Source organism: Sprattus sprattus (assembly GCF_963457725.1).
Source record: "Sprattus sprattus genome assembly, chromosome: 2".
Lineage (NCBI taxonomy): Eukaryota > Metazoa > Chordata > Actinopteri > Clupeiformes > Clupeidae > Sprattus > Sprattus sprattus.
In genome coordinates, this window is record NC_137921.1 from 51,955,652 (window position 1) to 52,020,703 (window position 65,052).

At 41.9% G+C, this 65,052-nt stretch overlaps 2 protein-coding genes across 2 annotated transcripts; both read right to left on the reverse strand.

Moving 5' to 3' along the window:
* Positions 1–36,181: 36,181 nt before the first annotated feature.
* Positions 36,182–50,223, reverse strand: LOC308360169 (GTP-binding protein REM 2-like; the record flags this gene model as incomplete). Its single annotated transcript, XM_080831955.1, has 4 exons — positions 36,182–36,480; positions 46,537–46,714; positions 49,367–49,440; positions 49,926–50,223. 4 exons carry the CDS (start codon positions 50,221–50,223, stop codon positions 36,182–36,184), a joined length of 849 nt encoding a protein of 282 aa, XP_080688081.1.
* Positions 50,224–55,313: 5,090 nt separating this feature from the next.
* On the reverse strand, positions 55,314–60,323 carry nrl (neural retina leucine zipper; the record flags this gene model as incomplete). Its single annotated transcript, XM_080833746.1, has 4 exons — positions 55,314–55,460; positions 57,673–57,894; positions 59,263–59,550; positions 59,712–60,323. The coding sequence occupies 4 exons, from the start codon at positions 60,321–60,323 to the stop codon at positions 55,314–55,316; spliced, it is 1,269 nt and encodes a 422-aa protein (XP_080689872.1).
* Between the last annotated feature and the right edge of the window lie 4,729 nt (positions 60,324–65,052).

A 65,052-nucleotide genomic window follows, 5' to 3' on the forward strand; every position in this document is an offset into this window, starting at 1 on the left:
ACTGGATAGCCAGAGCTAGCATAACTGCCATTGAAATCCAATGGTAATGCTACCTAGCTAGGTATGCTAATTGTCGGTATCCATCGTTAACTCGCTAATCGTTAACCATCATGTCACTGGCTTTAATTTAAGAATGGCATGTTAGTAGTACATTTAATATCAGTACACTTGATTCATTACTGCTGATGTGTTACTTATATATGTTACTTATTAGCAGCTAGCTACCTAGCTAGCCACTGTGTTCCGATGTGTTTTCAGTTAGCGTTAGCGGCAAGCTAGCTGCTGTAAAAGTTGAGTTGAGCTTCAGTTAAGACGCTGCGTACCGTACTTCATCATCACATTCGATTATTTATTACAAACAAATTCGAATTCAGCTGTAGGCATGAGACCTGTATCTTGGAGACTAATTGCATCCACAATGTAAGTACTGCAAGCTAGACTACTATGCAGTTGACACAACACAGGAGGTCCCTGGGCCTGAGAAGGGAAGGGAATGAGTTTAATGTGGCTATAATATGGAATTTTAAATGTGCCTAAAACTAGACTAAATTGTAATGAGTTTTCGAAAACTAGACTGAAACTAAGAAGGATAACTATGACTAAATGTGACTAAAACTAATATGCATTTTTGTCTTAAGACTGAATCTAAAAATAGCTGCCAAAATGAACACTGAGATAGGGGACCCCTTAATCTGCAATTCATGGTTGCTAGCTCTAATCAGATGTACTACCTAGGCTTATAAGAGAAGACTAACTTTGTATGGCAACGAACACCAATAACTAGAACTAATTTGACAGACTATAAACCAATGTGATACACGTGCTCTCTATCTATACAGTAAAAGTGTTGCTTACGTTTGATACTACACCTACAGACTAACTCTAACTGCATTAAGTCTAACATATAGGCCTATCTTACAATAAACTTTAAGTAAAGCTGGCTATGTAACCGCATTCATTCTAATATTGTTGCAGAGATGTTTCCTTTTACCAAGATAGCAATTTCAACAATTCACTTAGCTCAGTAAGTCAGTATAACGAAACTCTGAGATACCCTCATATGTCTAAACGTCAGTGGAGCCAAAATATAATGGTTGAGCTTGGTTGCTTGCTAAAATATATTGGAAGAAGGCCCCACTACACTGATTGAGTAGATGTAAATACATGTTAATTCATAGGCACTTGTTCTCTCTGTCACAGAGCAAGCACACTCTCGCAGTTCGTTCACGAAACGCATTCTAGTTTATTAGTGTGCTTGCCCGAAGGGAAGCACAGTATTGTTATCGTCAAGTTTTCTTTATTTATTTATTTATTTATTCCGTACGTTTTTCTTGCAGCTAACTACTCCTCGCCCGATTGAGCTAGAGACGCCATTCAAACACCAAAACGTCCGGCCCGATCCGGTGCAAGCTGCTATGACTTTTCGTGGCGGTACCCCTTGCCACTCCTTTTTTATCCCTCTTTTTCATCCCCTTTTTCTCTCATTGACTAACATGGTGGAAGGTTGAGCCATTGTGACGTCACACGCTCTAGCCAACTGAAATTAGATCAGTTGAGATAGAAGAAGGCGAAGCTCTCTTAAATGCCATAAGTGGTTAGATAGAGTGCAAAATATTAAAACGAATGTAGTGGCAAGTGGCAACAGTTTCAGGTACAGTTTATACACCCGCTCTAACAGTGTTAACCAGTATATGAGTAACGTGGGTTTTATTAAGGCATAGCGTGTGTAATGTGTAGCTATTTCATTCCGTTTGTTAACCTTTCCGGCTGTCTGTATACCAGCAGCAGAGCGGAGTATTTTACTCCCATGCCATCTCGGAATGAAATAGCTACACAATACACACGCTATGCTTTAATAAAACTCACCTTTTACGAGACACCAACAGAGGCACAACCGGCAAGTCTTACCATTGACGTTCGTTCTGAAACTACAGCCATCCAGGTTAATCCAAGTTGTTGTGGAGAACGACAGTTGCATCAATCATATTTCATTAAAACTTCACACTTCTTACATTGGACATATCCACCAGCCTAATTAGAATCTGCATTGTCTACTGAGCAGAAATATCTCCATACAGTAGATTTCCCTTCGTTTAGTATCATTTTAAACTTTCCAGATGACTGTATTGTCCCCGCTCGTCAAGTGATACGTGTCCAGAAACAAGGCTCCTTTGACTGGATAGCCAGAGCTAGCATAACTGCCATTGAAATCCAATGGTAATGCTACCTAGCTAGGTATGCTAATTGTCGGCATCCATCGTTAACTCGTTAATCGTTAACCATCATGTCACTGGCTTTAATTTAAGAATGGCATGTTAGTAGTACATTTAATATCAGTACACTTGATTCATTACTTCTGATGTGTTACTTATATATGTTACTTATCAGCAGCTAGCTACCTAGCTAGCCACTATGTGTTCCGATGTGTTTTCAGTTAGCGTTAGCGTTAGCGGCAAGCTAGCTGCTGGAATAGTTGAGTTGAGCTTCAGTTAAGACGCTGCGTACCGTACTTCATCATCACATTCGATTATTTATTACAAACAAATTCGAATTCAGCTGTAGGCATGAGATCTGTATCTTGGAGACTAATTGCATCCACAATTTAAGTACTGCAAGCTAGACTACTATGCAGTTGACACAACACAGGAGGTCCCTGGGCCTGAGAAGGGAAGGGAAGGAGTTTAATGTAGCTATAATATGGAATTTTAAATGTGCCTAAAACTAGACTAAATTGTAATGAGTTTTCGAAAACTAGACTGAAACTAAGAAGGATAACTATGACTAAATGTGACTAAAACTGTTGTAATGTTTAAGATAGTAGTTCTCTGTTGTACCACCAGGCGGGTAAAGTGACACTGGCATTATGCATGTAGCTGCCAAATGTGAGGACCTGCCTGATGTGAGGCCGCATGCGCAAACTTTGCGACACTATTGTAGTACAACGAGCCAGGTAATGCTGGTGGTGTAGGCTACAGCATGAAGTGGAATGACAAGCGCATTTGTTTACGTTTGAAATCCACCAAGGTTTATGATGTTAAGCTTCATGTTTATTGAATTATTAGTTAAGCAGTGCATTCATTAGCCTACTAGTAACAGTAATACAACATAGCCCCATATGTTGACACTGAGCCTTATGCTGTAAACCGTTGACAAAATTATAAAACACTACGTTAAATAAACCTACATTATGCGTTAAGAGAAGCCAGATACGTTGATATTAAACCATGTATGAGAATGCACGTCTTGGATAGTTTGCTCCTGAGCCTTCTGCCGTAAACCGTTTGTGTTTGCGCATGCGGACTCACATCAGGCAGCGGCGGACTCTAGACATCCTATTGGCGGACTCACATCAGGCAGGGTCCTCACATTTGGCAGCTACAATGCATTTCCTTTGTTCTGTGAATGCACGAGTAAAAAGACCTGTGGCTACTCTGTATGGCGACACTTCTAAGATTCTACATAAAGCTACATGTTGATACATCGTTCTCCGTTGTCCGTGTCTTTGGTCAGGTTACTACATAATATGGAATTTTAAATGTGCCTAAAACTAGACTAAATTGTAATGAGTTTTCGAAAACTAGACTGAAACTAAGAAGGATAACTATGACTAAATGTGACTAAAACTAATATGCATTTTTGTCTTAAGACTGAATCTAAAAATAGCTGCCAAAATGAACACTGAGATAGGGGACCCCTTAATCTGCAATTCATGGTTGCTAGCTCTAATCAGATGTACTACCTAGGCTTATAAGAGAAGACTAACTTTTTATGCCAACGAACACCAATAACTAGAACTAATTTGACAGACTATAAACCAATGTGATACACGTGCTCTCTATCTATACAGTAAAAGTGTTGCTTACGTTTGATACTAGACCTACAGTCTAACTCTAACTGCATTAAGTCTAACATAAAGGCCTATCTTACAATAAACTTTAAGTAAAGCTGGCTATGTAACCGCATTCTTTCCAATATTGTTGCAGAGATGTTTCCTTTTACCAAGATAGCAATTTCAACAATTAACTTAACTCAGTAAGTCAGTATAACGAAACTCTGAGATGCCCTCATATGTCTAAACGTCAGTGGAGCCAAAAAATAATGGTTGAGCTTGGTTTCTTTCTAAAATATATTGGAAGAAGGCCCCAATACACTGATTGAGTAGATGTAAATACATGTTAATTCATAGGCACTTGTTCTCTCTGTCACAGAGCAAGCACACTCTCGCAGTTCGTTCACGAAACGCATTCTAGTTAGTGTGCTTGCCCGAAGGGAAGCACAGTATTGTTATCGTCAAGTTTTCTTTATTAGTGTGCTTGCCCGAAGGGAAGCACAGTATTGTTATCGTCAAGTTTTCTTTATTAGTGTGCTTGCCCGAAGGGAAGCACACTATTGTTCTTCGTTTTTTACTATTTTTTTTATTCTAGTAGTTTTTCTTGCAGCTAACTACTCCTCGCCCGATTGAGATAGAGACGCCGTTCAAACACCAAAACGTCCGGCCCGATCCGGTGCAAGCTGCTATGACTTTTCGTGGCGGTACTCCTTGCCACTCCTTTTTTATTCCTCTTTTTCCATCACCTTTTTTCTCCATAGACTTGCATGGCAGAACTTTGAGGCATTATGACATCATAATAGGCTCATTAAACTGGCTTGCTCCTGTGATTCACTGACAACTCTCACTGACACCTGCGCACGGTTCCTCTTCTCTCTCTGTCCCTCTCCATTCAACTGTATAACTAGGAATATTAAGAGACACCTTCCATACCAGGACTCTACTCACTCATGCATACTCACTCATGTTTACTCACTCGTGCATACTCACTCATGCATACTCACTCGTGCATACTCACTCATGCATACTTACTCATGCATACTCACTCATGTTTACTCACTCATGTTTACTCACTCATGCGTACTCACTCATGCATACTCACTCATGTTTACTCACTCATGCATACTCACTCATGCATACTCACTCATGTTTACTCACTCGTGCATACTCACTCATGTTTACTCACTCATGCATACTCACTCATGCATACTCACTCATGCATACTCACTCGTGCATACTCACTCATGCATACTCACTCATGCATACTCACTCATGCATACTCATTTGTGCATACTCATTTGTGCATGCTCATCCAGCAGGGAGAGCTGGAGAGCTGACACCTGCCCCAATTCCAAGGCACTTGTTCTCTCGGTCATGGCCGCAACAGAGCAAGCACACTCTCGCAGTTCGTTCACGAAACGCATTCTAGTTTATTTATTTATTTATTCCGTACGTTTTTCTTGCAGCTAACTACTCCTCGCCCGATTGAGCTAGAGACGCCATTCAAACACCAAAACGTCCGGCCCGATCCGGTGCAAGCTGCTATGACTTTTCGTGGCGGTACCCCTTGCCACTCCTTTTTTATCCCTCTTTTTCATCCCCTTTTTCTCTCATTGACTAACATGGTGGAATGTTGAGCCATTGTGACGTCACACGCTCTAGCCAACTGAAATTAGATCAGTTGAGATAGAAGAAGGCGAAGCTCTCTTAAATGCCATAAGTGGTTAGATAGAGTGCAAAATATTAAAACGAATGTAGTGGCAAGTGGCAACAGTTTCAGGTACAGTTTATACACCCGCTCTAACAGTGTTAACCAGTATATGAGTAACGTGGGTTTTATTAAGGCATAGCGTGTGTAATGTGTAGCTATTTCATTCCGTTTGTTAACCTTTCCGGCTGTCTGTATACCAGCAGCAGAGCGGAGTATTTTACTCCCATGCCATCTCGGAATGAAATAGCTACACAATACACACGCTATGCTTTAATAAAACTCACCTTTTACGAGACACCAACAGAGGCACAACCGGCAAGTCTTACCATTGACGTTCGTTCTGAAACTACAGCCATCCAGGTTAATCCAAGTTGTTGTGGAGAACGACAGTTGCATCAATCATATTTCATTAAAACTTCACACTTCTTACATTGGACATATCCACCAGCCTAATTAGAATCTGCATTGTCTACTGAGCAGAAATATCTCCATACAGTAGATTTCCCTTCGTTTAGTATCATTTTAAACTTTCCAGATGACTGTATTGTCCCCGCTCGTCAAGTGATACGTGTCCAGAAACAAGGCTCCTTTGACTGGATAGCCAGAGCTAGCATAACTGCCATTGAAATCCAATGGTAATGCTACCTAGCTAGGTATGCTAATTGTCGGCATCCATCGTTAACTCGTTAATCGTTAACCATCATGTCACTGGCTTTAATTTAAGAATGGCATGTTAGTAGTACATTTAATATCAGTACACTTGATTCATTACTTCTGATGTGTTACTTATATATGTTACTTATCAGCAGCTAGCTACCTAGCTAGCCACTATGTGTTCCGATGTGTTTTCAGTTAGCGTTAGCGTTAGCGGCAAGCTAGCTGCTGGAATAGTTGAGTTGAGCTTCAGTTAAGACGCTGCGTACCGTACTTCATCATCACATTCGATTATTTATTACAAACAAATTCGAATTCAGCTGTAGGCATGAGATCTGTATCTTGGAGACTAATTGCATCCACAATTTAAGTACTGCAAGCTAGACTACTATGCAGTTGACACAACACAGGAGGTCCCTGGGCCTGAGAAGGGAAGGGAAGGAGTTTAATGTAGCTATAATATGGAATTTTAAATGTGCCTAAAACTAGACTAAATTGTAATGAGTTTTCGAAAACTAGACTGAAACTAAGAAGGATAACTATGACTAAATGTGACTAAAACTGTTGTAATGTTTAAGATAGTAGTTCTCTGTTGTACCACCAGGCGGGGCTCTACTATAAAGTGACACTGGCATTATGCATGTAGCTGCCAAATGTGAGGACCTGCCTGATGTGAGGCCGCATGCGCAAACTTTGCGACACTATTGTAGTACAACGAGCCAGGTAATGCTGGTGGTGTAGGCTACAGCATGAAGTGGAATGACAAGCGCATTTGTTTACGTTTGAAATCCACCAAGGTTTATGATGTTAAGCTTCATGTTTATTGAATTATTAGTTAAGCAGTGCATTCATTAGCCTACTAGTAACAGTAATACAACATAGCCCCATATGTTGACACTGAGCCTTATGCTGTAAACCGTTGACAAAATTATAAAACACTACGTTAAATAAACCTACATTATGCGTTAAGAGAAGCCAGATACGTTGATATTAAACCATGTATGAGAATGCACGTCTTGGATAGTTTGCTCCTGAGCCTTCTGCCGTAAACCGTTTGTGTTTGCGCATGCGGACTCACATCAGGCAGCGGCGGACTCTAGACATCCTATTGGCGGACTCACATCAGGCAGGGTCCTCACATTTGGCAGCTACAATGCATTTCCTTTGTTCTGTGAATGCACGAGTAAAAAGACCTGTGGCTACTCTGTATGGCGACACTTCTAAGATTCTACATAAAGCTACATGTTGATACATCGTTCTCCGTTGTCCGTGTCTTTGGTCAGGTTACTACATAATATGGAATTTTAAATGTGCCTAAAACTAGACTAAATTGTAATGAGTTTTCGAAAACTAGACTGAAACTAAGAAGGATAACTATGACTAAATGTGACTAAAACTAATATGCATTTTTGTCTTAAGACTGAATCTAAAAATAGCTGCCAAAATGAACACTGAGATAGGGGACCCCTTAATCTGCAATTCATGGTTGCTAGCTCTAATCAGATGTACTACCTAGGCTTATAAGAGAAGACTAACTTTTTATGCCAACGAACACCAATAACTAGAACTAATTTGACAGACTATAAACCAATGTGATACACGTGCTCTCTATCTATACAGTAAAAGTGTTGCTTACGTTTGATACTAGACCTACAGTCTAACTCTAACTGCATTAAGTCTAACATAAAGGCCTATCTTACAATAAACTTTAAGTAAAGCTGGCTATGTAACCGCATTCTTTCCAATATTGTTGCAGAGATGTTTCCTTTTACCAAGATAGCAATTTCAACAATTAACTTAACTCAGTAAGTCAGTATAACGAAACTCTGAGATGCCCTCATATGTCTAAACGTCAGTGGAGCCAAAAAATAATGGTTGAGCTTGGTTTCTTTCTAAAATATATTGGAAGAAGGCCCCAATACACTGATTGAGTAGATGTAAATACATGTTAATTCATAGGCACTTGTTCTCTCTGTCACAGAGCAAGCACACTCTCGCAGTTCGTTCACGAAACGCATTCTAGTTAGTGTGCTTGCCCGAAGGGAAGCACAGTATTGTTATCGTCAAGTTTTCTTTATTTCTTTATTTATTTATTTATTCCGTACGTTTTTCTTGCAGCTAACTACTCCTCGCCCGATTGAGCTAGAGACGCCATTCAAACACCAAAACGTCCGGCCCGATCCGGTGCAAGCTGCTATGACTTTTCGTGGCGGTACCCCATGTCACTCCTTTTTTATCCCTCTTTTTCATCCCCTTTTTTCTCCATAGACTTGCATGGCAGAGGTCTCTGCCATTGTGACGTCATAATAGGGTCATTAAACTGGCTTGCAGCTGTGCTTCTCACTGACACCGCCAAAACCAAGGAACCGCATTTTCTCTGTCCCTCTCAATTCAACTTTGAAAAAGAATAAGAGGAACCGTATTTCTCTGTCCCTCTCAATTCAACTTCGAGAAAGAATAAGAGTAACTACAGTTTCTAACCTAGCTACCGTATTTCCACTTCGTTAAGGTGAGTTGAATGGCAGCATTTTCAGTGTAGCCTACTGACTGAAATTTTAATGGTAGCAGCTAACATATAAATTAACGTTACGTTAACGTTGGAGACGCCATTTTCCTTAATTCAAGTTGTGAAGTAAACCTTTGAAGTATTTCATGAATTTAGTTGTGTGGATATAGTGAGCTAAAGCTTGTATTCCCACTACGGTAACGTTAGCTATCCTAGCTGTGTTAAGCAGCTGTAACATCTGAGTACGGGGCTAAAGGCTAACTAACACTACGTAACGGGAGTATCCACTGGCAGTTTCAGCTAGCCGTAACGGGGGATCATTTTCCTTAATTCAAGTTGTTAAGTAAACCTGTGAAGTAATTCATGAATTTAGTTGTGTGGATATAGTGCTCTAATGCTTGTATTCCTACTACGGTAACGTGAGCTATCCTAGCTGTGCGGGGCTATGCAAAAGTTGCTTATACTGAAAGAATGGTTAACTTGTGGCCGATAGCGTGAGTTAACATTAACCCGTGTCCTGGGAGTAATGATTCATGAGAGACCTTGAATCATTAGGTTAACTGAAAAACGTTTGAAGATGTACCTGGACACATCGTAGCTGTTGTAGTGTGCTCAGTTTTCGAAAACTAGACTGAAACTAAGAAGGATAACTATGACTAAATGTGACTAAAACTAATATGCACTGAATCTAAAATAGCTGCTGAATCTAAAATAGCTGCCAAAATGAACACTGAGATGTATTAATTTTGGCAGCTATTTTAGATTCAGTCTTAAGACAAAAATGCATATTAGTTTTAGTCACATTTAGTCATAGTTATCCTTCTTAGTTTCAGAAGAGGTTTTTCATGGTTGCTAGCTCTAATCAGATGTACTATAGGCTTATAAGAGAAGACTAACTTTTTATGCCAACGAACACCAATAACTACAACTAATTTGACAGACTATAAACCAATGTGATACACGTGCTCTCTATCTATACAGTAAAAGTGTTGCTTACGTTAGATACTAGACCTACAGTCTAACTCTTAGTGCATTAAGTCTAACAAGCTATATCTTACAATACACTTTAAGTAAAGCTGACTATGTAACCGCATTCATTCCAATATTGTTGCAGAGATGTTTCCTTTTACCAAGATAACAATTTCAATAATTCACTTAGCTCAGTAAGTCAGTATAACGAAACTCTGGAACTATTATGACTATGACCACAGAAAACACAGTACTATACAGATTTTGTTCTCAGATATCAGTCTGTGAGGCCCCTCAACAACATATGCGCACTCGGCCACTGCACTGCAGAGCAAGCACACTCTCGCAGTTCGTTCACGAAACGCATTCTAGTTTATTTATTTATTTATTCCGTACGTTTTTCTTGCAGCTAACTACTCCTCGCCCGATTGAGCTAGAGACGCCATTCAAACACCAAAACGTCCGGCCCGATCCGGTGCAAGCTGCTATGACTTTTCGTGGCGGTACCCCTTGCCACTCCTTTTTTATCCCTCTTTTTCATCCCCTTTTTCTCTCATTGACTAACATGGTGGAAGGTTGAGCCATTGTGACGTCACACGCTCTAGCCAACTGAAATTAGATCAGTTGAGATAGAAGAAGGCGAAGCTCTCTTAAATGCCATAAGTGGTTAGATAGAGTGCAAAATATTAAAACGAATGTAGTGGCAAGTGGCAACAGTTTCAGGTACAGTTTATACACCCGCTCTAACAGTGTTAACCAGTATATGAGTAACGTGGGTTTTATTAAGGCATAGCGTGTGTAATGTGTAGCTATTTCATTCCGTTTGTTAACCTTTCCGGCTGTCTGTATACCAGCAGCAGAGCGGAGTATTTTACTCCCATGCCATCTCGGAATGAAATAGCTACACAATACACACGCTATGCTTTAATAAAACTCACCTTTTACGAGACACCAACAGAGGCACAACCGGCAAGTCTTACCATTGACGTTCGTTCTGAAACTACAGCCATCCAGGTTAATCCAAGTTGTTGTGGAGAACGACAGTTGCATCAATCATATTTCATTAAAACTTCACACTTCTTACATTGGACATATCCACCAGCCTAATTAGAATCTGCATTGTCTACTGAGCAGAAATATCTCCATACAGTAGATTTCCCTTCGTTTAGTATCATTTTAAACTTTCCAGATGACTGTATTGTCCCCGCTCGTCAAGTGATACGTGTCCAGAAACAAGGCTCCTTTGACTGGATAGCCAGAGCTAGCATAACTGCCATTGAAATCCAATGGTAATGCTACCTAGCTAGGTATGCTAATTGTCGGCATCCATCGTTAACTCGTTAATCGTTAACCATCATGTCACTGGCTTTAATTTAAGAATGGCATGTTAGTAGTACATTTAATATCAGTACACTTGATTCATTACTTCTGATGTGTTACTTATATATGTTACTTATCAGCAGCTAGCTACCTAGCTAGCCACTATGTGTTCCGATGTGTTTTCAGTTAGCGTTAGCGTTAGCGGCAAGCTAGCTGCTGGAATAGTTGAGTTGAGCTTCAGTTAAGACGCTGCGTACCGTACTTCATCATCACATTCGATTATTTATTACAAACAAATTCGAATTCAGCTGTAGGCATGAGATCTGTATCTTGGAGACTAATTGCATCCACAATTTAAGTACTGCAAGCTAGACTACTATGCAGTTGACACAACACAGGAGGTCCCTGGGCCTGAGAAGGGAAGGGAAGGAGTTTAATGTAGCTATAATATGGAATTTTAAATGTGCCTAAAACTAGACTAAATTGTAATGAGTTTTCGAAAACTAGACTGAAACTAAGAAGGATAACTATGACTAAATGTGACTAAAACTGTTGTAATGTTTAAGATAGTAGTTCTCTGTTGTACCACCAGGCGGGGCTCTACTATAAAGTGACACTGGCATTATGCATGTAGCTGCCAAATGTGAGGACCTGCCTGATGTGAGGCCGCATGCGCAAACTTTGCGACACTATTGTAGTACAACGAGCCAGGTAATGCTGGTGGTGTAGGCTACAGCATGAAGTGGAATGACAAGCGCATTTGTTTACGTTTGAAATCCACCAAGGTTTATGATGTTAAGCTTCATGTTTATTGAATTATTAGTTAAGCAGTGCATTCATTAGCCTACTAGTAACAGTAATACAACATAGCCCCATATGTTGACACTGAGCCTTATGCTGTAAACCGTTGACAAAATTATAAAACACTACGTTAAATAAACCTACATTATGCGTTAAGAGAAGCCAGATACGTTGATATTAAACCATGTATGAGAATGCACGTCTTGGATAGTTTGCTCCTGAGCCTTCTGCCGTAAACCGTTTGTGTTTGCGCATGCGGACTCACATCAGGCAGCGGCGGACTCTAGACATCCTATTGGCGGACTCACATCAGGCAGGGTCCTCACATTTGGCAGCTACAATGCATTTCCTTTGTTCTGTGAATGCACGAGTAAAAAGACCTGTGGCTACTCTGTATGGCGACACTTCTAAGATTCTACATAAAGCTACATGTTGATACATCGTTCTCCGTTGTCCGTGTCTTTGGTCAGGTTACTACATAATATGGAATTTTAAATGTGCCTAAAACTAGACTAAATTGTAATGAGTTTTCGAAAACTAGACTGAAACTAAGAAGGATAACTATGACTAAATGTGACTAAAACTAATATGCATTTTTGTCTTAAGACTGAATCTAAAAATAGCTGCCAAAATGAACACTGAGATAGGGGACCCCTTAATCTGCAATTCATGGTTGCTAGCTCTAATCAGATGTACTACCTAGGCTTATAAGAGAAGACTAACTTTTTATGCCAACGAACACCAATAACTAGAACTAATTTGACAGACTATAAACCAATGTGATACACGTGCTCTCTATCTATACAGTAAAAGTGTTGCTTACGTTTGATACTAGACCTACAGTCTAACTCTAACTGCATTAAGTCTAACATAAAGGCCTATCTTACAATAAACTTTAAGTAAAGCTGGCTATGTAACCGCATTCTTTCCAATATTGTTGCAGAGATGTTTCCTTTTACCAAGATAGCAATTTCAACAATTAACTTAACTCAGTAAGTCAGTATAACGAAACTCTGAGATGCCCTCATATGTCTAAACGTCAGTGGAGCCAAAAAATAATGGTTGAGCTTGGTTTCTTTCTAAAATATATTGGAAGAAGGCCCCAATACACTGATTGAGTAGATGTAAATACATGTTAATTCATAGGCACTTGTTCTCTCTGTCACAGAGCAAGCACACTCTCGCAGTTCGTTCACGAAACGCATTCTAGTTTATTTATTAGTGTGCTTGCCCGAAGGGAAGCACAGTATTGTTATCGTCAAGTTTTCTTTATTTATTTATTTATTCTCCCCGTTTTTCTTGCAGCTAACTCCTCCTCGCCCGTTTGAGCTAGAGACGCCATTCAAACACCAAAATGTCCGGCCCGATCCGGTGCAGGTTGCTATGACTTTTCGTGGCGATACTCTTTGCCACTCCTTTTTTATCCCTCTTTTTCATCCCCTTTTTCTCTCATTGACTAACATGGGGAAGGTTGAGCCATTGTGACGTCACGCACTCTAGCCAACTGACATTAGATCAGTTGACATAGGAGAAGCTCTCTTAAATGCCAGAAGTGGTTAGATAGAGAGTGCAAAATATTAAAACGAATGTAGTGGCAACAGTTTCAGGTACAGTTTATACACCCGCTCTAACAGTGTTAACCAGTATGTGAGTAACGTGGGTTTTATTAAGGCATAGCGTGTGTAATGTGTAGCTATTTCATTCCGTTTGTTAACCTTTCCGGCTGTCTGTATACCAGCAGCAGAGCGGAGCATTTCACTCCCCTGCAATCTCGGAATGAAATAGCTACACAATACACACGCTATGCTTTAATAAAATTCACGTTTTACGAGACACCAACAGAGGCACAACCGACAAGTCTTACCATTGAAGATCTTTGACGTTCGGTCTGAAACTTCATCCAGCCATCCAGGTTAATCCAAGTTGTTATGGAGAACGACAGTTGCATCAATCATATTTCATTAAAACTTCACACTTCTTACATTGGACATATCCACCAGCCTAATTAGAATCTGCATTGTCTACTGAGCAGAAAATTCTCCATACAGTAGATTTCCCTTCGTTTAGTATCATTTTAAACTTTCCAGATGACTGTATTGCCCTCGCTCGTCAAGTGATACGTGTCCAGAAGCAAGGCTCCTTTGACTGGATAGCCAGAGCTAGCATAACTGCCATTGAAATCCAATGGTAATGCTACCTAGCTAGGTATGCTAATTGTCGGTATCCATCGTTAACTCGTTAATCGTTAACCATCATGTCACTGGCTTTAATTTAAGAATGGCATGTTAGTAGTACATTTAGTAGTACATTTAATATCAGTACACTTGATTCATTACTGCTGATGTGTTACTTATAAGTTATATATGTTACTTATTAGCAGCTAGCTACCTAGCTAGCCACTGTGTTTTCAGTTAGCGTTAGCGGCAAGCTAGCTACTGTAATAGTTGAGTTGAGCTTCAGTTAAGACGCTGCGTACCGTACTTCATCATCACATTCGATTATTTATTACAAACAAATTCGAATTCAGCTGTAGGCATGAGATCTGTATCTTGGAGACTAATTGCATCCACAATGTAAGTACTGCAAGCTAGACTACTATGCAGTTGACACAACACAGGAGGTCCCTGGGCCTGAGAAGGGAAGGGAATGAGTTTAATGTGGCTATAATATGGAATTTTAAATGTGCCTAAAACTAGACTAAATTGTAATGAGTTTTTGAAAACTAGACTGAAACTAAGAAGGATAACTATGACTAAATGTGACTAAAACTAATATGCATTTTTGTCTTAAGACTGAATCTAAAAATAGCTGCCAAAATGAACACTGAGATAGGGGACCCCTTAATCTGCAATTCATGGTTGCTAGCTCTAATCAGATGTACTACCTAGGCTTATAAGAGAAGACTAACTTTGTATGGCAACGAACACCAATAACTAGAACTAATTTGACAGACTATAAACCAATGTGATACACGTGCTCTCTATCTATACAGTAAAAGTGTTGCTTACGTTTGATACTACACCTACAGACTAACTCTAACTGCATTAAGTCTAACATATAGGCCTATCTTACAATAAACTTTAAGTAAAGCTGGCTATGTAACCGCATTCATTCTAATATTGTTGCAGAGATGTTTCCTTTTACCAAGATAGCAATTTCAACAATTCACTTAGCTCAGTAAGTCAGTATAACGAAACTCTGAGATACCCTCATATGTCTAAACGTCAGTGGAGCCAAAATATAATGGTTGAGCTTGGTTGCTTGCTAAAATATATTGGAAGAAGGCCCCACTACACTGATTGAGTAGATGTAAATACATGTTAATTCATAGGCACTTGTTCTCTCTGTCACAGAGCAAGCACACTCTCGCAGTTCGTTCACGAAACGCATTCTAGTTTATTCTCCCCGTTTTTCTTGCAGCTAACTCCTCCTCGCCCGTTTGAGCTAGAGACGCCATTCAAACACCAAAACGTCCGGCCCGATCCGGTGCAGGTTGCTATGACTTTTCGTGGCGATACTCTTTGCCACTCCTTTTTTATCCCTCTTTTTCATCCCCTTTTTCTCTCATTGACTAACATGGGGAAGGTTGAGCCATTGTGACGTCACGCACTCTAGCCAACTGACATTAGATCAGTTGACATAGGAGAAGCTCTCTTAAATGCCAGAAGTGGTTAGATAGAGAGTGCAAAATATTAAAACGAATGTAGTGGCAACAGTTTCAGGTACAGTTTATACACCCGCTCTAACAGTGTTAACCAGTATGTGAGTAACGTGGGTTTTATTAAGGCATAGCGTGTGTAATGTGTAGCTATTTCATTCCGTTTGTTAACCTTTCCGGCTGTCTGTATACCAGCAGCAGAGCGGAGCATTTCACTCCCCTGCAATCTCGGAATGAAATAGCTACACAATACACACGCTATGCTTTAATAAAATTCACGTTTTACGAGACACCAACAGAGGCACAACCGACAAGTCTTACCATTGAAGATCTTTGACGTTCGGTCTGAAACTTCATCCAGCCATCCAGGTTAATCCAAGTTGTTATGGAGAACGACAGTTGCATCAATCATATTTCATTAAAACTTCACACTTCTTACAGTGGACATATCCACCAGCCTAATTAGAATCTGCATTGTCTACTGAGCAGAAAATTCTCCATACAGTAGATTTCCCTTCGTTTAGTATCATTTTAAACTTTCCAGATGACTGTATTGCCCTCGCTCGTCAAGTGATACGTGTCCAGAAACAAGGCTCCTTTGACTGGATAGCCAGAGCTAGCATAACTGCCATTGAAATCCAATGGTAATGCTACCTAGCTAGGTATGCTAATTGTCGGTATCCATCGTTAACTCGTTAATCGTTAACCATCATGTCACTGGCTTTAATTTAAGAATGGCATGTTAGTAGTACATTTAGTAGTACATTTAATATCAGTACACTTGATTCATTACTGCTGATGTGTTACTTATATATGTTACTTATTAGCAGCTAGCTACCTAGCTAGCCACTGTGTTCCGATGTGTTTTCAGTTAGCGTTAGCGGCAAGCTAGCTGCTGTATAGTTGAGTTGAGCTTCAGTTAAGACGCTGCGTACCGTACTTCATCATCACATTCGATTATTTATTACAAACAAATTCGAATTCAGCTGTAGGCATGAGATCTGTATCTTGGAGACTAATTGCATCCACAATGTAAGTACTGCAAGCTAGACTACTATGCAGTTGACACAACACAGGAGGTCCCTGGGCCTGAGAAGGGAAGGGAATGAGTTTAATGTGGCTATAATATGGAATTTTAAATGTGCCTAAAACTAGACTAAATTGTAATGAGTTTTCGAAAACTAGACTGAAACTAAGAAGGATAACTATGACTAAATGTGACTAAAACTAATATGCATTTTTGTCTTAAGACTGAATCTAAAAATAGCTGCCAAAATGAACACTGAGATAGGGGACCCCTTAATCTGCAATGCATGGTTGCTAGCTCTAATCAGATGTACTACCTAGGCTTATAAGAGAAGACTAACTTTGTATCATGGGCGCAGATAGCGTGTACGTCAGGGGGGTTCTGACGTACACACATTCGAATGACATTCAATCCGTCCCCCTCACTTTTATTTGAAAAAAAGAATGCGTTTGTCTTTGCATTAGGCTAAACTCACAGAAAATCAAAAGACTAGTTCTTATTTACTGCTTTGCAACAACTCTCATAAAACAGTCAGATCAAAGACGGACAATCATTTTGTTGAGCTGGGCAAGCTGCCTGCGTCGCCAGAGATTCTAATCTAAAAGTAACCGGTCTGTCTGGCGTTTACGTCTCGAGCCTGGTTTCCATTGTTACCCAGAGGCATCAGTGGGACAGCTCTTAATTCAGGATCCCACAACCAACCGACACATGCATGATGAAGCCATACAAACCCACTTTGCATTTTTTTGGTTGTCTGTTCAGAGTAATGTCGCCGTGGAAGAAAAAAAGAGAAGAGACGGTCATTGAAAATAGCGTGAAGAGAGGTGCCAATTTCCCAAGGGGGAAGGGGGACTCGACATTCATTATTTATTATCCATTTTTCGGCAATTGCAACTTTCTGGAGTTGTCGGGGGTCTTTCGGAAATGTGTAAAGTTAGGCCTATTTGATTGTACCAATGCCAATCCTAATGGTGCGTGTAAGTTGTTACAGGTTGAATCATGAGAAAAAACGAACTTTAGAGCTAGACAAATGCCACTGCAGTGGCGCTAACGTGATCAATTTACTATGAACAGTAATTTTAATTACTAACACTCTGTCAGATATCGTGACTGATATTAGCTGAACTGGACGTGGTTAATATAAAATCATTTAGACTGGCGCAATGTATTCAATTTAAGGTGAATCAGTGTTGGCGTTTAGTATAGCCACCTATTGAGCGCCGTTGAATTTTAATGAGTTGGCTTGTTATCTTGCCAGACACAGTACATTTTTTTTTTTTAAATACATTTTTACAATCGTCCCCCCCACTTTCAAAAACCTATCTGCGCCCCTGCTTTGTATGGCAACGAACACCAATAACTCGAACTAATTTGACAGACTATAAACCAATGTGATACACGTGCTCTCTATCTATACAGTAAAAGTGTTGCTTACGTTTGATACTACACCTACAGACTAACTCTAACTGCATTAAGTCTAACATATAGGCCTATCTTACAATAAACTTTAAGTAAAGCTGGCTATGTAACCGCATTCATTCTAATATTGTTGCAGAGATGTTTCCTTTTACCAAGATAGCAATTTCAACAATTCACTTAGCTCAGTAAGTCAGTATAACGAAACTCTGAGATACCCTCATATGTCTAAACGTCAGTGGAGCCAAAATATAATGGTTGAGCTTGGTTGCTTGCTAAAATATATTGGAAGAAGGCCCCACTACACTGATTGAGTAGATGTAAATACATGTTAATTCATAGGCACTTGTTCTCTCTGTCACAGAGCAAGCACACTCTCGCAGTTCGTTCACGAAACGCATTCTAGTTACAGTGCATGAAATGCCCTGTATTGTTATTCCTAGGCTTCTTCTTCTTCTTATTCTTGTTACCTTTTTCTGCGATTAATTCAGCCCGAACCGCTTAACGTAGAAACTTCATTCAAACTTTGTCGCGTAGGTCTTGCAAACGACACTTATGCTATGTATTTTTCACTTTTCTAAACTTTATACTTTTTAAGATATTAAAGAAAAACGAATATAAATTTCTCCCATTGACTTACATTGGGCCATTATGACATCATAATAGGGTCTTTAAACTGGCTTGCACCTGTGCTTTACTCTCTGCCGTGCTAAGGCAAAAGACCGTAACTTCAAGTTTGGTCAAAAATGAGTTTTTGACGTATTTGTAAAATATCAGCAGTAATTAAACAAATGTACTGATATTAAATGTACTACTAACATGCCATTATCAAATTAAAGCCAGTGACATCAGTATTTTGGTTGATTTCACGATGTATAGGCTACCGACAGTTAGCATACCAAGCTAGGTAGCATTACCATTAGAATTGCATGGCAGATATGCTAAGCTATCGGGCTATTCCCCCACCCAGTGCCTGTGGCTAGTCCGAAAAAGGTGCATCTAAATCGGGTAACTTCGCTTGGCGAGCGGGGGCATGTGGAGGGGGAAAATGGGCCTCATTCTCTATCGTTCTCTCTCTCTCTCTCTCTCTCTCTCTCTCTCTCTCTCTCTCTCTCTCTCTCAGTCTCACACACACACACACACACACACACACACACACACACACACACACACACACACACACACACACACACCCAATGGACTGACATAGATGTTTTATGTGTTTCATGTGACAATTCAAGTTCATTGTTTTATGTGCTTAATGTGATAATTCAATGGTGTGTGTGTGTGTGTGTGTGTGTGTGTGTGTGTGTGTGTGTGTGTGTGTGTGTGTGTGATAATCATTGTATTGGTAATTGTGATAAATGAAATAGTATTACTACTGATTAATTAATAGGGTCATTATTCCATTGTTATCATACCACTGAGCTTTAACATAGAAGTTACTGCCTTCTGCCTTAGTATGCTTCACTGACACCTGTGCCAAATCCAAAGAACCTCTTCTCTCTCTGTCCCTCTCAATTTAACTGTAACTAGGAACATTAAGACACCATCCATTCTCTATTTTTTTTCTCTCCATCTCTCCATCTTTCTCTCTGTCAACTTTCTCTCACACTCAATCTCTCTTCTTCACTCCATTTTTATCTCCTTTTTTCAATATTTTCACTCTCTCTTTATCTCTTCATCCAGAGCCACTCTTGTTCACTCTTCTTTCCTTCTTCCACTCTTCTTTCCTTTCTTATTTTCTTCTTCCATTTTTCTTTCCTTCTTCCACTCTTCTTGCCTTTCTTTTTTCCTTCATCCACTCTTCTTTCCTTCTTCCACTTTTCTTTCCTTTCTTCACTCTTCTTTCCTTCTTACACTCTTCTTTCCTTTCTTCTTTCCTTCTGTCACTCTTCTTTCTTTCCTTATTTCCTTCTTCCACTCTTCTTTCCTTCCTTCACTCTTCTTTCCTTTCTTCTTTCATTATTTCACTCTTCTTTCTTTTCTTCTTTCCTTCTTCCACTCTTCTTTCCTTTCTTCACTCTTCTTTCTTTTCTTCTTTCCTTCTTTCACTCTTCTTTCCTTTCTTCTTTCCCTCTTCCACTCTTCTCTCCTTTCTTCACTCTTCTTTCCTTTTGTCTTTCCTTCTTCCACTCTTCTTGCCTTTCTTTTTTCCTTCATCCACTCTTCTTTCCTTCTTCCACTTTTCTTTCCTTTCTTCACTCTTCTTTCCTTCTTCCACTCTTCTTTCCTTTCTTCTTTCCTTCTTTCACTCTTCTTTCTTTTCTTCTTCCTTTCTTAACCTTTGCATTTCATGCACTGGTATTTCCTTCAGGAAATGCATTTTCTAGTTGAAACTTACTACTTGCAAAAAAGACTAGAAATTGAATGTTTATTTTTCATTGAATGTTTACATAAAGTTGCACTGGGTGCCTTTAAAAGAGAGCTCTCTTTCACATCAAGATATTCAATATTCAGTGTCAAAGCACTAATTACAGTGCATGAAATGCCCTGTATTGTTATTCCTAGGCTTCTTCTTCTTCTTCTTCTTATTCTTGTTACCTTTTTCTGCGATTAATTCAGCCCGAACCGCTTAACGTAGAAACTTCATTCAAACTTTGTCGCGTAGGTCTTGTAAACGACACTTATGCTATGTATTTTTCACTTTTCTAAACTTTATACTTTTTAAGATATTAAAGAAAAACGAATATAAATTTCTCCCATTGACTTACATTGGGCCATTATGACATCATAATAGGGTCTTTAAACTGGCTTGCACCTGTGCTTTACTGACACCTGTGCCAAATCAAAGGAACCTCCTCTCTCTCTGTCCCTCTCAATTTAACTGTAACTAGGAACATTAAGACACTATCCATTCTCTACTTTTTTCTCTCCATCTCTCCATCTTTCTCTCTCAGTCAACTTTCTCTCACCCTCAATCTCTCTTCTTCACTCCATTTTTATCTCCTTTTTTCAATATTTTCACTCTCTCTTTATCTCTTCATCCAGAGCCACTCTTGTTCACTCTTCTTTCCTTCTTCCACTCTTCTTTCCTTTCTTATTTTCTTCTTCCATTTTTCTTTCCTTCTTCCACTCTTCTTGCCTTTCTTTTTTCCTTCATCCACTCTTCTTTCCTTCTTCCACTTTTCTTTCCTTTCTTCACTCTTCTTTCCTTTCTTCACTCTTCTTTCCTTCTTACACTCTTCTTTCCTTTATTCTTTCCTTCTTTCACTCTTCTTTCTTTTCTTATTTCCTTCTTCCACTCTTCTTTCATTATTTCACTCTTTTTTCTTTTCTTCTTTCCTTCTTCCACTCTTCTTTCCTTTCTTCACTCTTTTTTCTTTTCTTCTTTCCTTCTTTCACTCTTCTTTCCTTTCTTCTTTCCTTCTTCCACTCTTCTCTCCTTTCTTCACTCTTCTTTCCTTTTGTCTTTCCTTCTTCCACTCTTCTTTCCTTTCTTCTTTCCTTCTTTCACTCTTCTTTCTTTTCTTCTTCCTTTCTTAACCTTTGCATTTCATGCACTGGTATTTCCTTCAGGAAATGCATTTTCTAGTTAGTGTGCTTGCCCGAAGGGAAGCACAGTATTGTTATCGTCAAGTTTTCTTTATTTATTTATTCTCCCCGTTTTTCTTGCAGCTAACTCCTCCTCGCCCGTTTGAGCTAGAGACGCCATTCAAACACCAAAATGTCCGGCCCGATCCGGTGCAGGTTGCTATGACTTTTCGTGGCGATACTCTTTGCCACTCCTTTTTTATCCCTCTTTTTCATCCCCTTTTTCTCTCATTGACTAACATGGGGAAGGTTGAGCCATTGTGACGTCACGCACTCTAGCCAACTGACATTAGATCAGTTGACATAGGAGAAGCTCTCTTAAATGCCAGAAGTGGTTAGATAGAGAGTGCAAAATTAAAACGAATGTAGTGGCAACAGTTTCAGGTACAGTTTATACACCCGCTCTAACAGTGTTAACCAGTATGTGAGTAACGTGGGTTTTATTAAGGCATAGCGTGTGTAATGTGTAGCTATTTCATTCCGTTTGTTAACCTTTCCGGCTGTCTGTATACCAGCAGCAGAGCGGAGCATTTCACTCCCCTGCAATCTCGGAATGAAATAGCTACACAATACACACGCTATGCTTTAATAAAATTCACGTTTTACGAGACACCAACAGAGGCACAACCGACAAGTCTTACCATTGAAGATCTTTGACGTTCGGTCTGAAACTTCATCCAGCCATCCAGGTTAATCCAAGTTGTTATGGAGAACGACAGTTGCATCAATCACATTTCATTAAAACTTCACACTTCTTACATTGGACATATCCACCAGCCTAATTAGAATCTGCATTGTCTACTGAGCAGAAAATTCTCCATACAGTAGATTTCCCTTCGTTTAGTATCATTTTAAACTTTCCAGATGACTGTATTGCCCTCGCTCGTCAAGTGATACGTGTCCAGAAACAAGGCTCCTTTGACTGGATAGCCAGAGCTAGCATAACTGCCATTGAAATCCAATGGTAATGCTACCTAGCTAGGTATGCTAATTGTCGGTATCCATCGTTAACTCGCTAATCGTTAACCATCATGTCACTGGCTTTAATTTAAGAATGGCATGTTAGTAGTACATTTAATATCAGTACACTTGATTCATTACTGCTGATGTGTTACTTATATATGTTACTTATTAGCAGCTAGCTACCTAGCTAGCCACTGTGTTCCGATGTGTTTTCAGTTAGCGTTAGCGGCAAGCTAGCTGCTGTAAAAGTTGAGTTGAGCTTCAGTTAAGACGCTGCGTACCGTACTTCATCATCACATTCGATTATTTATTACAAACAAATTCGAATTCAGCTGTAGGCATGAGACCTGTATCTTGGAGACTAATTGCATCCACAATGTAAGTACTGCAAGCTAGACTACTATGCAGTTGACACAACACAGGAGGTCCCTGGGCCTGAGAAGGGAAGGGAATGAGTTTAATGTGGCTATAATATGGAATTTTAAATGTGCCTAAAACTAGACTAAATTGTAATGAGTTTTCGAAAACTAGACTGAAACTAAGAAGGATAACTATGACTAAATGTGACTAAAACTAATATGCATTTTTGTCTTAAGACTGAATCTAAAAATAGCTGCCAAAATGAACACTGAGATAGGGGACCCCTTAATCTGCAATTCATGGTTGCTAGCTCTAATCAGATGTACTACCTAGGCTTATAAGAGAAGACTAACTTTGTATGGCAACGAACACCAATAACTAGAACTAATTTGACAGACTATAAACCAATGTGATACACGTGCTCTCTATCTATACAGTAAAAGTGTTGCTTACGTTTGATACTACACCTACAGACTAACTCTAACTGCATTAAGTCTAACATATAGGCCTATCTTACAATAAACTTTAAGTAAAGCTGGCTATGTAACCGCATTCATTCTAATATTGTTGCAGAGATGTTTCCTTTTACCAAGATAGCAATTTCAACAATTCACTTAGCTCAGTAAGTCAGTATAACGAAACTCTGAGATACCCTCATATGTCTAAACGTCAGTGGAGCCAAAATATAATGGTTGAGCTTGGTTGCTTGCTAAAATATATTGGAAGAAGGCCCCACTACACTGATTGAGTAGATGTAAATACATGTTAATTCATAGGCACTTGTTCTCTCTGTCACAGAGCAAGCACACTCTCGCAGTTCGTTCACGAAACGCATTCTAGTTTATTAGTGTGCTTGCCCGAAGGGAAGCACAGTATTGTTATCGTCAAGTTTTCTTTATTAGTGTGCTTGCCCGAAGGGAAGCACAGTATTGTTATCGTCAAGTTTTCTTTATTTCTTTATTTATTTATTTATTCCGTACGTTTTTCTTGCAGCTAACTACTCCTCGCCCGATTGAGCTAGAGACGCCATTCAAACACCAAAACGTCCGGCCCGATCCGGTGCAAGCTGCTATGACTTTTCGTGGCGGTACCCCATGTCACTCCTTTTTTATCCCTCTTTTTCATCCCCTTTTTTCTCCATAGACTTGCATGGCAGAGGTCTCTGCCATTGTGACGTCATAATAGGGTCATTAAACTGGCTTGCAGCTGTGCTTCTCACTGACACCGCCAAAACCAAGGAACCGCATTTTCTCTGTCCCTCTCAATTCAACTTTGAAAAAGAATAAGAGGAACCGTATTTCTCTGTCCCTCTCAATTCAACTTCGAGAAAGAATAAGAGTAACTACAGTTTCTAACCTAGCTACCGTATTTCCACTTCGTTAAGGTGAGTTGAATGGCAGCATTTTCAGTGTAGCCTACTGACTGAAATTTTAATGGTAGCAGCTAACATATAAATTAACGTTACGTTAACGTTGGAGACGCCATTTTCCTTAATTCAAGTTGTGAAGTAAACCTTTGAAGTATTTCATGAATTTAGTTGTGTGGATATAGTGAGCTAAAGCTTGTATTCCCACTACGGTAACGTTAGCTATCCTAGCTGTGTTAAGCAGCTGTAACATCTGAGTACGGGGCTAAAGGCTAACTAACACTACGTAACGGGAGTATCCACTGGCAGTTTCAGCTAGCCGTAACGGGGGATCATTTTCCTTAATTCAAGTTGTTAAGTAAACCTGTGAAGTAATTCATGAATTTAGTTGTGTGGATATAGTGCTCTAATGCTTGTATTCCTACTACGGTAACGTGAGCTATCCTAGCTGTGCGGGGCTATGCAAAAGTTGCTTATACTGAAAGAATGGTTAACTTGTGGCCGATAGCGTGAGTTAACATTAACCCGTGTCCTGGGAGTAATGATTCATGAGAGACCTTGAATCATTAGGTTAACTGAAAAACGTTTGAAGATGTACCTGGACACATCGTAGCTGTTGTAGTGTGCTCAGTTTTCGAAAACTAGACTGAAACTAAGAAGGATAACTATGACTAAATGTGACTAAAACTAATATGCACTGAATCTAAAATAGCTGCTGAATCTAAAATAGCTGCCAAAATGAACACTGAGATGTATTAATTTTGGCAGCTATTTTAGATTCAGTCTTAAGACAAAAATGCATATTAGTTTTAGTCACATTTAGTCATAGTTATCCTTCTTAGTTTCAGAAGAGGTTTTTCATGGTTGCTAGCTCTAATCAGATGTACTATAGGCTTATAAGAGAAGACTAACTTTTTATGCCAACGAACACCAATAACTACAACTAATTTGACAGACTATAAACCAATGTGATACACGTGCTCTCTATCTATACAGTAAAAGTGTTGCTTACGTTAGATACTAGACCTACAGTCTAACTCTTAGTGCATTAAGTCTAACAAGCTATATCTTACAATACACTTTAAGTAAAGCTGACTATGTAACCGCATTCATTCCAATATTGTTGCAGAGATGTTTCCTTTTACTAAGATAACAATTTCAATAATTCACTTAGCTCAGTAAGTCAGTATAACGAAACTCTGGAACTATTATGACTATGACCACAGAAAACACAGTACTATACAGATTTTGTTCTCAGATATCAGTCTGTGAGGCCCCTCAACAACATATGCGCACTCGGCCACTGCACTGCAGAGCAAGCACACTCTCGCAGTTCGTTCACGAAACGCATTCTAGTTTATTTATTTATTTATTCCGTACGTTTTTCTTGCAGCTAACTACTCCTCGCCCGATTGAGCTAGAGACGCCATTCAAACACCAAAACGTCCGGCCCGATCCGGTGCAAGCTGCTATGACTTTTCGTGGCGGTACCCCTTGCCACTCCTTTTTTATCCCTCTTTTTCATCCCCTTTTTCTCTCATTGACTAACATGGTGGAAGGTTGAGCCATTGTGACGTCACACGCTCTAGCCAACTGAAATTAGATCAGTTGAGATAGAAGAAGGCGAAGCTCTCTTAAATGCCATAAGTGGTTAGATAGAGTGCAAAATATTAAAACGAATGTAGTGGCAAGTGGCAACAGTTTCAGGTACAGTTTATACACCCGCTCTAACAGTGTTAACCAGTATATGAGTAACGTGGGTTTTATTAAGGCATAGCGTGTGTAATGTGTAGCTATTTCATTCCGTTTGTTAACCTTTCCGGCTGTCTGTATACCAGCAGCAGAGCGGAGTATTTTACTCCCATGCCATCTCGGAATGAAATAGCTACACAATACACACGCTATGCTTTAATAAAACTCACCTTTTACGAGACACCAACAGAGGCACAACCGGCAAGTCTTACCATTGACGTTCGTTCTGAAACTACAGCCATCCAGGTTAATCCAAGTTGTTGTGGAGAACGACAGTTGCATCAATCATATTTCATTAAAACTTCACACTTCTTACATTGGACATATCCACCAGCCTAATTAGAATCTGCATTGTCTACTGAGCAGAAATATCTCCATACAGTAGATTTCCCTTCGTTTAGTATCATTTTAAACTTTCCAGATGACTGTATTGTCCCCGCTCGTCAAGTGATACGTGTCCAGAAACAAGGCTCCTTTGACTGGATAGCCAGAGCTAGCATAACTGCCATTGAAATCCAATGGTAATGCTACCTAGCTAGGTATGCTAATTGTCGGCATCCATCGTTAACTCGTTAATCGTTAACCATCATGTCACTGGCTTTAATTTAAGAATGGCATGTTAGTAGTACATTTAATATCAGTACACTTGATTCATTACTTCTGATGTGTTACTTATATATGTTACTTATCAGCAGCTAGCTACCTAGCTAGCCACTATGTGTTCCGATGTGTTTTCAGTTAGCGTTAGCGTTAGCGGCAAGCTAGCTGCTGGAATAGTTGAGTTGAGCTTCAGTTAAGACGCTGCGTACCGTACTTCATCATCACATTCGATTATTTATTACAAACAAATTCGAATTCAGCTGTAGGCATGAGATCTGTATCTTGGAGACTAATTGCATCCACAATTTAAGTACTGCAAGCTAGACTACTATGCAGTTGACACAACACAGGAGGTCCCTGGGCCTGAGAAGGGAAGGGAAGGAGTTTAATGTAGCTATAATATGGAATTTTAAATGTGCCTAAAACTAGACTAAATTGTAATGAGTTTTCGAAAACTAGACTGAAACTAAGAAGGATAACTATGACTAAATGTGACTAAAACTGTTGTAATGTTTAAGATAGTAGTTCTCTGTTGTACCACCAGGCGGGGCTCTACTATAAAGTGACACTGGCATTATGCATGTAGCTGCCAAATGTGAGGACCTGCCTGATGTGAGGCCGCATGCGCAAACTTTGCGACACTATTGTAGTACAACGAGCCAGGTAATGCTGGTGGTGTAGGCTACAGCATGAAGTGGAATGACAAGCGCATTTGTTTACGTTTGAAATCCACCAAGGTTTATGATGTTAAGCTTCATGTTTATTGAATTATTAGTTAAGCAGTGCATTCATTAGCCTACTAGTAACAGTAATACAACATAGCCCCATATGTTGACACTGAGCCTTATGCTGTAAACCGTTGACAAAATTATAAAACACTACGTTAAATAAACCTACATTATGCGTTAAGAGAAGCCAGATACGTTGATATTAAACCATGTATGAGAATGCACGTCTTGGATAGTTTGCTCCTGAGCCTTCTGCCGTAAACCGTTTGTGTTTGCGCATGCGGACTCACATCAGGCAGCGGCGGACTCTAGACATCCTATTGGCGGACTCACATCAGGCAGGGTCCTCACATTTGGCAGCTACAATGCATTTCCTTTGTTCTGTGAATGCACGAGTAAAAAGACCTGTGGCTACTCTGTATGGCGACACTTCTAAGATTCTACATAAAGCTACATGTTGATACATCGTTCTCCGTTGTCCGTGTCTTTGGTCAGGTTACTACATAATATGGAATTTTAAATGTGCCTAAAACTAGACTAAATTGTAATGAGTTTTCGAAAACTAGACTGAAACTAAGAAGGATAACTATGACTAAATGTGACTAAAACTAATATGCATTTTTGTCTTAAGACTGAATCTAAAAATAGCTGCCAAAATGAACACTGAGATAGGGGACCCCTTAATCTGCAATTCATGGTTGCTAGCTCTAATCAGATGTACTACCTAGGCTTATAAGAGAAGACTAACTTTTTATGCCAACGAACACCAATAACTAGAACTAATTTGACAGACTATAAACCAATGTGATACACGTGCTCTCTATCTATACAGTAAAAGTGTTGCTTACGTTTGATACTAGACCTACAGTCTAACTCTAACTGCATTAAGTCTAACATAAAGGCCTATCTTACAATAAACTTTAAGTAAAGCTGGCTATGTAACCGCATTCTTTCCAATATTGTTGCAGAGATGTTTCCTTTTACCAAGATAGCAATTTCAACAATTAACTTAACTCAGTAAGTCAGTATAACGAAACTCTGAGATGCCCTCATATGTCTAAACGTCAGTGGAGCCAAAAAATAATGGTTGAGCTTGGTTTCTTTCTAAAATATATTGGAAGAAGGCCCCAATACACTGATTGAGTAGATGTAAATACATGTTAATTCATAGGCACTTGTTCTCTCTGTCACAGAGCAAGCACACTCTCGCAGTTCGTTCACGAAACGCATTCTAGTTTATTTATTTATTCTCCCCGTTTTTCTTGCAGCTAACTCCTCCTCGCCCGTTTGAGCTAGAGACGCCATTCAAACACCAAAATGTCCGGCCCGATCCGGTGCAGGTTGCTATGACTTTTCGTGGCGATACTCTTTGCCACTCCTTTTTTATCCCTCTTTTTCATCCCCTTTTTCTCTCATTGACTAACATGGGGAAGGTTGAGCCATTGTGACGTCACGCACTCTAGCCAACTGACATTAGATCAGTTGACATAGGAGAAGCTCTCTTGAATGCCAGAAGTGGTTAGATAGAGAGTGCAAAATATTAAAACGAATGTAGTGGCAACAGTTTCAGGTACAGTTTATACACCCGCTCTAACAGTGTTAACCAGTATGTGAGTAACGTGGGTTTTATTAAGGCATAGCGTGTGTAATGTGTAGCTATTTCATTCCGTTTGTTAACCTTTCCGGCTGTCTGTATACCAGCAGCAGAGCGGAGCATTTCACTCCCCTGCAATCTCGGAATGAAATAGCTACACAATACACACGCTATGCTTTAATAAAATTCACGTTTTACGAGACACCAACAGAGGCACAACCGACAAGTCTTACCATTGAAGATCTTTGACGTTCGGTCTGAAACTTCATCCAGCCATCCAGGTTAATCCAAGTTGTTATGGAGAACGACAGTTGCATCAATCATATTTCATTAAAACTTCACACTTCTTACATTGGACATATCCACCAGCCTAATTAGAATCTGCATTGTCTACTGAGCAGAAAATTCTCCATACAGTAGATTTCCCTTCGTTTAGTATCATTTTAAACTTTCCAGATGACTGTATTGCCCTCGCTCGTCAAGTGATACGTGTCCAGAAACAAGGCTCCTTTGACTGGATAGCCAGAGCTAGCATAACTGCCATTGAAATCCAATGGTAATGCTACCTAGCTAGGTATGCTAATTGTCGGTATCCATCGTTAACTCGCTAATCGTTAACCATCATGTCACTGGCTTTAATTTAAGAATGGCATGTAAGTAGTACATTTAGTAGTACATTTAATATCAGTACACTTGATTCATTACTGCTGATGTGTTACTTATATATGTTACTTATTAGCAGCTAGCTACCTAGCTAGCCACTGTGTTCCGATGTGTTTTCAGTTAGCGTTAGCGGCAAGCTAGCTGCTGTAAAAGTTGAGTTGAGCTTCAGTTAAGACGCTGCGTACCGTACTTCATCATCACATTCGATTATTTATTACAAACAAATTCGAATTCAGCTGTAGGCATGAGACCTGTATCTTGGAGACTAATTGCATCCACAATGTAAGTACTGCAAGCTAGACTACTATGCAGTTGACACAACACAGGAGGTCCCTGGGCCTGAGAAGGGAAGGGAATGAGTTTAATGTGGCTATAATATGGAATTTTAAATGTGCCTAAAACTAGACTAAATTGTAATGAGTTTTCGAAAACTAGACTGAAACTAAGAAGGATAACTATGACTAAATGTGACTAAAACTAATATGCATTTTTGTCTTAAGACTGAATCTAAAAATAGCTGCCAAAATGAACACTGAGATAGGGGACCCCTTAATCTGCAATTCATGGTTGCTAGCTCTAATCAGATGTACTACCTAGGCTTATAAGAGAAGACTAACTTTGTATGGCAACGAACACCAATAACTAGAACTAATTTGACAGACTATAAACCAATGTGATACACGTGCTCTCTATCTATACAGTAAAAGTGTTGCTTACGTTTGATACTACACCTACAGACTAACTCTAACTGCATTAAGTCTAACATATAGGCCTATCTTACAATAAACTTTAAGTAAAGCTGGCTATGTAACCGCATTCATTCTAATATTGTTGCAGAGATGTTTCCTTTTACCAAGATAGCAATTTCAACAATTCACTTAGCTCAGTAAGTCAGTATAACGAAACTCTGAGATACCCTCATATGTCTAAACGTCAGTGGAGCCAAAATATAATGGTTGAGCTTGGTTGCTTGCTAAAATATATTGGAAGAAGGCCCCACTACACTGATTGAGTAGATGTAAATACATGTTAATTCATAGGCACTTGTTCTCTCTGTCACAGAGCAAGCACACTCTCGCAGTTCGTTCACGAAACGCATTCTAGTTTATTACTGTAAGTCAAAAGAGTAAATGTCATATTATATAATATCTATACTATACTTGATATTTTTTTCTTTCAAGTAAGTGTATATCCATTTATATTTGACCTTTTTAAACGTAGATCTGCACAAAAATAAAATATGCCTTCTTTTTTATGGTCAAACTATTATTCTTGCTTTGAGGGACAAAATGAATCATCATTCTTGTCACAAGGGACTACGGAGGTCAGCGATCATGCATGTGTCGCCTACATGTTTGGTAACTGAGTCTATACCTCTCCCCACTCAAGTCACAAAATGGTGGGGGTAGTGGGTTGAGGCTTTCTTTAAATCCCCCATGACCATAATATGGGAAAGATGCCTCTACGTACTGAACACTCCTCTGTGACACTCTCTGTCTGTTTCGCTTATATTCCCATGACAGGAGAGAATGAGCCATCTTAAAAAAAGAAAAGAAAGACAGAGACAGAGAGAGATTATTGTGGTCAGAGAGGGTTGGTGAGTCTCGCACAGCTTGTTTCGAGGGCTTGAGGCATTGACAAGAACGAAAGCTAGAGCTCACCCTCCCAAATGTTAAAGTCTGACAGACACATAGCATTCCAAAGACAATTATTCATTCATTAAAAAAATTAGTACAAATCTAAATAATAATTAATGTATACAAATAATGTATTATTATATACTTGTAAGAATGAAAGCTGTAAAATGAGCTATGAGAGTAATAATTATGTCACAAATGCTTTTTGTGATGTCACCTCATAGCGTGCCGCAGTGTGCAGTATGCAGAGTTCTGACACAGCCCCTGTAAAGCTACTCACTAGCATTTGTCAGATGATATCTTGCAGCAATGTCATCATCTCTTCCCAGCTCAGCTACAGTTCAGTGGTCAGAAAAACTGTAGGTGCTAGTTGTTAACACCCATTTCATTTCGAAGCTGTAGGGTGGAGGGGCGAAGAAATTGGAAATGAGCTGTTCACACTTAGGGTTAGTCACCCATTTCGTGACGAAGAGGCGGCTAGACTTGATAGAGAAGGGGAAAAGGGGGGCTAAGAGTCAACTTTCAGTGGTCAACACACACCACTTCCTCTTGACATGACAAGTGTCAAACAGAGGGGCAATGTGTGAAACCGCCAGGCTGAGTGTTGGTGGTACACCCCTCGGGTGAATCATTCTCCCCCGGCGGCCTCATGTGTACCTCTCTCCCTGCAGAGAGTCAGTGGAAGAAGCACGTACTTGTTCGCACTCGGGTCAACTCTGAAAGTGAAAACAAAACAACATTCATTCATCCAGAGAAAATGTGATATTTTAAACTATTTTGACAGGTGTCCTCCAACCTCCTCCAATATCTTACAGATTTTTGTCATTTTCACAGACATTGTGTTCCCTTTTAACTCTTGTCTTTGTTGTGTGTTTTATGGGGTTTTGTTGGTTGTTCCATTCAGTGTGTGTAGTGGACTTGGTCTCTTACTTGTGCTTTTACTAGACCGTGCACAGACATGGTGTGGAGGGGGGCAGGTGCTAATACCTCTCACCAACAATTATTTATTAAAAAAGAAAGTAACCCACAGTAGCACCTTGGATTCATTAATAAATACATACATTTATTAATTAGGTGTTTCAAGTAGGCATATGAGCTATATGAGCTTTAATGACCATTGTAAGATGAATGACTCAAGTCAGGGGGCAAAAGGGCAGGTGCCTGAACACACTCTTAACAGGGCAGCTAAAGCAGTTACTCGCTTGGTAGAGAGACTTGCTATGAGAAGTTCAGTATGGTCAATCAGAGATCATGAGAATCATCAGAGGTGGTGAAATCTCCACCAATGCTTTGTAACTGCGTCATGTTCTTAGCTTGTGAGAGGGGTTAGGCTTGAGAAATCCTCTTTGTAGTGTTGTCTATACTGTCAGTATGAAACCTTTTCAACTTTTCAGTCTATGATTTCCAGGAAGCCCGCTGCAGAAGAGAGTTCATACTGCGCGTAACTTGAACATGACATGTATGGTGTGATGAAAATGAAAGAGCCTACCATGGCACCTACTTCCCTTTATTAAGAGTATTTAAAGGGTGCGAACCGACAACTTAAGGTCATTAACTTGCAATTTGTGATACTTCTTGTTGACAACCAAACGTCTCTGTCATGATCGCAAATGCTCAAGTGTGAACTTTACTGCTTGGACCTACAACAGAACACAAGATCTGGCAGTGTTGGCAAGTAATGCTAGAAGGTGTTGAGTTCAATCTAGCAGCCTCATTTGCGTTTGAATAAAGTGGTGCAAGTCTTTTGATGGATGATATAATTTTTCTAAATCATTCAACACAATTATTCTAAGCTTCTCATAGCTTATCATAGCAAAATCCATATTCAAAAGCCCACGAACACACTGATTTTTTGTGGTATTATGTGGTATTTTGATAACTGCTTTTGTTTTCCTGGAAACAATTGGTAAACATAAACAAACTGATGGCAGGCCCAAGTAGTTTCCACAGAATTGTGTTCAGTAATTGGAGTGTAAACACTATACCATGAAACTAGTCTGAGGACCACCGGTGTGTAATGTCGCCCTAGGGAAAAACAGATCTATGTACAAAAACATGGTCAAATGTAACCACCGGTGTGTGGCCTAAAATGGCAGACATGGCAGAAAGTGGGTCACATCAAACCAGCAGAGAGGCAGCCATCTGCCTTTCATTTAGAATCGGAGTCTATAGGCATATGAAGAAACATACAATAGACTGAGGGAACGTCCTGACAACAGACCTCCACAATAAAATTTCCAACCGATGAATCATTTCAGGGAATACAATGAGATGACATTTCACCAGCATTTCATGATGAAAAGGTCACACTATGCAATCAATGCAAACACAAACACCAGTATTTATGCTGGCTACAAGCATGTTCTTCTCCATAGGCCTATAGGCTCCAGGTATTAAAACATTAAAAAGTGCTCCTCACATAAAACAGTGCATCATGTACATCCTGTAATAGCCATCACAACGCTTTCACAGTCAAATCACATTGTATTGGTTAAGTTTAATAATTGTTGAATAACATGGAAAAGAACAATTTATCTTTAGAAGGCATTTGCAAATTGTTTGGTACATGGAAAATTCAAACATCTCTCTTGTCCCCTTTGCTCTGATGACCATGGATGAGTCGTGTGGCTCCTGTCTGTTCCCTCGCCAAGCACTTACCACGAACATCTGTTGCTGCTCTCAGATAGGCGTTCAGCACAGATCACCCCGCCCCCCCCCCCCCCCCCCCCCCCACCCTGACTGCAATTTCAAGTTAGTCAGAATCCCCTTGTACAGTACAGAGATGAGTGCTATGCTGTTATAGCGTATGACAAACTGCGGGTGATTAAGCCCCTTTTCCTGTGCGATTGATTGCACTGTGCCTCCAAGGAACTGAGCAGATCATTCATGTTGTCGCCTGTACTTTCCCAGCTTCTGACACCTGACACCTGACACCTGACAATAAACAGACAGTGGAGGACTGTACACTAGTTAAACTGCTGCTATTTTTTTTACTGTACTGTTCATAGTAACTTAAATAATACATTCCTTTTCTTGAATGCTACAACTGTTATCATAGCTGATAACTGACAATTGAAAGGAAAAAATAAAGGAATATAACTAAATAGATCTTGGTAGAAGTTGTACACCTCCATTTTCATATACTTTCAGTTAAGACCCTACCTCTCTCTCACAAAAAAAAAACTTTAATCAGTGCACACACACACACACACACACACACACACACACACACACACACACACACACACACACACACACACACACACACACACACACACACAGCCTCCTCTGACTGTAACCAAGGTCCAAATACGCAACAACATTGTACTTCTGTGAGACCACACATCGATACCAAAGAGATATCAGTCCTGGACACAATCCCAATATTTTAAATGAGCTTTGGGTCAGTATCCAATTCTCCCAGCAGGGGGCACTGATCACTCACTCACACACTCTCTCTCTCCCTCCTGTGCCGTCACGCGGCTGTTGGGAAAAGAGTGAGTCAGACAGTGAGCTGATTTCATGGCACCATTTCAGAGCTTTAAATGGCAGAGTTTTTTATTCCTCGCTTCCCTTCTTTCCAATACAACAGACACATTTTGGTACAAGCATTCTCAGATCTACCCCATGATTACAATATTTGTTGATGTAGTGTCTCTTTCTCTCTTTCGTGTGGGTGTGTGTGGGAGGATGTGGACGGAGCGAGATGGAGGACGAGAGCCAGATAATAATGTGTTGTGTGTGTGTGTGTGTGTGTGTCTGTGTGTGTGTGTGTGTGTCTGTGTGTGTGTGCGTGTGTGTGCTCATCTCTGACCATAAGCACAGGGCATCATTTCTCAAATCTTGTTCTGGTTGCTCCCCTCATTCTTGTGTCTGGCCCCCAACTGTCACACTGAAACAGTCATTTCTTCTCTTTAGGAATAAAAAGAGTGAAGGAATTGACATGTCACAAAGAATCAAGGTCTCCATGACTACAGTCACCAGGCAACAATCTATATACAGTGTCCTGTTGTTTCCCAGGAGTTGAAACATGAAGATACCCCCCTCCCCTCCCACGGCTATACATGCACAAAAACAGAAACACACACGCGCGCACACAAATACTTGCCACTGTTTCAGTGTCAGCCTATGAAATGGATCTGTGGCTAGCCGGCTGTCTTGGAAACACTGAGCAGTCACGTAAATCTAGGATGCCATTTCGAGACGACGGCAAGATTGCACCAGTCTATCATGTCCTACAGTAACTGCAGACCACAGATGCAATGTTATATGCAGGGCCATGTGAATGTGTGCCACTTACAATCCATTCAGTGAATGTGGGTGTATGGTCTTTTTTCACGGCCTGGCTCTGGAGAAAGCAGAGCTCCACATGAACCAGCATGGGTTTGGAATACAACGTGGGGGTTTAGGGAAAATGCTGAGGACAAGAAGAGAGCATATTCTGAAGTTTTGGAGAACAAAGAGTAGATCACATGAACCTCTTGAAGGTGTCGACAGTATATCCGCTGAGAGTGCAACAACTGAAGTCAAATTTATGTTTCAGATGTAAAACTTCTATCATACATTTTATTTTTTTCTTTAATTTCAACTACACTAAAACATCTGAAAGTTTTATTTAAGATTAAGTAGTCCACGTCATGTCTTTCATATTTTCATACATCTACACATTTACAGTAAGCAGGGATGAAAGGACACCATTGTTGTTTGTTTATTTGTACTGTAACACTTTTATTGGGATAATTGTGTGAACATGACAAACAGTAGGTCAATACAGGTCACACCATGATATGTATATTTACAAATGTATTTAAAATGATGGTATAAGTTATTTGTTTTACTCTACATGGTTAGTGCTATTCTGAGGTTTTTCTCTCCTGGTTCTAAATGACATCGGATGTGTTCACACCATCCACTCTCCCCTAACGTCTCTGACTGTGAAATGCATCACATGTGAATTACGTAGTTATTTGTTGCGAGTAGCTACCACCTCTCTCTCCTCTTTCATTCTCTTTCTCCACCTTCTCTTTCTCTTCCATCCTTCTTTCACTCATCTATACATTTTCCCTTTCTTTTTCCTCATTCTCTTCTCTTCATTACAGGCCTACCAGGTCGTGGCAGGAGCGTGACTTCTGTCGGAAGAACTTGCCCCCTTCTCTGTCCCGCTCGCGGGGGTAGTGGGGCACCAGGCTGGCCAGGAAGCGCTTGGCCCGGGTGGTGAGGCTCTCGCGGCGGCCTCCTCTGGCGCCGTCCTCCCCGCAGGCCCCCGGGGGCCAAAGGCTCTCGCCTCGGGCTGCCCGCACCGCCGCCTCTAGCAGCTCAGAGGTGTGGTGCTCCAGGGTGGTGGAGAGCTCCAGGTACAGGCTGCCAAACAGGCCTGCACTGGAGCGGGCCTCTGGGAGAGAGAGAGAGAGAGAGAGAGAGGGAGAGAGAGCGAGAGAGAGAGAGAGAGAGAGTATGTGTGTTAGAGATAGTGATAGAGAGGAAGAAATAGAAAGAGTGTTAGAGAGAGAGAGGTGGAGAGGTGGAGAGCGCCAGTGAGATCGACAAAGAAAGAAAAGAGAATGAGGCTGTTGAAAAGCCAGGGCTAAAGAGAAGGAGATGGAGGGGAGTGCAGAAGCCAAGAGTGAGTGCTGATGAGGAGCATGTCGCTGAATGAGCTCCAGGCACGGGTGTCAGGGGGTTAACTGGCTCCGTGCTCCGCCGCAGGTGACTGGCTCATGGAGTGGAGGCAGAGGGGCGCTGGGGCTCACCCGTGGGGGATCGCTCAGCAACACCTCCCCCTCCCCCTGCCCCTTCAGCCTACACCTCGCTCATCTGTGTGACTCAGCCCTCAGTCTCGCACCTGCCCACCCCCCCAACACACACACAGACACACACACAGACACACACACACACACACACACACACACACACACACACACACACACACACACACACACACAAACACACATCACGCCACTGACCTCCAATCACTCCACACTCAGACAGGTAACAAACTCTGCCTGTGCATTCAGATGAAACCATTACAGAGAACAGCTGCAGGACTGAGACAATAGTACACAAACATCTCTCTCTCTTTCTCACTTCCTGTGTGTGACTCTCTCTCTCTCTCTCTGACTTGTTCTCGATCTCTTTTCCTCGCTCTCTCTCTTTCTTTCTTCCTCTCTCTGTCTCTCTCTCTTTCTATTTTTCTCTCTGTCACACACACATACAGGCACACATACCTGAGGAAATATGCATGTATGCACACAGACAGAGAAAAACAGATCTAGGGCATCCATGGAAGACTTCACGAACAGCAGAAAAAAGAGCAAGAAAAAGACAATGAATGAATAAGAAAACATGATGAACATCAAAGGGGGGAGGGGGGGGGGGGTGATGAAAATAAGCCGTTTGATGTCCCTTAATGGCTTCCAATTAAAGTCGTATTCATTCATTAAGGGCTAATTCTTCCCTGACAGCTAAGACTGAGGGAAACAGCAGGGAAAGACCTTCATTTGCTGGGCTCCTGACGGAAGGAACACGCTCACTTGAGGAGCCAGAGGCGAGCGTGAGAGGGAAGGAGGGAGCCATCCGTCACTCTGTTTCTCATCCACCGCCTCCGTACGCAATTAACCTCAAACGCCACGATCCGCGACGCAGGCACCCGGCACAGGCCACGCACATTACGCAACAACAACAACACCAAGCTGCCAGGAACTGACAGGAAGTGTGTGTGTGTGTGTGTGTGTGACAGAGTGTGTGTCTGTGCTTGTGTATGTGTGAGAGTGGTGGTGTCGGTGGTTGGGGGGAGTGAAACTGAGTACATATGTGTGTGCATGTGTGTTTGTGTGTGTGTGTGTGTGTGTGTGTGTGTGTGTATGTACGTGTGCCTATGTGATGAAAGGGGGCTATATAGGGTTGCGGGGAGTGAACTGAGCAGGTGTGATTGTGTGAGAATGTGTGACAAACAATGGTATGCTAGTGTGTACTTTGCAGGAAGTGTGCATATGTGTCTATGTCCATGTGCGTGTGCGTGCGTGCGTGCATACACTACTGTTCAAAAGTTTGGAATCGCCAGGAAAACTCTTAATTTCTCGAATCAATTAAGGTGCAAATTAAATTGAAAATGTAATCAAGACATTGCCAAAGTTTAAAAATAATGATTTCAGCTTGAAATAGAATCTTGGCAGCTTTACAGGTTGACTGCTTCTTCAGTTAATAGGCCTTACATCATTTGGAGCTGTGTTACTTGGAGCAATGCTTTGGGTCTCTGTCTTTTTGTAAGATATAACTGGCTCCAGTCAAGTGGCGTCCACAGAGTATGGCAAGGCAATGAAGTTATGGCAGATTGTAGTCGTAGCCTTCCTTGTTAAAAATCCCTTTTACTCTCCTTTTACAATTGACCAACTCTACCAGCACCAAAGCACCCCAGACCATTAAATTCTCCCCTCCTGTGCTGAGCGATGGGGTCAAGCGCTCCTCCGGCATCTGGCTATCTGCTCTGTGCCTCACAAAGCTTCCTCGCTGTCATCCTCAAGAAAGACTTAAGGCCCTATCTTGCACCCAGCGCAATTGACATTGTCACCGACGCATGTATCATTCCTATCTTGCACCCGGCGCACAGCGGGATATTCCCTCCAGAGGCGCGCGTCGAAATGAACTTGCGCCAACATGGCGGGGGCGGAACAGAGAAGGCGTTTCTCTGGCGCAAGTGGTATTTTGCAGTTTCAAAACAACGCCGTGCGCCATTGACCAGAATAAACCTAGTCTAATGTCACAGGCGCATTGTCTAGAGTCTGTAGCGGGTATTCAGACGCTATTTTAACGGCGCCTGCTTGGCCGTACAGTATAGGACCTATAGCCTACACTTTACTTCTCTCGTCTACACGAGAGATTTACACCAATTTTTTTGGCGAGCCATATATAATTACGAGGAAAATAAAGTATTTACCACATGAGGAAATCATTGTGATATCCATATCCAAGATATTTAAAAAATAGGCATACATCTAGCGTACACATTGACCCAAATGATTCAGGTTAATTGTAATGGCGGTGTTGTACCCGATTCAGCACCCTCCGTGGCAGATGCACCCCCTCGATATTTAGTCTTGTGAAACGCCGTGTCAAATACATTCAACTTGCTCAAAGGAAAATTAAGTTAATTAATTTTGTAGTCATGGCTGGGATAGGCTATATATTTCCACAGAACAAAAAGGTGTTCTTTTGCGTTCGCTATTATCCAAGGTTTTAGGAAAAAAACATCGGTTGTTTGTACTCTTTAGAACAGTTCTAAAGACTGTAATCACTTGTGTTCTTCTCTTCCATCTCTTTCACAAATAATGAAATCGTAGTATAGTATTTTTCACTGCGTTTGTTTAGGTGAACTCCTTTCCTTTCCGATCAAGCGAGTGGTGCGCGCTCCCTCGAGGGGGTGTTGCATTGAAAGCATCACTGTTGCATTGAAAGTGTGATCACATACTGTATCAGTGCATGGTATGTCAACTGCACAGACAAGGACAGGAAATCCCTCAGTCGGGTCATAAGATCTGCTGAGAGAGTAGTTGGACTTCCACTGCCTCCCCTGGACGACATCTTTAGGACGCGCTGCATCACACTACCCTCCTACCCTCCATCCAGCACAACTGCACTTTTTTTAGTGGTGGTTGCACAAACTAATTTCGTTGTGTATCTAATGCACAATGACAAATAAAGTCTATTCCTATTCCTATCTGCCGCGGAGGGTGCTGAATCGGGTACAACACAGGCGTTCTAGGAGAAGTATGGGTTCCCTGGCGTCCTTGGCGCTATAGACTGCACCCATACTCACATACGTGCCCCCCCCAGTGTTTTACACAACATTGCCATGAATCATGGATGTGTCAATGACATAAATGAGGATAGATTAGAGGACTTTAGAAGACGTGAGGTTGAACTGCATGTGCGGATGGGTGCAATATTATTACCATGCATACATAACCTAGTGATTCAGTGAGGGTGAACCCAAAACATCGGAAAGTATGTTTTTGTGACTTTTATTTCAAATATGTTGCCACCAAAAAACGAATGCTAGTAACTGAAAAAATACAAACGAGAAATGAAAAGTATAAACATTTCTCCAAACAAGCATGGGAAAATATTGACGTGATTGTTTCTGGTAACACACGTTCTGGTGGCCTCACGGTCTTCCTCCAAGTAATTCCATCATTATAATAACAAGCCGCTATAGAATATGCGCTGCTCGCTCTTAAAGGGAATGTGAGATGACGCTCTGATTGGTTTATTGCATATTACGCCCAAACCACACCTATTGCGCCGGGCGCAAGTGTGTTTTTTCCGCCGTTATAATAGCAAATGCGCCATAGAGCCGCCCACACAGATACTTGCGTTTGGCGCTGTCCTACTTGCGCTTCTGATCGTTAAAATAGGGCCCTTAGTCTGTCCATAACATACTCTCAGGGCCCTATCTTGCCGATCAGAAACGCAAGTAGGACGGCGCCAAGCGCAAGTAGCTGTGTGGGCGGCTCTATGGCGCAGTTACTATTTTAACGGCGGAAAAAACACACTTGCGTCCAGCGCAAGTGTCAAAAGGGTTGGTCCAAAGGAGGTTACTCAGCCATAGGTGTGGTTTGGGCGTAATATGCAATAAACCAATCCGAGCGTCATTTCACATTCCCTTTAAGAGCGAGGAGCGCATAGTCCATAGCGGCTTGTTATTTTGATGGCGGAATTACCTGGTGGAAGACCGGAAAAGTTCACAGCCGAGGAGACCGACGTGAGATTTACACCAATTTTTTGGCAAGCCATATATAATTACAAGGAAAATAAAGTATTTACCACTCGAGGAAATCATTGTGACATCCATATCCAAGATATTTTGAAAATAGGCATACATCTAGCGTAGCCTACACATTGACCCAAATGATTCAGGTTAATTGAAGCTGCGTGACATTTGAGTTATTGTATGGCTTTGTAAAAAGCCGGGAGATAGATATATATGGGGATGCGAGAAACCCTCCAAAAGTAAGCAAAGTCAAGCAAGCATGTCAAGATATTGCCGTGATTGTTTCTGCAACGGGGCACCCGAAAACGTTGCCGAAAACGCTATAATGACGTCCGGAGACGTGGGACATCCAAGCTGGAAGGTAACACACGTTCTCGTGCCTTCACGGGAGGTGGATCTGCCTCGACCCAGGATCTGACGGCAGCAGAGGACATCGCCACGTCTACCCTCACGCCTGAGAGCCTGCAGGGATTTGGGGGCATGGAAATCGGCACCCAAGCCAGTGCACCAGCTGACCAAACCCAAGGTACATAAATAAAGTCCACATACACAAAGATGAGTTTACAAGATTTATAATAATACTGGCATTAAATAAATGCAACAAAGCCATACAATAAATCAAATGTCACGCAGCGTCAATTAACCTGAATCATTTGGGTCAATTGTGTACGCTAGATGTATGCCTAGTTTTAAAATGTCTTGGATACGGATATCACAATGATTTCCTCATGTGGTAAATACTTTATTTTCCTTGTAATTATATATGGCTTGCCAAACAATTGGTGTAAATCTCTCGTGAAGACGACAGAAGTAAAGTGTAGCCTATAGGTCCTATACTGTGCGGGCAAGCACATGCGCCCTTAAAATAGCGTTCTGAATATGCGTTACAGACTTTTGACATTGCGCCTCACATTAGACCAGCTTTTTTTTGGTCAATGGCGCACGGCGCACGGCGTTGTTTTGAAACTGCAAAATACCACTTGCGCCAGAGAAACGCCTTCTCTGTTCCGCCCCCGCCCATGTCGACGCAAGTTCATTTCGAAGCGCGCCTCTGGAGGGAAAATCGCGTTGTGCGCCGGGTGCAAGATAGGAATTATACATGCGTCGGTGACATTGTCAATTGCGCTGGGTGCAAGATAGGGCCCTCAGTCATCTTCCACCCAGTCTGTGGTCTGTCTATAACAGTGGTCGCCAACCCATCAATCACGATCGACAGGTCGATCTCTGAGACTTTCCCTGTCGCTCTCCAAAGAAAAATTAAGAAAAAATTCAGAAATACATTGGGCCTCATTCTCGAACATTTTCTGAAGTGTCTTCGAGGGGGTGTTGCATTGAAAGCATCACTGTTGCATTGAAAGTGTGATCACACACTGTATCAGTGCATGGTATGTCAACTGCACAGACAAGGACAGGAAATCCCTCAGTCGGGTCATAAGATCTGCTGAGAGAGTAGTTGGACTTCCACTGCCTCCTCTGGACGACATCTTTAGGACGCGCTGCCTCACACTACCCTCCTACCCTCCATCCAGCACAACAACCTCCTTTGGACCAACCCATTTGACATTTGCGCCGGGCGCAAGTGTGTTTTTTCCGCCGTTATAATAGCAAATGCGCCATAGAGCCGCCCACACAGATACTTGCGTTTGGCGCTGTCCTACTTGCGCTTCTGATCGTTAAAATAGGGCCCTTAGTCTGTCCATAACATACTCTCAGTCATCTTCCACCCAGTTTGTGGTCTGTCTATAACAGTGGTCGCCAACCCATCAATCACGATCGACAGGTCGATCTCTGAGACTTTCCCTGTCGCTCTCCAAAGAAAAATTAAGAAAAAATTCAGAAACACATTGGGCCTCATTCTCGAACATTTTCTGAAGTGTCTTCTGAAATGTTTTCATACAGACTTCGGAAGACCAACGTTAGAAAAGATCTCCGCAGGCGTTCATGAATCCGGTGAAGATCTTTCCTTAGGTTGGTCTAATTGCAATGAGTATTTTCCTAAAATGTAATTCTTTACATTACAACTGTACATTGTTTGAAACATCAGCAGCATTTGCTCACTGTCTTCCACTGTTAAAAGCTTTGATGATTTATAAAATGCTATCCAATCAATAGACCTATGCATGTGTGAGTTAAATACTATTTTGCTATGGTAGATAAACGATAATTTCAAAATCTATCCTACATACTGTCAAGTTATGCCAAATGTAATACAATGACTATCTAAAACTCTTGGATATTACTACTTTATGATTATAAAGTAAAAGACTCCAAAAGCATACAACATTACAAATAGCCGTAAGCCTATATGGTTTAATTTGGGATGCGATTATGAAGGGGTCCTTGGAAATTGTGGCCCCATATAGTTTGAGAACCCCTGGTCTAGAACATACTCTCAGTCATCTTCCACCCAGTCTCTGGTCTGTCTAGAATATACTAGGCATTTTTCTGCCTAGAAGGCCAGCATTGCAGAGCCTCTTCTGATGTTCTAATCTAGCTGTACAGTTGTGCTTCTGTTTTTATTCTGATTAAATCTGATTAAATATCTTTACAAAGAAAGCTCTATTTTTAGACCATAATTAATTCAAGAAGTTCTGATGTTGCAGATACTCAAGTAGCCCAAAGAAGGCCGATTTGATTGCTTTCAGCACAACAGGCTTCAGCCACACAAATATAATTGCATAATTGCATTGCATAATTTATCGAACAAATTAAAATTATAATTTTACATAATCAAACGATAATCTCAATAATCTATTAGCTAACATAATTTGCCCCTGAAACACATGAGTAATGGTGAGGCCTGTACGCCTATGTATCTCATTCACAGTCTCCACCTGTCATAGTCATTCACAACATTAACAATGTCTACACTACGGATTATTACAGTAGCATAGAAAAAGGTGTGATTTTTAAGGCAAATCCAAACTTTTCAACAGTAGTGTATGTGTGAGTGTGTGCAAGAGTGCGCGTATGTGTGTGTGTGCGTGTGTATGTGTGTGTGCACATGTGTGTGTGTGCATGTGTGCGCATGTGTGTGTGCGTGTGTATATATGTGGTTGTGTGTGTGTGTGCGCACGCCCGCGCAAGTGTGTGTGTATGCATGAGTAAATCAAGCCATTTCTTATGTGGGTAAATAGTGCATGACTTCATGCTATGTGCTGAAACTCAGCAGGAGTTTGTGTTTGTGTGGAGTATGTGGGTGATGTAGATTACTTCTGTCTTTCGCCCAGACTATTTTTGTGGCTGTGCGTGTGTGTGTGTGTGTGTGTGTGTGTATTTGCATTTGTGTGTGTGTGAGTACACACGTGTGTGTGTGTGTGTGTGTGTGTTTGTGTGTTTGTGTGCGTGTGTGTACGCACACGTGTTTGTGTGTTTGTGTGTGTGTGTGTGTGTGTGTGTGTGTGTGTGTGCGCATGTGTGTGTGTGCATGTGTGCGCATGTGTGTGTGCGTGTGTATGCACGTGGTTGTGTGTGTGTGTGCGTGCGCCTGCGCGAGTGTGTGTGTATGCATGAGTAAATCAAGCAATCATCAAGCCTAGGTGATGTAGATTGCTTCTGTCTTTCGCCCAGACTATTTTTGTGGCTGTGTGTGTGTGTGTGTGTGTGTGTGTGTGTTTGCATTTGTGTGTGTGTGAGTACACACGTGTGTGTGTGTGTGTTTGTGTGTTTGTGTGCGTGTGTGTACGCACACTTGTTTGTGTGTTTGTTTGTGTGTGTGTGTGTGTGTCTGTGTGTGTGTGTGTGTGTGTTTGTTTGTACATGAGTGCATATGACAAAAAAATCCTGTCATCTTCAGCAGAAACCCCCATCTAACACTCGCACAGCGCACTGCAGATGGCTCCCTCTGCCAGGCAGCATACACACTTTCATAAATCTCTCCAAATCCCATCCCTCCAGGTGGGACAACACACCAAGCCTGTCAGCACCCCCATTTCAGGTAGCGAGGAGAGGTGGATGAGAAAAGGATAGAGGGTCGCAGAGTAAGGGAAAAGGAGAATGAGGACAGAGCTCAGAGAAAGAGAGGGATAGAGAGAGAGGGATGAGGAAGGTAGAGGTGCAAGGTAGAGAGAGAGAGAGAGAGAGAGATGGCGAAGCTTACGGGAAAGTCTACATGCATATGAGAAATAGAAGAGGATAGTGCTATTTTTATCCTAATACCAACAGGCGACAGAGCTGCAGAAGCACCTGGTTTCCTGGTTTACTGTATACAGTAAATCTGCTCCATTCATTCAGACTACACACACAAATACAGGCAAACACACAACATTAGGTGAATGATATACACAAATGAACACTGAACACACACCACCCAGTGTCTAGGGCTGATGAATAGGCAGACGCACAGAGAGACAGCCAGGCGTGTGAGTAGATGCTGTGAGAGCTAGTGTGCATGAGTGTGAAGGAATTATTCAATTCTATATAGGAATTTATCATTTATGGTTAACTATTAGTATTCTCATTTATTGTAGGCATTTCTTGTTTCTTTGTCTGTGTTCCAGTGGCGACGAAAAGTCTGCTTGCCTTGTACGGGTTGGTATGAGAAAGGGGGCCCGGATAACTTTCATGTCACAGACTGTTTTAAGTTATCTAAATTATGAGGGGCTGGGTAACTTACATGTCAACAGACTGTTTAGGTTATTTTGAAATATGGTATGGAGAGGAGCTAAGCAAGACTGTTTCTAACTTCAAAGTGAACAAAGGAATTGGGGAGTGTCTTCATGTTAAACTTGAATATGTGAATATGTGAATATGTGAATATTAATTTCAATAAAGAGCAGACAATTTGTAGGAGAGGTTAGTGCCTTGCTTGAAGCGATTCATGCAAGTCCTCCTCTGGGGCCCAGAGTAAATGACTGTATTTAATAATATTCTTGGGTGTGTGCGTCTCAATTCTGAGGTAATGAATACAGTCCTAGGTTAAGGGTTATTTCCCTGACAATGAGATGGTGCGGTTTGGAGGCGTGTTCACGCACAGACAACACACCTGCCTCCAGTTGTCGTAGATAACGATGATGCTTTCCTCGTCATCCACGGTAACCATGCGTTCCTTATAAAATCCCTGATGTGTTGGCAAATGCAATGAAGCTGATGATGCCCAAAACAATGTCACTTTTGATGGAGGTGATGGAGAAAGAAATTGAGGTGGATTGCCTAGTTCACTTCTCTCACATCTGTCACATATGCCTGTTCCTCACATCTGCCCCCCCCCTCCCTTTGCTCAGGCAGTTCCCTCTTCCGCATTACTTCCTTATTCGTTGATTTAGACTATAGTTAATTACTGTGCCAAATACACAGCTTGCACTCACACTAACCAGGCGATAACTATTACAGCACCTTACCGTAATTTCCCAAATATAAGCCACGGTTTATACATTGAGTCTATACTTTGCTAAATGTTTGCAGTGACTGTAATACTCGGGTGCATCCTATACACAGGAATTCATTTTTTTCCGCACACATTAAACAATCCTTAAAGAAATAATGAGACATCAAAGGAGCAAGGGCTTACTCTGATATCAATGTTATGTTAGCGAATGAGAGGGGACAAGTAACGCATGACCTAACATTCAATTAACTGCGCTTAACACACAATACGAGGGTTTTCTTTTCGTAAAATGACATCGAATATTGTAATGCAGTTTATACACTGTGCGGTTAATAGCCCACAACCCCTTTACAGACCTTCAGCGCTGACCTCGCGTGAGCGCACCAGGTCACTCTTGTTGCCCACGAGGATGATGGGAGTCTGGGGCTGTGTCTCCCTGAGTAGGAGACGCAGCTGGGCGGTGCGGTGAAAACTCCGTCTGTCCGTCACCGAGAACACGAGCACACACACGTCGCACTGCAGCGTGGACAAGTCCTGCGGCAAAGACAACATGCAAGGGAAGAAAGAACATGGCCCAGGAAATTCGATTTTCTAGAATGTCAATTGTGCCATTTCACTGTAATGTCAATTGTGCCAACTGCGGAAGCTCAGGAAATTCAGATGATCATTGACAAGCTACTTATAGCTTATAATATCCTTGTATTTGTCTAATAACAGAACTCATTATCTTTATGAACTCTACTTTTCTTGATTTAGCTCTGAAAAATAGGCTAACCCAGTTTAGTTATTACTGCATTACATTGCAATTAAATCCCGCCTCTGTGGTATTCAGCAAACGCCACTGATACAGATCAGATGAGACAGAAAACCATGATTAATAGTCTGCACGGTGTGTGTGAGAGTGAGTTTGAATGTGTGTCTGTGCATGTGTGTGTGTGTGTGTGTTTGTGTGTGTGCGTGAGAGAGAGAGAGACAGAGAGAGAAAGAGCGTGGTAAAGAAAAAGAGAGAGACAGTGTGTGTATGTGTGTGAGTGAGTGAGAGAGCGATCAGGTAATCAGGTAATAGAATCCATGTCCCACATCCTGAGTGGCAGTATTTCCATAAAGAACTGTATATCTCCAGACACAACAGGATTGCAGACATTATATATAAAAATATACCATCTATCTTTTCACCTGCAGCATTCATTTATATCAATTGTTTTGTTAAATCACAAATATTCTCTCTTTTCTGATATAAATGACATCGGACCTGATATTGCTAGAATTAATGAGAATAACAAGAGAGTGTTTGGGGAAGTAATTTGTTTTGATTCATGCCTAGTGGAAGCCTATTTAACAAAGCTGTCACTCAAACAACAAATCTCTGTGTCTAGGTACATACATCAATTTCTTGTATTCTGTTTGGCCATTTGGGTCATGTGCATAGGCTGGCCACTAGGGGTCTTTGGATAGTCAGATTTTAAGAATTGAAAGCAAAACAGTTGGTGAAATACTAATCCATTTCATCCATAATTGGCCATCAGTCGCCATATGTGGAGGAGTTGCTGTGTTTCCCATGAGATTTATTGTGATGCTGTTTCATTACTGACAACTGAGTCACATGTTTGAATGTCTGAGCAATTAATGCATCTGCTAGATGTGTCTCCTTATGTATATTTATTTTGAATTGTGGACTCAAATAAAGAAGTAAAATGTGTATGTGTGTGAGAGAGATAGTGTGTGTGTGTATATGTGTGTGAGTGAGAGATAGTGTGTATGAGTGTGAGTGAGAGAGGGGGGGGGGGGGGCGGGAGAATGTGTGTGAGTGAGAGAGGGAAAGAGTGTGTGTGTGTGTGTGTGTGAGAGAGAGTAAAAGAGACAGTGTGTGTATGTGTGTGTGTTTGAGAGTGTGTGTATTTGTGTGTGAGTAAGAGAGACAGACAGACAGACAGACAGACAGAGATATACTGTATATAGAGTGTGTGTTTGCGTGTGTGTGTGTCTGTGTATGTGAATCACCATAGGACTGGAAAGAGGTTATTTATCAGTCCCACCATTAGTTCATTCACATCTTTACTGTACGTGCTGATAAGAGGACTGGGGACTGGGCATTAGCGTGTGAGAAATTAGCTCAGGAGAGCTCTCTGCGGCGAGTCGAGCGGCCCATTAAGACCCTGCCGAGGGCGGGAGAGTGAGGGCAGCGCTACCCATCATGCCCATTAATAACACAAAGCCCAATGGAGGTGCAACAGCAAACGGAAAATTACCAAACGCCTTTAAAAGCTCATCAATTACCACAGGCAAACACTCACCGTGAAGCGCATGACCAGCCTTGCAAAACATGCTTGAGCTAGATTCCAGGCAGACACACAGCTCGCGGAGAACATGTAACAGAACGTGAACCGTACCGCATTTATGTTATAAACAACAAATGTTGAGGGATGGAAGGACTTTCACCAGAGTCCATCTACACCTTTTCATCTTTTCCTTCTGTGCCCTGTTTCATCAAGTTTAGTAGAGCTTGCTATGTAAATAATACTCTCTTTCAAGTTACTTCAAATACAGTTGTTTAAATATTTACAGATCATCTCCCCTCTGAACAGTGAATAACAAACTGCACATCAGCATGATCTCTGCACAAGAAACGCGCTGGGACTATGGAAGAGCTTGATACTCCCCCATAAAGACCAATGTGGTACTGCTGGAGAAGTGCCTGATGAATGTGACATAACAGCCAGGGATGAACTGGGTCACCAGCAAGCAAGCGTATGGGAACAGCTCACACAGCATCACAAAATACAACTGAGATAAAGACGGTAGTTAAAGGTCACAGTGCAGCTGTTCATTTTGTGTCTTGCTGTTTAATATCCAATGTATTGACCCTGGACAAAAGCTAAATGCCTTCAATGTTTACTATAACTATATAATACGTCTCCCTGTCATTCATGTTTAGGCCACTGTATACAGTAAAGTTGCTCCATTCAATCAGACTACACACACAAATACACACACAAATACATGCAAGCACACAACATTAGGTGAATGATATACACAAATTAACACTGAACACACACCACCCAGTGTCTAGGGCTGATGAATAGGCAGACACACAGAGAGACAGCCAGGCGTGTGAGTAGTTGCTGTGAGAGCTAGTGTGCATAAGATGGTGCGGATGGGAGGCGTGTTAACGCCCAGACAACACACCTGCCTCCAGTTGTCGTAGATAACGATGATGCTTTCCTCGTCATCCACGGTAACCATGCGTACATAGCCTTCCCCTGCGAGACAGACATTACAAACATCTTTTATCGTCTCCAAGGGGGCCACAATCTCCAAGGGACTGATGTGTTTTCTGTGCTGTGTCTGGGTACACAAAAGAGGTGGCAGCCACCTGAGGCCCATTTTGTGCAATGAACGGCTTACAGATGCCAGGCAGTGGCACCCCAGGTAATGGGAAATCATTACTCTTCCGGAATTTGGACCTGTGGTCCAGCTTGTTTAGCAATTGATGCTGGCTACCTAAGACTACTAGAAAAATCCCTGATTTCCAATACAACGAATGTTGTAATGGCAAGTGCCTATCAGCTTATTCATTTATCATTCAGATATAAATGCAGTTACTATTTAGATATAAATATACAAATGGTATGGCATTTTTATTAACTCATATGTGACAGCTGAAAATGCTTCATAAAGTATAGTGTATTCGTGTTCTCCGCACAGTGACTCTCCCTATCAAACTACACCCTATCAAAGTATTCACCCTCTGAATCCACAGAGGCTGTTCTGTCTGTGTCTCCAGCCAGGGCGATGGCCAGCGACGACTTCCCAACGCCGTTCTGTCCCAGCAGGGCGATTCGTAAAGGCCCTCCGTGCCTGTCTGCCCCTGAAGATGCAAACCCGTCCTGAGCAGGGCAGATACTAATAGGAGGAGGTGACTGACCACCCAGTCCCGAAGTCCAATCGCAATCATCGTTGACAGCTTCCTCTCGTCTTAATTGGTGTTTAATCGGCACCGGGGTGCTTCCTCTACGCAGAGGCGGAGCAGTGGATAATGTCATACTGAAGGGGGGGTGACACAAATGAATAAATGCAATTACTGGACATGACATAAACCAGACATGAGTCACTGTCAGGGTTGATTACTGTAAGATCAAATAGGGCTGCAACACAAGCTTTGGAGAAGGGAGCACACTTAACATGAACCATTCCCCTTTCACCTTACCTGGGATCTGAATGGCAAGTGAGAAGTTGGACAAAAATCTGCTGCCAGTCTGTTTCTCAGGTCCACCACAGCTGATGAAGATGAAGTAACAGAATCCTTGGTTGTTAGTGCAGCATTGGTATTCACACTCGTCTGAATCTTCTGACCTTAACCGCAACAATAGATATTATCTTGCTGTACAGAGTAGCAGGTTATCCAGAGGACCTGGCAGAGTATTGCAGATTTGTGAAAAGGCACTTGCTAAGGCTACGTCAACTATCAACAGCAGACTCAGAAAAACACTGAATGCTACAGAAGATATCAGAGAGGTAAATGAAGTCAAAGACGAAGTTCTACGATGTTGCCTTCAACTCCTGTAACACAGAGGGAAGAAGAAGATAGCGAATCCATGAGGGGGAAAAATGCCTTAGACTGTATGAAAAGCTCTGATACTTTTCGGGCGAATGCTGATGATGTTCCGTCATCAAACCCCGTTAATTAACTGGTAGGGTACACGACCGCCTCCCACACTGTGTCACCAAGACGGCATGCGTCACGTAGGCGACAGACACTCAATATACTTTTAACTAGTTGCAAATATTTAGTAAACAATGCAGCGACTTTAATTGGAAAACAATTACAAAAATTACCTAAACTTGTCTTATCAATACTTTCTGCTATAACTCGCATGCCTTGTTCACTGTCTGCAAGAAACTGAACGCCTATTCATCCTGGGCGCATCTGTGGGCTTCAGCATGATCGAATGCCGGTCAGATGGTGGGTTATTCGTTTTGTCAGATGTTCCCGCGCGCATTCTTCCCTCCTACTCTTCTTGCTCTTAAGGTCCCTCATATCAAAGGAGCAAAATTCTCTCCACTTACCTGGCGCACGACTAGCAGCACCAACCGTAGTGTTTCCTTTGGTCTTGCCTGCCTTTGCTCAATCTCTCTCTCGCTCCCTTTCTCTCTCTCCCTCACGCTGAGCCCAGCCTCTGTCTCAACTATTTTTCCCCAAGAACGTGTCATGCGAGGAAGAGTGCAGACCCGCACCTTCTCTTCGCGCTGGTCTGCATTAATGAGTCATAGTCATAATTACAGTCATGATTTGGCAATTATACTGCTACTGAGTTTTTTTTTGTAGACTGTGGACGATGGGGCCCCTCAAGTTTAACCCGAGACCACAGTTTGTGAAGTAGGTAGCTGGGGCCGGAACTTGTTAAAGAGATCAACATGTAAATGACGTGACAGATAATTGGGATGGGAAATTTCATGTTGTGGGAAATATTAATGCACTACATGCATTTCGCCGCCAGGAGGAAGCAAAGAGTGGTTTTGTAGGGCCCTCCAACCTAACATCTCCCTCACCCTGCTTCGTGATAAATCACGCTTTTCCTCAGGCTGTAGAAGTCACTGAATTTGTATAGATACTGTATCCGAAACGCCTTCGTTATTGCTTTCTTCATCCACTATGACATGGCTCTCTAATCCTTTCTCTCTATTTTTACCTTAGTGTTACTCTCTCCATGTGTTGAATTCTTTGGCCTCACCATCTTTCTCCGAAAGCCTTTTTTGGAGCTTTAATTGCAGATTTATGTGTGTGTTTTAGCACTCCTTTATGTTTCTACAGACTCATTCATTGAGAAAAATGTGAGTGTTGTGTATTTCATAAGGGTTTCTATTTTACTTTTATGATCTGCTAAGAGGGAGTTACACAATGGTTGTGTCTGGGTCTATATGTGTGTCATAGTGCATACATATGACATTTTGTGTGTCTACACATGTCTATGTGTCGAACATGTGTGAGCGTGGAAGCATACTTGCATGTTTGTGTGTAACAATGTGTGTGTGGGTGAGAGACTGTGTTTATTTGTCTTTCACTGCGTGTGCCCGTGCGTGTGTGTGTGTGTGTGTGTGTGTGTACACGCGCTCACCTCTGTGTACTGGGTGTCAGTGCAGCACATGCAGTGGTGGGGCGAGTGTGCGTGTAGCCCTGTGTACGTCCTGTCCACAATGGCTCCCAGCCCGTCCACAATGAGCTCCGGCAGTGAGCGGCCCGGCCTCTATTATCGCCCTAATCCAGCTTCTATTCTAGCTGCCAGAGAGAGAGAGCGAGAGACAGAGAGAGGGAGGGAGAGGAGGGCCCAGGGTGAGGTCATCGTGCACAACGCTCAGCCTGGGTCACAGCCTCTATAGATGTGCGCCACACACACACACTCACACACAGAGAGAGAGAGAGACTCACACATACACACACACTCACACACACAGACACACAGACACACACACACACACAAACACAGAATGAGAGGCAGATAGACAGAGATAGTGGAGGAGGGGAGAGAGGGAAAGAAAAAGAGAGAAAGAGTGGAGCACAGAGCAAAATGGCCCGCTAGAGACGAGAACAGGATAGCTGTCGAGAGCGCGGGATGAGGGGTAACAGAATGCGAGAGAGGGTGATGGATGGGGCAGAAGTGTTACGGTGGGAAACAAACAGTGCCTGACAATGGAAGATATTAAAAGCAAAGGATGATCATTAAGTATGACACATTAATGATAGAGGGACTTGTCACACTGGCATAATTTGAATAGGAAGAAGTCAACCCTCGGGTGGTAAAAATATGTTTATTTCATTGTAAACCACTACAACAGGGGCACAAAACCATGATAAAGATGTCAATAATAATAGTCTTTATGGTCCAAATTATTGTTATGATTATGCTGTATTCCTACCAAATAAATAGGGTACACACTACTCGTTTGAGTAAAATAGTAAACCGGCAGATGAAAATACATAAACAAACAATGAATAAATACTGTAAATAAATAAGGAAATAAATAAAGATACAGAATGTATTGGTCAAACTATGCCTATCAAAGAAATTAAAGAAAATAAAAATACAAGCTCTGTCACAAAACCATTATAAATGTGTCATAAGCACATAATTTGTCTGACATCATTCACTAGTTTACCCATGTCTTGCTACTGGGCTCACTCTAAAATGATAACAAGGTTAAGGCAGCTATTATGAACGGACATGAACTGTTGAGGCAGGTGATACGATGCAGTGTTTATGACACATTTATGTACGTGGGGCAGTGTTTCCCCCATCCTGTCTGTGGAGACCTGTGGAACTGAGAATCCTCAGTCGTTCAGTTTGTGAACAGGGAGCCACGTTACCTCTCCAGGGCGAGGGAAGCTAGAACAGCAGCAGGGGAATAAAGATGAAGTGATGCTGGTCCCCAGAAGCAGGACAGAGAAACACTATCAGGGGTGGTATCAGGCAGAGAATGATGCCCCCCCCCCCCAAAAAAAATAAAGGAACAGAAAAAAAATCCTCTAAGATGGACTAAATGTGGTGTGCGGAAAGGATCACATGGAAAGGAAGCGATTGAGAGATCATGCTAATATATTCCGATGCTTCACCCTTTTTTATTTAAAGAAAGAAAGAAAGAAAAAAAGCTCCACAGTGACCAGCTCTGTGAATTGGAGGTGCTTGGTTGTTAGTCTCTCTCACAAGTTTCACTTCTCATAAGCCTTATTCTCATCCATTATTGATTCACTAAGGAGACACAATCACTCAAAAATAAAAAATTGCATAATGCACTCTGTCATGGTACACTAACATAGACCCGTTTTTAATCACAACACTCAGGGTTGATGCATTTTGTTGCAGCTGGTATTGTTTTGTATATTTCTTATCTGATCTGCGTAGAAGCTTCACACCTTTTAACATTAACCTTTTGTCCACACAAATCTTTCAAGGCCTGATTATTGCTCCACTTATACCGGTGTAGCAAAGCACTTGCCCACTTCCAGTTGCTCACTGTGGTAAAAAAAACCTTTGTTAATCACAAAAAATTGACATTTAATTACTTTACACCTTGCTCAGTTTTCAACAAGCAGAGAAACCTATTGCCCTATCATTGTCATAAAACATAATGTCATACTATCATCTGTAGTATGTTTTGTCAGTTTATTTTTCACATAACAATAAAAAAAAGCGCTCATGAAAATGTGTTATACATTCTTATTCTAAGATTGCTCCTCTTAATTTGTGACGAGAGGGACTCAACCTTTGGTAAGCAAAGCAGCATTTTATTTGTTGCCAGGAGGCGACAGAGATACAGCTTGGATTGTCTTGCACTTGCACTGCACTGACACTCAAAATCCCATCTCTTCTTTGACCTGTGACTGTAGCACCATCGCTTACTTCTCTTCCCCCTCCAGCATGGACCAATTTGACCCAAGAGGAGAACCAGTTTCGGTTGTAGGATTGTCAAATCACCAGGATCAAGATATACTGAAGTACCAGAACTATAAATGTATTCAAGTGAAGAGTCATTCCTTCCTAAGACTCCAAGACTGAACTTTGGCGAAGCAATGAGATCACACTGACGGATCTGAGCATTCTTGGAACTCCAAAATAGAGATAGAGTTGTCAGTGAACCTTCATATTCACTTGATTGGATACTCAGCAGGAAGGCCTTTTGCAGAAGCTTGAAGTGTGTTGCTTACTTAGGTCAGGCAGTCATGCAGCTTGACAAACATGAAGACCTATCTAAGTAGTCTCTGTCCCAACAATATCACCAGCAGGAAACGAAAGATGCTTGAAGATCGCTGCACAAGATGCCCTCTTTCTACCTTTTCGCTAAACTTTCAGTGGCAAGGTGACCCTCTACCATTAGATGCATCCGTTCCGTTGGAGAAACATTGTCTCTGTTTGCTCTGACTTCATGTCTTACGATCCAATTGTATCTGATAAAGTGAAGTTGCTGATTTTGCAGTCTTTTGAAGCTTCTGCTTGCCGCTACTCGCAGGTCTCCATGTAATCTAGTCCATGCCAACTGCATGTCTATGCCTCTTTGCTTAGTTTTTGGCTGTTCATTTTTGGCTGTTCTCTCCTCTCTCTCCTCACTGGTTACGTTCTCTCCTTTCTTCAGGGTGTCGTCACAGGAAGTAGTCCGGAGGAGGGGAAGGTGGGTTGTTGGCGTGCGCCGACAGTGCCTCATTGGAGCTGATGAGCTTCTCGTAACGAGCCTTGTAGGCGTCTCTCTCCCGCAGTACTCGAGAGAGTTCACACTGGAGCTGCTCCAGCTGAGAAGAAGAAGCAAAAGAGAAATCAGTCCTTTGCCTGAGGGAAAAGCTGTAGAGCACTGACAAAAGATCACTTATAATAATATAAGCCCCCCCAAAACTCTGAGTGAGCTGTTTTCCTCTGTTTTCCACAAGAAGCTCCAAGACCCTCCTTGAACAGTTGTGGTTTGGTTGGACATGACAATGTAGGTAGAAACAGGCCTTTGATATTGGCTGAGTTTGTCAGAAGCCACTGCAGCTCAACTCTTAAGCTACAAGACCTCATCAGACGCTATATTATTGCACCAAATTTTAGCAATTTGTGAAATGTGCATGTATACATTAGCAACAGTATGAGCTTCATTGTATAACTGTACTTGGCATTTATTTTTTAAGTTTAAGTTTTAATGTACATGTACATGTACATGTATTAGTTGAAGGCAAGAATATGTTTAAATACAATAGTGAATGTAGAGAAAATGCTACATGTAGGCGTACAAGTATCAATATTTACAAAAGTTTACATCATAATAGTAAGTTTAAATATAGCTGCAAGCAGCAATCATTGGGGTCCAAGCAGGCTGTGGGGACTGCCCTAGCAAAAGGTTGACTGATTTGTCTGCTACAAAGGTTAATGAGGACCATTTAAATCTTGTAAATGTTACTTATGGATTTAAAGACAAAGTGAATTTTGAAGATAGACCACATCATGTCAGTGGAACAGAGGAAAACATATTGTAACTTGTTGTAGTGTCATCTTACAGCTGAGCCTAACCTTAGGGTAAATAGCTTCTATATGCAATTATGAATGAGGCTACAAACCTTCATTAAGATTGGCCATTCGGACAGGCACATATTGGCTGCTGAATTTTGTTTGAGTGAACCGAGTGGAACTTAAGTGGAGTGAACCGAGTGGAACTGTGTGGAACCGAGTGGAACTGTGAGCAAATGTAGCCAAGTATAAGCATACCAAACTTCCAAAAGCACATTTTAAGAATGTCCAACGAATGTGGTAGTGATGCAGGGTGTAACATTTCATAAAGTTTGAACCTTTACCTCATAAGACATTGGCAAGAGAAGGGCTAGGTTTTTGCTTTAACCATTATTCACAAGGTGGCACCACTCCACAAATGAATCACAATGAGCTAGGGCAACTGGCCTCCTAGATGCAAGTTTGCTATCATGTGACAATTTTTTGCAAAACGATTTTTTAGCTAGTGCCCGCAAAGCGAGAGGTTTTCACGCCACACCATGGTCCAATAGAGATCACTGAATCACCATTACTTATCATATGAATAGCTGTCATTTGCTAATGGGTGGGTCCTTAGGAGCAGAAACCACACTGACAGACTGAAATGTGCATCAGCTCAGCTATATTCTCCTTACAAAGTACTTATTTATATTTAATTTTCGAACAGTATTTTAAAGGAAAGGGGTCCAAGGTTCATGTGGGTTTTCTTTATATGTCTGTAGGACAAAAACTTTGACAAGAAAAATTCCCACCGCTGGGTAACTGTCCCAGAAGCGTTAAGGGGGCCATAGCAGCAGGGGCAACACACACCTAGGGACAAAACACTTTCTATTCTGTATCAGCCATTTTTGCTAGTTTACCAAGATTCATGTGGATTGGTGAAGTGTAAAGGGCATGACATTGTCAACAAGAAATAGTTGGGGGAAAAAACAGAAGAAGAGGAAGAAAAAGAAAAAGCAAAACAAACAATGCTAGCAGATTCAGTAATGTTACAGCCCGGTCTATTAACTACATAGCTCGCTGCCAAATGTGCTAGTACACTAACAGTTTTGCAATTTCATGACCAACCAAAATTATTTTGTCTTTCTGAAAAGCCTGGTTAGAAATTCATTTTCAACAAATGATCTGATCTCAGTCAGCTAGCTAACTAGAGACACAAGACAATGGTATCTTGTCTGGTGCTGTTTGTTATAACTTTCTCTTTAGCAAGTGACAACCTGTTACTTATTAAGTGACTGCTAGGACTTTGGGGATATGAATATGTTCAGTATTTTGAATAGTATATTCATGAGAGTGCTCAAACTAAAAGAGCAATCCGCTGCACTGTTGATGCGTCTGTAAAGTAAGCATACATTTGTTGAGCCATGTGTGGGCTATAGTAAGCATGCAGTTGGGCTGTTTTGTTTGAATGGCAGGTGCGCTGATGTTGAGCCACATCCGTGGTATGGTACTGTACACTGTTGTGGTTAACTAAGCACTAACCTGTTGGGTGAGGATGTGTTTTTCGGACTCTAGGGCGTGGCGATGCTGCAGGCGCTTGTAGCGGCAGGACTGGGCATAGCCGCGATTCTTCAGTGTGCGGCGCTTCTGCTTTAGCCGCACCACTTCGTCCTTGCTCACTCCCCGCAGGTGCCGGTTCAGCTCCCGCACGGATAGGCTAACCAGCTGCTCGTCCGAGAACCGCTCCACCGCGTCCACTCCACACTGAGAGAGCGGGAGACAGAGACAAAGAGACCATTAGACAGAGGGTCCCATCCAAGGACCTTGCAGTGTCAGAAAACCATGTGAATTCTAATGGCCAGAATGATAGAAGAGGACCATGCAAAGATTACACTGCTTATGACATGTCACTGGTAATTCATCTGCTACAGAGCTCTGCATAAACTTACTTAATTAGGTTAGAGCCCAAAAAGAACCTAGTTATTAATAACATTACATCTGGTGATGGCTTCATTAAAATATTCCCCGCAGTATATCCTCCTCCCACTCTGACACATTGTAGACAATGTAATGAGATAACTTGGTCGAACTTTTCTATGAATATAGACTCCACATGATCTACCAGAGTTTATGTATTCAGGTAGTCATATCTAAGTGTTCATTGTTGTTGCTGTGCATGTGCAGGGAATGGTGGTGTACACGTGAGCATTACTTCTATATGCACGTCCATGTGTGAGAAGGATACATGAGCGCGCATTCGAGTCTGGGAGCACATTTTTGTCCCACGCGTCCATAATCTGCCAAGTAATCTGACTGTCTGACTGAATGTGTGTGACAGTGATCAGGATTACCCAACAATAATAGCAGATATTATCATAATCTCATAGCATGCTCCACATAAAGAGACCCAGGCGCTCCAGACACCTGCGAGAGTAGAAGCACTTTTCTAAACAGCATGGCAGCCTTCAGTATAACCTTTCCAAACTTCACTCATTCGCCGCTCAAAACCTCCTTCCAAATAGCTCGTAATCGATTGCGCCTGATGGCGCCAGCAATAGCAGCTGCAGTCGATTACAAAACCTCCAATGGCAATTTTATTCTGCACATTCCATTGTTGAGATTGCTTCCCCTGGAGATGAATATTCAGCATGCCCTCGCCCAGGGAGCTTTTGTGCTCAGAGACTGAGTGCTTCAATTCCCCAATGCCACGACGCCGAGCACATTTATCAGAATATCTGGAGAGGCGCTGGAGTAGCTCTTCCTCTGTTCTTCATTTCTTTGCCAGCGCGGTGTAACCAGTGGTGCCCTCCGATTGCACCAGGGTGTGCGCGTAATGATGATTAATGGCCGCATTATTCAAATATTTTACATAATTTATCATTGGTCTAATGCTGAACGAAACCGATTTGTGTGTCTGTGGGCGGAGAGTGTGTGTGAAGTAGTGAAAGAAAGAGTGACAGGGAAACGCTTGAGCAGGAGTTGATGTTTCTGGGTCTGATCTCTCTACAAATCACCCTTCACTCCAAGGCATCTCACCTGTCAGTATTCAGTGACACTAACATATACTGAGAGAGAGACAGAGAGAGGATGAAGCTTATCCAGGGTATGCTCTACTGCCTGTACCTGATTAACTTGAAGGTGATGTTGATGATGGGGATGATGATGGCCATGCATGGGGTGGTGCGGGTGATGATGGTGGTGATGGTGCTGATGGTGATGGAGCCTGCCAGAAGGACTGGGGGCTTGTGGGTATGGGGCGGTCGGCTGGGCGCCATTGGGCATGGAGGGAGGTGTGGAGGAGACGTAGAGGAGCGGGCGGTGGCACAGGTCTGAGGCCTTGGCACAGGAGACATCACCTCCACTGTCGCTGCCAGAGTCGCCAAGGTTACTGCTGCTCGAGCTCTGGGAGAGCACAGGAAACTGGGGGCCAAAGAGAGAGAGAGAGAGAGAGATGAAAGAGGGGACAAATTATCAGAAAGGAGGACAGATTTTTTGTGCTATATCATCTTTGTGGCTGTCTAAGCCATTGTCATTTGGAGAGACTTCATACATGCAGCAGTCAGTGATGAACTGCTCATTACCTGGGATCCTACTGCCACTGCCGCCGAATTTAGCAGGGCCTCCACTGCGTCCTCGCAGCCCATGAACCCCCCTACGGCTGCCCTGTCCCTGTCCCCTCTCTCGGGCCCCCCTCCGAGGGCCCCCAGTAGTGAGGCGGCCCCCCCAGGCTCGCCCCCAAACTGCTGCTGCAGGGCTGCCAGCCAGATGAGGTCCTCCAGGGAGGCAGGGTTTGGACACTGAGCCTGCCCTCCTGGGGCGGGGCTTCCCTCCGGGTTCCCTTGTGAGGTGGAGCTGAGGCCCGACATGTAGCCGTTAGAGACGGAGAGCGGAAAGGAGATGGAGGAAGAGGAAGAGGACGAGGCTGATGGGGGAGGGTGGGCATCGCTCAGCGTCGGGGAGGGGGGGAGAGACGTGTAGGGACTCGAGCTCAGGCTGGAGTCCTGGGGAGGGCGCCCACTGTAGGGGGGGCTGGAGGGGTCCTGGTGAAGACCGGGTTTCGGGTAAGGGCAGGGCTGCGGCGGTGGAGGGGTGTCAGGCTTCACCTCAAACTTGAGCAGGTCAAAATCGTTCAGGTACTCCATGGCCAGAGGGCTCGGGGGCAGGGAGGCCAGAGGGAGAGAAGGGGACGACATGGCTGGAGCTCAGAGAGATGGAGAGACGGGTTTCTCTGAGAAGTGAGCTTGCAGTGTCTGACCGGGCGCTCGCAACCGATCCTGTTTTTGCTTCTCTTCACTCCACTGCTGGCCCGCTGTGTCCAGGGTCAGAGTCCTCCTGACGAGTTCTGACGGGCGCCTGCTCCCAGCACAGCCTGTTAACTCTGCCTGATCCTGTTAGAGAGAAGAGGAGGACATGGCTGAATACTGACAAGCTGATAAACTGGACTGAGGATGCTTCTGAAAGCTTGTGATTGTGTTCAGAGGCGCCAACTAATGAAATGAATTGGGGGTGCTCATTGGGATCTTGCTCCAGGCGAAATGCACCCCCCCAAAAAAAGAACGAAAAATGAGTGGACAATATATGGCTTGGGGCGGGACAGTCGTTTTCTCAGCGTTTTGTTCGTGCCGTAAGGGGATTAGGCCTGCAGCCCACGAGTCAGGAACTGAAGGGGAGATAACATCACCGAGGAAGGGTCAACAGGTCAAAAGCAGGACAAGAGTGACAGCACACCCCACAAAACCAGAGAGAAAAGGGATGGAGGGGGTGAACTCATGTTGTCTCCTTATCAGTCTCTTCCCTTTCTCTGTCTATTTTTATTGTTTCTCTTTTGTGACTAAGATAGAGAGAACGAATCTGAGGGATGAACAGTGTGTTACCTTCCTGATCAAATGCAATATCAAACTGATTTCTCCAAAAAATGGTCCTGCTGTTGCCTGCTGTAGACATTTTACCACAGACTGCTTTCTTGTTATTGTACCTAATATGGTGCTGTGGTAGAATCTAGAATGCACTACAGGTAATAGCTAAACAGGTAACAGGTCCAGTGAAAACAGCCAACAGTTCCTAACACTCAATTAACTTCAAGCATAGGGAAAGACATTTGTATCCAAAATAACAGCCACCTATCAAGATGGCCTCCACAGCCACTGACATTGAGGCAGCTAAACTATTTTGCCCCTGGTAGTTTTGGGTAATGTAGTCTCGTAGTTCAAACCTGTGGTCCATACTTTTCACAACCATGATACAGCATAACAGCATTACTCAAACAGTGGCAAAAGACATACATTCAATAGTAACCCAAATGGTCTTCACAACTCCAAATTTAAACAAATTCTGACCAACCATAAGAGACTAAAAGACTTCTAAGATGCCAACTTTGAGGTGTCTCTAAGAAAATACTTCAACAGGCAGATATACACACTATGCCACTTACATTCAGTAAACTTACTCTTAACAGATATCGAAAACAAAATATCCTTGTAGGAGCATTCTTCATGTATATCACATTGTTATACTAACTTCAAACATTTCTAAAAAACTTTTTTCTTATGGTATGAGAGGAATAAGAAAAGTTATTACTAACCAGATTAATGTTGCCACACTTGAATTGTGGGAAGAGTATAAATCCAATCTCAGGTACCAACCATAATCTTAATCCTATTCAATCTGTGACAGTTATGGCTCATAGCCTCAAAAGAACTTTAGCGAGGGACCTGCCTCAAACAAGGTTCTGTGCTGTGGTGCAGCTCTTAAAAGCATACATTTCATTATATACTTTAAAAATGTTTGCTATACTTTTCAAGTGAAGTTATTGATGACCACTTAACAGGTGCTAATGAACTGAAGACTCCAAAAGTGACCACAACTCCAAGATTCCAATGAGATTTTAAGACACATTTAAGAACTTAATAATCTTTCCTAAACTTCCTCTCTTTATCCATCCTCTTGCAAACAGTGTCCCAGAATGACATAAAGCAATTTGAAAGTAAAATAGCAGTGATGATAATAAACTACAGCGAATACCACCACTAGTTGCTTACAGTAAAGTAATTTTCAACATCGCAACAGCTTTCAACCATCAGTCTCTCTCAAATCATCATCACTATTCTGCTCCATCGCACAATAAATTAATTATGCCTCCTGTTGTGTCGCACCTAACTGAATAAGCAGCCACCGGCCAAAGCAGAGGCCTCGACTTGCTCAGAAACAGAAGTGAGAGAGAAGAGAGAGATGTGAAATAGCAAAACAGGCTTTGACAAGAAACTTATAGGAGTGTGATGAGAGTCATATAGACGTAGAGATGGACAGTCAGGCAAAAAAAAAGGAAAGGGCAAGTTTAACTAATGAGAAGTTTAAAATGAGTTCTCTTACCTTGTGTCACATCAAGTGAAGTTCTCTTGGAGTCCTCATAACTGTCTCCGCCGACATGAGTTAACTAACTAACGGACTGACGAACTGACTGACTGACAGATGGTCTGTACAAAGAGTGGTATGTGTGTGTGTGTGTGTGTGTGTGTATGGACGAGTGTGCAGTACACTGTCACCGACTTTGTCACTGCTCCTCTCTGATACAAATCTCTCTCTCTCTCTCTCTCTAGCCTCCCCCTTCTCTCACCCCTGTCTACCACTAAAACCCTAAGCCTGTTCATTTGTATAGCCCAATCCCTCCCTCATTCTCTTATTCTCTCCCTCTTTCTCTATGTCTCTCTCTCTCTCTCTCTCTCTCTCCCTCTCCGTCTCTCTCTCTCTCTTTGGACTACCTCTGATTTTATAAAAGTTTTGTCTTAAGGTGGCATTGGCTGTACTGGGGGTTCTTACTTTTCTGTTCACCTGAGGACATTTCCTGACAGTCTCATTTAAAAGTGAATGCCATAATTTCATGAGTTGCCACTTTCAGAAGTTTAATAGTCACATTTTGAGAAATTGTTCACAAAAATGAGAACATGAACATACATACACACTTGCTTTCTCACGTAAAGTGCTGTAGGTTTATTGTTGTTCCATCATTAATGGTTTAATATATAGAAAAACAAAACACAATTTTGAATGCATGCTTTCATGATTGTTATGCACCTTCAAAGACAGATGGAGATAAACACAAATAAACAAACACACAAACACACACCGACACACAAATACCCATCTTTAATAGGCATATTAACACATGCACAAGCACGCAATCTGGTATACGACACGCAGCTATATGTCACACCGATTTCTCCATTACAGGTTGGCATGTGTGAGTTTCCCTACCTAAGATTGTGCACAGCCGGACATTCTACTTTATGATGTCACCCCTCCCTGAGACAGGGTCCACGGCCTGAAGGAGGTTAAATAAGGAAGGTTGCCATGACATCAGGTTGGCACACGCTTTTTTTGGAGGTAACCATGACAACCTCCTCCTATCGAAGGATATTTATAATGCCAATCTTACAGATGTATGCCAGGTAGGTAGTCAGGTTGAAGGTTAATTGGACAGGATAGCAGTCAGACTTCAGTCCAAGCCAGCTCACTGTTTCCATCTGGTGGATTTAGGGAGTTAGTACAGAATATCTAGCCTTGAAGGGAGTAACTAAAAGGGCACATGAGGAGACACAATCACTGTATAAGTACATGAGACAGTGGTGCTGGTAATTAAAATAACATCTGAAATAACATCTGAAATCACTTGATATTTGTGTGCGTATTAATTACGCTAGCTAAATGTCTGGTACAGAAAATCACAATGACATAAAAGGGTTTGCCTGTTAAAAACAACTATACAGTTGCAGGTATATAACGGTTTGCCCCGGACTTAAGCCATCCACTGGGGAATAAAGGAACTCTTGTATTGTTGTGGTGGGGTGACATGTTTTTTTCCCACCTGGGGAGACAGACCATGTGTTTTTGTCTCATCAGCTCTTTCTCAGCAGCCCCACTCCTCCCCGTCTCCCCCTGTCTAAAGTTCCGGGTAAAGTCACTCTAATTTCAGGTTTTGAGCTGTTTTCAGAATCAGAGAAATGCCTAATAGGCACTTTTCAATTGATCCTCAAAGCTGAACTTGTTAATCCGTGCCTCTGATAATAGTGTCTCATTAAGGAATCAGTGTGTTAATATTGTCTGCCTAAATCTGATTTAAAGGGGTAGAAGTAACAACAATAATGCCAGGAGACGAGTAAGCTCACACCCACACAGCAGGATTTAACCATATACACCCAAACACTCATATTGTGCTCACATAGACCAAACTTAAAACACACACACACACACACACACACACACACACACACACACACACACACACACACACACACACACACACACACACACACACACACACACACACACACACAGACACACATTTATACCAAATGCACAAACAATCACAATTACAATAGTGGTGTAGTGGTCCCTGGAGAAGTGGGTATACTCTTAATTTTGCAATTTTTTAAAGCAGCCCATACAGCACAGGAAAAACGCCCTGTTTTGAGAAGTGGGTATACGCAATGCTGACTAAAAAATAAGTGGGTTTACTCTGTATACCTGTGTATAACCTGGACTACACCACTGGATTACCAACAAAAAAACACAGTGGTTTAATGCATATACTAAAGCTAAAGCACATACACATTTATTTTTACACAATACATAATCACAAATGCAGAACACAAATACAACTGTGTGTGTACTAATTTTGAAGACAGCAGATGTTTGGCCGCTGGGGATGTACTGCCACTGACCCAGCATAATACAGACAAATCCTCCATGCATGTCAAAAACATAGAGCTAACGCAACTGCAACATTAAAATTCTCCCAGTTCTCCCAGTCTCTTTCCAATCACAGAATCTCTTTTTTTTTCTCTGTCTCTCCCTTATCTTTGTTTCCGGAAGAGGAAAGCTCAGGGCTTATGCCAACAGGGCCTCTCATAGGAAGGACAGACAAAA